The 59,153-nt window shown below is 39.2% G+C and overlaps 3 protein-coding genes across 3 annotated transcripts in view; 1 reads left to right on the top strand and 2 right to left on the bottom strand.

Annotated features, from left to right (window-relative positions):
* The first annotated feature begins 21,413 nt into the window (after window positions 1–21,413).
* dcbld2 (discoidin, CUB and LCCL domain containing 2) lies at window positions 21,414–47,170 on the top strand. The gene is made up of 15 exons (XM_063005954.1): window positions 21,414–21,631; window positions 27,899–28,123; window positions 30,485–30,622; window positions 34,517–34,568; window positions 35,432–35,504; window positions 36,720–36,853; window positions 37,051–37,091; window positions 37,288–37,503; window positions 38,408–38,532; window positions 39,371–39,518; window positions 39,624–39,746; window positions 40,608–40,701; window positions 43,283–43,329; window positions 44,082–44,195; window positions 44,300–47,170. The coding sequence occupies exons 1-15, from the start codon at window positions 21,526–21,528 to the stop codon at window positions 44,677–44,679; spliced, it is 2,016 nt and encodes a 671-aa protein (XP_062862024.1). The 5' UTR covers window positions 21,414–21,525; the 3' UTR covers window positions 44,680–47,170.
* A 221-nt stretch (window positions 47,171–47,391) lies between these two features.
* Window positions 47,392–57,564, bottom strand: tmem30c (transmembrane protein 30C). Its single transcript, XM_063005955.1, has 7 exons — window positions 57,306–57,564; window positions 56,200–56,316; window positions 54,461–54,568; window positions 54,116–54,206; window positions 50,524–50,667; window positions 50,216–50,428; window positions 47,392–49,500 (listed from the first exon to the last, which is right to left on the bottom strand). Exons 1-7 carry the CDS (start codon window positions 57,507–57,509, stop codon window positions 49,313–49,315), a joined length of 1,065 nt encoding a protein of 354 aa, XP_062862025.1. The 5' UTR covers window positions 57,510–57,564; the 3' UTR covers window positions 47,392–49,312.
* A 735-nt stretch (window positions 57,565–58,299) lies between these two features.
* Window positions 58,300–59,153, bottom strand: part of cmss1 (cms1 ribosomal small subunit homolog) — a 13,676-nt gene continuing 12,822 nt past the window's right edge. The window contains exon 9 of the mRNA XM_063005818.1: window positions 58,300–59,097. Coding sequence (XP_062861888.1) covers window positions 59,017–59,097 — 81 coding nt within the window. The 3' untranslated portion in view covers window positions 58,300–59,016. The remainder of the gene's footprint in view (window positions 59,098–59,153) is intronic.

Genomic DNA, 59,153 nt, shown 5'->3' with positions numbered 1-59,153 from the left:
GCATTATCCCAGTCAGGGTCGTGGTGGGTCTGATTCATTGGGCAAAATTTACAATAATTTACAGCCATGGTCGTATACAATCCAAGAAATTTAAGGTTAAGGGCCTTGCTCAGGCACCCAACAGTGGCAGTGGTGGGGCTTGATCCAGAGGCCTTCTGATTACTAGTCGAGTACCTTAACCACTAAGCTATCACTGCCTACAAAGGGTGGAGTGGCCCAAGCAGGGATCAAACCCATAACCTTATTTGTGATTTGTTAATTCTCTTGAAACTTTATTTAACTTACAAAAGTACAAAAAAGATTCTCAATGTTTTCTCTGATCAACTTCATTGTACGTTGTGAATATAAACTAATTTATACTTGGATTAATATGTAAAAAAGTTGGGACAGAGTTTACAACAGTGTTAAATCATCTCTCTTAATTATTTGGGAACTATTCATGGTATGAGACTTCAGCTGCTTAACAGTCTGTGGTTGACGCTGTCTGATTCTCCTCCTCATGCTGCACCATACATTTCAGAAGGAGAGAGATCGGGACTGCAGACAGGCCAATCAAGCGCATGCACTCCGTGTCTACAAAACGTGCATGCAACATGAGGCCTGGCATTGCTGGAATACTTTGCCATGATGGCAGCATGTGTCTCTCTAAAATGTCAATATACGCCTCTACGTCTTTTGCACCTTTTGCTGATAAAAGTTTAGACAGTTCTTTTGATCTTTGTCATGGTGAACTCAATGTCTAAAAACAAAAGCTGAAATGTGGATTCACCTAAGCACAGCATGTTTCCACTAGTCAATAAACTAAAATTATTAAAATTCCCTAGCAATGGATTACAAACACCAGGTCTAGTGTAATGGAAACCAAAAATAGAACAGGGAAGTCCTCAAAAACTTACTCAAGTACAGAATACCAGCTGAATTTGGCTTGCAAAGAATTGTTAGTTTTTGGTGCAAATGCTATAGAATGTGACTGATTCCTTATTAATTAGCTTTAAAAGCTGTTCTGAATGTCTGAATCTTATACTGTTTCTATAGCTTCGCGTCAGACGATCCAGACAAAGAGTTCAATATTGTCAGATATAGCGACAGGACTGTAGTAGTAACAGTCAGGTCTGTTCTGTTTCCAGTAACAAAGTGCTCATTCTGTCCGATCATCCGCTTACTCAGCCAGCAGCATTTTCACAGCTCAGTGAAAATAGGAGTGAGAATCCAGGTAGGAACCTGTTAAACTTTCTAAGAATGCATGTGTCTTACTGGTGGAAGGTCCATATGTCTGCTTTACGCTATGTATTATGACGGTCCTCATTTACTCCTGTCCGGCATGCTGTACATGGTTTATTATGTTAGCTAACATGCTAGCTACTGATATTAAATAATATTTTAAAATCAACTAATTGTTAAGCGACAGTCTTGGGAACGTAAACATATTGTATGATTTAAGCACTTAAACAGTCTTATGTTAATTGGCTAAATGAGGTATTTTTAATGTATGTTTTTGTTGTATACTAACATTATCAGAAATGATGATATTATAATACCAGCTGATTGTTTTGTACATACAATGGGTTCAGAAAATATTCAGACACTGTGAATTTAACTGTCACGGATTAATATTTGCTATTTTTACTATTTTCACTCAGCAATCTAGACTTATTTAGCCATAATGACAAAGTGAAAATGTGTGGAATTGAAAAATAAAAACCTGGAAAGTATTTTTTACCCTTTAATACTTTGAGAGCATTTACAGCTGCAAGTCTTCTCGAATTTTGGTAGATTTACTCAAACTCAGTCAGATTAGATGATGAGCATTTGTAAACTGCTATTTTCCTGTCTACACACATCTGTTTAATAAGGTTCAAGACCAATTCTTGACTGGAAGCCACTTTTCTGTATGTTTTGGGTCATTGTTATGTTGAAAGGTGAGATGAAACTTTAAGACAAAGTGAAAATTTAGGCTGCATTCATCCATTCCCTAGTTCTACCAGTCACTCTGGGCCTACCACTAAGAAGCCAGCATAGCATGATGCTGCCACCACTATATTGGTGTAGAGTTGGTATTAGCAAGGTTGATGTGCAGTGCCTGTTTCTTGCCAGATATAGTGTTTGCTGTTCTTCTACTTTAATTTTATCTAATCAGACAAGAAAATCTTTTTCTTCATGTTGTCAAACTCCAAACTCAACAGTGTTGTCCATCTTGCCCCTCTGCCATTAAGACCTAATTTAAGACCGTTTATGGAAGGCCCTTTCCTGTTCCAGCATTAATGTGGCCCTGTACAGAAGACAAGGTCTATAAAGACATAAAAGGCTGGGTTTAAATAAACTTCAGTGGCCTTCTCAGAGCCCTGACCTCAGCTCCAGTGAACAAAACATTTAGGTTTAAATGTAAAGGAGGGCAGCCTGGTACTTTAGAAACTATATGGCTTTAGTCTACTGTGGGTGTCACAAAATATAAACATGATAAAAAATAATTTATTTAGCAGTGATCAACTCAATTCTCAAAATAGAAATATCTAGTTTTATCTATTAAACATGAAATTATGCACTCATCACTCTACACAACAAGTGTACATAAATGTTCACCAAAAGGCTGATTTAGAGAAGAAATCCAGCTGCAACACAGGTTAAGTGTAAATCTAATAATGGTAATATATATTTACAAATAAATAAAGGAGCAGCTACCTTTTTAATAAAAATGGCGTGCTGATTATCAATATAATTCTGCTAAATATCAATGCAATTTTAATGTTGTCATTTTTTTACTTTAAACATTATCTATCAAGAACACACATTTACTAATACAATGTATTTAAACAATAATATATACAAAATATTTGTGCAAAGGAGCAGTTTGTATGAGCATGACATGACATACCTTCACCTATCTGACCGAGGCTGTATACGGGACGATCTCAGGGATCTGCGCAATCCTGCATTCAAACTTCCACACTCCTTCTTACTCGCTGAATGTTCGACCAACTGGACTAAAACAATCAGCACCCTCCTCACACTCACCTTATATCTGCAGCAAGGGCGGGAGAGGAGGGGAAAGAGGGGGCAAAGTAAGGGGTGGTGGTGAATGAGAGATAGTCAGCATAGAGATGTCACAGTCCTGCCCTATTCAGCCTAAACATTGAGGTTTGTTTGACTTTCCAAAATCACTGGGCAGAATCACCCTTCTAACTTCTTATAATGACGTCATAACACTCAGATGTTGAGCGTAACATGTCTGGCAGAGGCTAATTAATAATTCTTTAATGACAGTAGTGTTGGACTGTAAATGCACCAGAGGTCAATTGTCCTATTAGGATAAATTGACTGTAAGCTCTCCTGGCTAGCTGGATTAAACTATCCACGACGTTCCTGCCAGGGACAAGAGCTATCCCAGTTTACACAGTCCAGCCTTCAGCACACTGCAATTATCATTAGTAATAGAATATTACAGAAATTAAATAATCAATCGAGGGCAGCTACTTAAAAAAATTATTAGGTCCCACAAAGTTGATGGCAACAAAAAGGGCTATTAGGAACGCCCCTCCAACTGACCTCTATTCACAGTGATCAATGGGTTATCAGCTTTTTATGCCCCTATTGTCAAGTAAAGAGCAACTTTAAGTGGTTGACCTGATAAAGTGGTTGACCTGGACCACCTCAGAGCGCACTGTAACCGAGGCAATGGGTCAGATAAGTTAGTAGTTTGGAATTTGAAGCTGGAACAATGCTTCACCAGAATTAACCCAGAATTGTGATGCCAGCCTTCATTTGTTAGCTATTTTAAGGGTGGTTTGCTGAGTAGATGAAAGATTCTTCTTCAACATTTTCCAGCGTGGTATGAATAGACAGGTAGAGACAGTGATGTTCTGAGACAGGGTGGAGTAACTACATTTCCTTCTTGGCGATCCAGCTAAAACCTTCTATTAACCATTTTCTAAATATACAGTATTTATTTACACACCCTTTTATTTGTACCAGACTCACCCTGGCATTCTGGAACCTCACATACATCTAGTATATTTCCATGCCCCCAATACCCCTCACACTATTGTGTCTTGTAGGTATTTAAGGATTAAAGCAGGCCACTTACTCAGAAAGGTAAAATAAATAATATACTGTATTTCAGTGCATCATCACTCTCCTGAGAATGTGTCAGATTATCACACCCAGTTTAGCTGCACAAATAACTTAATGAACAAAACCTCTTCATTCACTGAATGTTATGCAAACCTACAAATATCATTTGGGAAATTTTGGAAAATGCAATAAAACAGTATGTGTGATTTGTTAATTCTCTTGAACCTTTATTTAACTGACAAAAGTAGTAAAAATGCTATTTGTAATGTTTTGGCTGACCTTTTTTTTTCAAAATTTGCCTGCAACACACTCAAAAAAGTTGAAACGGGGCAACCTAAAAGTGTAAATAGTATAAAATACTCAAGTTATAGTGTTTTGAAACATTGTTTCCACAATAAGCAGGTGAATTGGTAACAGGTGAGGGAATCATGATTGGGCATAAATGAAGGATCCACCAAAGACTCTGACTCTTCAAGCAATGAACAGCAGTGATGGGCTAGTGTAATAGACCACTGTGCCACCCAAGCACGAATTATAATAATATCAATAAGTTGAAAGTAAAACAATGTTAAATCAGCTATTTCAGATTACAAAACCAGATAAACAAGGTTTGATTTTTAAAATCACTGGGAAGTACCACCCTTCTAACTTCACATTGAGCTTAATATGTTAGGAACTGGCCCATTTCCCCCTTAATAAACATAAGTGTACCAGGATGGACTGTCAACACATGAAATATACTGTAAATAAATAAATAAATGAGCTTCTTTTGCTTACTTGACTTGGCTTAAAATAGCCTAACAAAAAGTATTTTACAGTAGCAAGTCAGATTAAATCAACCACTAACAGTTTTCCTGCCAGGGACAAGCAAGCAACCAAATCTCCAAAAAAATAATTTTGGAACTCCAGCCTTTAAATAATAAATCTGTTGCATGGCACCGTTTGAATACACAGTGTGAGTGATATAGCTGTTAACTGAAGGTATCCATATTCAGGAGAAGATACAATAATCTACCAATTATCAGCAGAAACTATGAAACAGAAAACAAAAGATGATGCCCATATTTCTGTTTTTATGTGCCTATTTTAGGATTAATTAATAACTGTATTTTGGTTTATAAGACTTGATTTTGGCCAGTCATCTAATCTAGCTCAGTAGATGATCCAAAAGTAGCCTCTGCCCTATATCTTAGTGAGTTCCTTTCTAAAAGAAAGCAAAAAGTCCATTAATGAGACATTAATATAACTAAATTAAAAGGCGATGTTGCTGTACTATCTATGCAACAACTTTTACATCTCTTAAAATTATGTGGAAGGTGGACTGGCCTTTCTTAATCGCCCCTAGTTGTGGGTGTGTAAGTAAATGGGTGAGCGCTGGTCGACATGAAATAAATAAGCTATCTGTTTATGTTTTCCTGCCTTGCGTCCAGTGTAACTGGACCCACTACGACCCTGACCAGGATATAGCAGTAAGTAAAAATAAATGTATCACTGACGAATGAATTCAACAAAACTGACAAACAAGTAATAAATAGCTGGCATGATGGGTTTATAGAATGGAATACTATCCAGCAAAAGACTGGACCTTCCCCCAATTATGCATACAATCCCAGAGTGCTTTGCGCACATGCACATTCTCACACACACACCAAACTCAATTAGCCATGAGTGTGTTTGCCTGTCAAACACACCGATCCCGGCATCTGTTTCTTTGTTTGGCCATAAGGAGAGAAGCAGAGGGTTGAGTAAGCGAGAAAGTTGAGGTCGGAATGAAAAGCTGGTTTTCATGGATCAAATGTCAGAATGTAAAGATGGTAAAGAATCCAAATGGTTACTTTAGGACAAAAAACAACACAGTTTTTTAAAAGAATAAAAGTCATATTACCTAATGTTTGGATTTTTGCTTTCTCTGAATAAATGAGACTTTCGTTTATTCTTTTAGTTCAGAACACGTTGTTTATACACCATGCATCAAATGCTGTGTGCAGGTGTGATGTGCTTCAACCTCATGTCCATGCGTAAACATTTGTCCACTTTATGGCTGGTCATGTCAAACTGGGAAGACTTAGTGTGGTTGCCGGGGGTGAGGGGGCGCAGGGGTTCAGGGCTCAATGGTGGCTGTAAACTCCTGCACAGGCCAGTTTTCCCACAGCTGCAGCTCTCCTCTGCCATACATCAGCCTGGGAACCTCAATCTGGTAAACGTTCATCACTGAAGGAACTGATTCTAGGATGGCATTAGGGACCCAATTAGGGAGTCAATCTCACATTATTCTGCACCTCACATGATCTCTAAATATGTACACATGTATCCCCACATGTGCACATACACACAGTCACATTCAAAATAGTAAAGTCTTGCCATTGCTGCTAAGAAAACCAAGGAAACCATAGAACACAGTTTTCAACAGAAGAGAAAACTCTTCACCAGCACTAAGTGTGTTGACATGTGTAATTAATCTTATCTCAGTTCAGATTCTGGTAATAATCTGATTATTTAAATAAATACTACGCTAAATTAAATAAACACTACATTAAATAAACACTACACTAGGTAAAATAAACACTACACTACATAAACACTACACTACATTAAATAAACACTACACTACATTAAATAAACACTACACTACATAAACAATATACCACATGTATATGTAAATAAACATTATACCACACTACACTACACTACGCCATGATTTATACTGTATGCACTAAACTGCATGGCTATGTAGACACAGAGTACGTTTGCTTGACTGGTCTGCCTGCATTCCAGCTCTGTCTCCAACTGAAAATATATGGCACATCATGGAGAGGAGAATAAGTCAATAGCAACCACGGACTGTTGAGCAGATGAAGTCTTGTATCTTAAAAGAATCCACTTGCAAAACTGCAACAATTAGGGTGCTCCTTTCCAAAATGATTTCAGGAAAAAGGTGTGATTAATAGAAACGATGATATGACCACGGTAAACATGTGTCCCAACGTTTTTGGAGTCGCAGTTGCAGGCATCAAACTTTAAACTTGTTTTCTGCAAAATGAATAAACAGGTTTCTCTGTTCTCTATCAGTCTGTCCGAGTTTGCTGGATTTGCAAATGACTGAATGCCTACAGTACATATGTCTTCAATATGATACTATCAAACTGATCTGTATATTTCTGTGCTATTAATATTTAAAGGATAACTACTGTAACTTAAGTGTCTGTTATAAAGCCTTGTGATAATTACTACTATTATTACTACTACTATTACTGTTTTTTTCTGTGAGAACAAAGTGGGGCACCACACCCTAAAACAACAAAAGACCTTTTGGGGCCTATCCTGCTCTCACTTGTTTGAGGCTGATGATGTCATGTACCATCACTAGATCTGTGATTATGAAAGCAGCAGCCATTTGTCTAAAGCGTCACATATGGTCGAATGGACCATCACCATCAGGGTAAACAGTGAAACACCCCAAATAAACCAAAGTAAACAAAATGATGAAGGACACCAGAGCACTATGTGCTGGTCAGAATCCAATAAAATAAAGGAACCAGAACATTTTAAGGTAAAACCTTTAGGTGAATCTCGCTACTTGAAAAGTGTTTCAGGTTCATCTTTGCTAGATACAGTATTTTTTTTATAAAAAAAACTAGTGTATTAAAAACATATGGCTAACACCACAAAAGGAATGCTAAAACTTTTTTAAATTTGTTTTAAACCAATTTTAAAGGTGTGTATTTTTGTTCTGTGTGTTTCTGTTCATGTCAGTTTAAAACAACAAATAACTCAACATCTGCTGTCATATTAAACAATCCCAAACAAGCTTTCAATATGGGGCAGTTGTAGCCTAGCGGTTAGGGTACTGGACTAGTAACCAAAAGGTCACTGGTTCAAGCCCCACCACTGCGAGATTGTCACTGTTGGGCCCTTTAGCAAGGCCCCTAACCCTAAATTGATTAGACAATATACTGTCACAGTACTGTAAGTCGCTTTGGATAAAAGCGTCTGCTAAATGTAAATGTAAATATGAAAACACAATGCATTTTACTCCTGTTAATGTTAGGGGTATCCTACGCCCCAACATACATGCACAGTACGCATGTTTGACCTCAGACGTGAGTGTGCAGGTGTTGGTGGGGTGTGTATTTAGCTACAAGCCCTTAGACCTTACACCCTAATTCTTCTCCGTGTACACTACCCACAATCCTTTGCCTTAGTCAACAACCTGTAACATTCCAGCACCAGGGTTTGCAATGAGGACAATAACGTCATCACTCTATTATGGCCCAACAGGCAAAGAAAATACAACCTCATCAAACACGTGCCATCGTTATGCTCGCTACAGTGATTTTTATTACTTGGAGTGGCTGTACATATCACCAAGAATAAACCTGCTTATCGGAACCCTTCAATATACAAAACAACCCATTCAGTATACAGTACAGTGTCTGAGTATACACTATATGGCACACTATAGTTTTTAAGTGTGTTTACTTACATCCTGATAACCTTATTTGATTATGCAAGCGTTTGTGTCAATGTGTAAATACTCCAATAAATAAAATAGTTCTTTAGCATCAATAAAACCAATAAATTGGTGGATTTATGCAATTGCTGATCTATAAAAAACCCAGCAGGCCCAAGCCAGGCTGCAAGTGTCTAGAAGATTTCAGCATATGTGTATACCACCTTTCAATCTGATTCTGGGTTGCGGTGGGTGCAATTCACCAGACAAAAAGTAGGAAACATCCCGGGTCAGTTGTCAATCCATCACAGGCAAACACATGCATACATTTATACACACCCATACCTAGGGGCAATTTTGTATCTCCAATTAACCTGACTGCATGTTTTTGGACTGTGGGAGAAAACCGGAGTTCCCAGAGGAAACCCACATAGACACAGGGAGAACATGCATACTCCACACAGAAAGGTTTCTAACCACTCCCTCTGGGAATCAAACCCAGGACCTTCTTGCTGAGAGGTGACAGTGCTACCCACCGAGCCACTGTGCCATCCTCAACACACTTTTCCCTTATTCAAACTGTCTTCTTATATTTTTGAAGAATGTCTAAGAGGATTTGACCTTTGTGTCACCTCATATACATACCCCAGAAACTGATAAAACAGGAATTGATGTAAAGCTGTTTGAAAGTTCCAAAACACTGAAAACAATTTCATATTTTACATTTTGTTAATGGAAAGTAACAGCTGAAGGATGTTAAACTAATGTTAACAGTTATTAGATTATTGTGTTAATGTAATATTTTTCAGTCTGATTGTTGTGTATGTAAATGTAGTGTTTGTGTCCTCTGTGTTAACCAGCAGATAAATGACAAAAGCATTAATCAGAAGACTATAATTTGACACAGAATTCTGTAAAGTTGAGTAGCACGCTCATGTTAGAAGCTGCACACACATCCTAATCTTGTATGTGTGTGGGCTCTTGTGCTCCTGTGGCAGACAGGTCACGGTTGTCAGAGAACCGTGCACATGGACGTCAAGCTCCGCCGAGGTCAGACAGATGAACTTTCATCTATTTATTCTATACATGCACACACATCATACACACATTCAACTCAATGGATTATCTTAAAATACTGACTCACTGTGTTTCTTCATTTCTTAATCAGATTTTGTACGTGGAAGAATATGTTATATTTCAGTTTGTGGATAACAGTAATATATAAATGCTGTTGAGTAAAAGGCATGACTGCAGTATCCTGGAGTTTGTTAAACAGTGTCTAAACAACTCTGACTACATGAGGAAAAAGCTTCTCTATTCTGATTAAGTGAAAATGTAACTCTTGGGGCAGAACAGCGAGCATTATGTCCTCTGTCCTCTGTGTTTATCTTAATTGTTTTCCCTGTGTTTGTATAGTTTGTGTTATCTGCTTTTTGTTCTGTATTTAGCTTCATGTATAGAGTTAGTAGCTTAGGTAGTTAACATTTATATAGTAGTTAGCTTAGCATTAGCACAGTGTTTTCCTTTGTTCTATTTCTGGTGGTTGTGTATGTGTGTATAACTCATGTTCTAAATAAAATACCTGTTGTCCAGTGGGATTCTGGCCCAGATTAAAAAAATAAAGGTTCCATTATATAAAGCATTTTGAATTAACTTTGTGTATAAAATAGAGAGCCTAGAATACTTCAAACTGTTTACATTTTTGTCCATCTCTTCTTATTTTCCTTGTATTTAGGAATTTGACAAATTACTGTCAGGCATACTGTATTAAACAAACACATCCGAGGGTGTAAATACCTATAGCCTCCTCAGCCCAGACAGACACTTACTATACAAGTGAAGACAAAATGCAGACAGTGGTTTCACACCCAATAGGTGTGTGTGATTAAATGATTGCTTTTCTCCAACGTACTGCTGCAAAGTCCACCTAAATCTCAACATTCAGTGCTGTGCTACATGTATGACAGATCTGGCATATAAATGTGATGTAGGATGTAGGATTAAATACATAATATTGATCCTGACACATTGTCTCTTTATCATAAGCATGTGCCTGTCTTTCTCACTAATATACTGCCAGCACACTTAGGATTTACAAATGCCTCTAAATGCAGGGGTCATCAATTCCAATCCTGTCAGCACTGTCTGGTCATTTATCACCCTAACAGACCTGATAAACCTGGTAATGAACTGGAACATCTCCAAACTATTCTGTGCTCTGGTCACTCATGACTCAGGACTAGAATTGATGACCATTCCTCCTAAAATATATTTTGATTTAAGCTTAGAGATTATCTGGCTTTGTTTAAGTTTATTTACAGTTTATGATGAAATAGAATAAAAATAAAGGGAAAAAAATGATTAAATAATAAGTCTAGTGGAACAGGTAATGGGTGGAAGGCAGCTTAGGGGTGTTGGAGAATTGGGTTTAAACCCTGCCTCTGGTTATTGTGTTTTCTTCAGGCACACTTTTTTCTTACCACTTCCACCTTTCTAACGCTGTGAATGAATGAATGAATGAATGAATGAATGCATGCATTAATGAATGTGAATTCCTGCTCTGCCATTAGTGTTTCTGGGATGAGCTTCTAAAAAAATATAAATGTACATTGTATAATGTCGCTCTGTTTTACCTTCATTTAATAAAAAACAGTGCTCTATAACATTAAGTACACATACGCACATATACTATATTGCCTAGTATGTGGACACCTGACCATGACATTGTTGGGAAGTTTATTTTTAGTTGTAGAATGATTTAGGTATAGACAATTTGCTTTATTGTAAAATAAATATACATATATGTAGATATATGTTTATATATACATGTATAGAAATATCTTAGCTTGTTTGAACACATGAATGTCATGGCATTCTTAATCTTGGCAATCTTGTTAAACGTTCTCTTTATGAACCTCATTTTGTGCACAGTAACTTCATTTGTGTGGTTTAATGCTGAAACAAACTGTTGCCACAAAGTTTGAAGCATAGAATTTATTCTGTATAACAGTTTTATACCTACGAGTGAATAATTAACTGAACTTCATTATAAGAAAGGGTGTACACAAACTTTTGGCCATTCAGTGTATCTTCTGCCATGTTTTTTCTTAAAAGATTAGTGCAATTTTGGATTTGGCTAATTTTTTTGCCCAGCACTGTAATGTGTTAGTGTCTATTTGATTATTTTATAGCAGTGTCTGTAATCAGCAGCAGAAGAAATGAATGAGCATTTTCTTACTGTCTATGGCACGTTTGTTTATGCTGCCACATTAACTCTCAGGATGTGGCTTAACACACACAATGATGCCATTGCTCAAGTTTTTCTGGCTCATTTATTAAAAAAAACCCATTTCCCCTAAACCTCTGGCATTACATACATTTCCTGCTATTAAAAAGCCAAACGTTTCCTCTTAATCTGCACACATATTGACAGTTTTGAGGTGAAAGGGGAAAATGAGTAACACTAAGGTGAAGATAGGCGAAGAATGTTGACAACGTTTACCTGGGACCACCAATCCCACCACACACACACACAGACACAAGATTTGTGCTTTTGTATGTGAATGCATTATTCAGTCCAACTAATGTTCCACATTAGCACCAAACATAGTGATAGTTTGTTTATTCAATATGAAACTAAAAACATGCTGCAATTATAACAGTAAAGAACTTTAACAAAATGAAGAATTCAGTGTTTTATTCAAACAGTGACTCTATTCAAACAGATTTGAACAGTATCCAACAGTAACCTCAAGAATTATTGACACCATTAGTAAATATGGGAAACAAAAGCTAGTAAATAATGTGATAAGTGAGCTCAGACTCAATCTAGAAATGTATACATTTAAACTTTTACTAAATACATTTCTTCTCATTCATTCTTAAAACTCTCATCATCATCATTATTGATTTTTTATATAGCGTCAATACTTATGGACACTTTGCAACCAAGGACATGAACATTTTAAACAGAAGTAAAACAAAAAGACATTATAGGTAGAACATTCAAGCCCCAATGGAACCATGAAAACAGAACTTCAACAAGTAAGTCTTTAACAGAGATTAAAATAAAGAAGAGAGGAGGCATCACTGATACACGGCTACAGCTTCAAACATCCCACCTTTGACTTTTAAATAGTGTTTTTAGTTGAAACATTGTCACCTTTAGGCTGATGTATTTTTGTTATTAATGATGTGATGGTGTATTCACAGGTCTCTCATTAAAGAATCTTATCACAATCTGACACTGAGTACACATTATACCACACAGTGTCATAAAATCTACATTTAAATTTTCAGCAGACACTTTTATCCAAAGCGACTTACACAATGAGCAATTGAGGGTTAAGGGCCTTGCTCAGGGACCCAACAGCGGCAACTTGGTGGTGACGGGGCTTGAACCGGCAACCTTCTGTTTACTAGTCCAGTACCTTAACCACTGAGCTATCACTGGCCCCCATCTGAAATCTATTCTTATGACAGAATCGAAGTGAATCCTAGAAGTCATTTTCCAGAATGTGTGACGTGCCTTCTAAAGAAGACAGAAGGCTGTAATAGGAGCAAAGAGACCAATTTACTACTAATAATTATAAATATGTACAGTGTATCACAAAAGTGAGTACACCCCTCACATTTCTGCAGATATTTAAGTATATCTTTTCATGGGACAACACTGACAAAATGACACTTTGACACAATGAAAAGTAGTCTGTGTGCAGCTTATATAACAGTGTAAATTTATTCTTCCCTCAAAATAACTCAATATACAGCCATTAATGTCTAAACCACCGGCAACAAAAGTGAGTACACCCCTTAGTGAAAGTTCCTAAAGTGTCAATATTTTGTGTGGCCACCATTATTTCCCAGAACTGCCTTAACTCTCCTGGGCATGGAGTTTACCAGAGCTTCACAGGTTGCCACTGGAATGCTTTTCCACTCCTCCATGACGACATCACGGAGCTGGCGGATATTCGAGACTTTGTGCTCCTCCACCTTCCGCTTGAGGATGCCCCAAAGATGTTCTATTGGGTTTAGGTCTGGAGACATGCTTGGCCAGTCCATCACCTTTACCCTCAGCCTCTTCAATAAAGCAGTGGTCGTCTTAGAGGTGTGTTTGGGGTCATTATCATGCTGGAACACTGCCCTGCGACCTAGTTTCCGGAGGGAGGGGATCATGCTCTGCTTCAGTATTTCACAGTACATATTGGAGTTCATGTGTCCCTCAATGAAATGTAACTCCCCAACACCTGCTGCACTCATGCAGCCCCAGACCATGGCATTCCCACCTCCATGCTTGACTGTAGGCATGACACACTTATCTTTGTACTCCTCACCTGATTGCCGCCACACATGCTTGAGACCATCTGAACCAAACAAATTAATCTTGGTCTCATCAGACCATAGGACATGGTTCCAGTAATCCATGTCCTTTGTTGACATGTCTTCAGCAAACTGTTTGCGGGCTTTCTTGTGTAGAGACCTCAGAAGAGGCTTCCTTCTGGGGTGACAGCCATGCAGACCAATTTGATGTAGTGTGCGGCGTATGGTCTGAGCACTGACAGGCTGACCCCCCACCTTTTCAATCTCTGCAGCAATGCTGACAGCACTCCTGCGCCTATCTTTCAGAGACACCAGTTGGATGTGACGCTGAGCACGTGCACTCAGCTTCTTTGGACGACCAACGCGAGGTCTGTTCTGAGTGGACCCTGCTCTTTTAAAACGCTGGATGATCTTGGCCACTGTGCTGCAGCTCAGTTTCAGGGTGTTGGCAATCTTCTTGTAGCCTTGGCCATCTTCATGTAGCGCAACAATTCGTCTTTTAAGATCCTCAGAGAGTTCTTTGCCATGAGGTGTCATGTTGGAACTTTCAGTGACCAGTATGAGAGAGTGTGAGAGCTGTACTACACACCTGCTCCCTATGCACACCTGAGACCTAGTAAAACTAACAAATCACATGACATTTTGGAGGGAAAATGACAAGCAGTGCTCAATTTGGACATTGAGGGGTGTAGTCTCTTAGGGGTGTACTCACTTTTGTTGCCAGTGGTTTAGACATTAATGGCTGTATATTGAGTTATTTTGAGGGAAGAATAAATTTACACTGTTATATAAGCTGCACACAGACTACTTTTCATTGTGTCAAAGTGTCATTTTGTCAGTGTTGTCCCAGGAAAAGATATACTTAAATATCTGCAGAAATGTGAGGGGTGTACTCACTTTTGTGATACACTGTATGTATGATATGATGTGGATGGGATTATTGGGTGTCTGTGTTTTATTTTCTGTGACATGGTACTTGTTTCCTGCTTCCTCCACTCCTTCCTTAGCTATAGAAAGTTTAGACATATGCATTTGGACGGATGCAATAAAAACCACCCATAAAACTACCGCTGTAACATGAAATATTTGCTTATTTTAAAACAGAACTGTGAAATAGAGGAAAACATGTGAAACACTATGAAATCTGACTGACACCTGAAGCGTCTCTGGTTTTTCTGCAGTCCGAGGTGAAAATTCATGTGTGCACGTATGTGGTCACAGTCTGTGTGTCTTTAGAGCACATCGTCCACTGTGAGACTCCAGACAGGCTGCTTAGAAAAATACACAGTATGTTCTGATTAATGAAAAAGAACAAACATGGGTCACAAAGAGAGAGAGAGAGAGAGAGAGAGAGACTGTTGGACTGTTCATGTCAAATATATGTGAATGTTTGTCTAAGCTACAGTAAATTGAAATGTGCTGTTACATGGGACACAGGGTACACAGACTTAATTTAGCACAGTCCAGTACCTTACAAATTCATTTATTTTTCACAGCCAGACACACATGGCGTCAACATTTAGCCCTAGTCCACACTGACACAGACTAGTTTTAAAAAGACTTTTTGGGCTCAGTCTTTCATATTTTCAATAGATTCATATTTTCAATAGATCATGAAAACAATGGAAAACAAAATGCTAGACATGCAAACTAAGAGCCTGATGTATAGCGATGTACTACTGCTGTACGGGATATTCCGTTAGCACATCAGCGCCAAGATTCTGAACTCTTTGGTTCAACACTCGGCATTGCCACCAGTCGGCTGGGCGCCATCTAGTGGGCATAATTGGCAGTGCCTGTAGCAGACACTAATTGCCCACCGTGTCTGCTAGGGCAGGATGCCCGGACTATGTGGGTGGGGCCTTCAAAGGCTGTGCAAGGACCCTGATTAGCAGATAGGGGCGCCTGTGCAGAAGCATGGGCATAAAGAAGGGGTCCGCTAGGACTGCACACTTGTTGGAGGAGGCGTGAAGAAGACAAACTGACTACGCTAAATCAGGAGAAAAATGGGAGAAAATGCATAAATAAATAAAAGAAATGCAACTCTGTTATCTCTGTTATATAAAGAGAAAGCCATACATCAATTATTTTGATGAGTTCTCTGGACTCAAGCTCATCTCAGATGGACCAAATCACAGTGAGTTTCAAAGATTCAGCTTTTCACTCAAATTCGTATGCTGTTTGTGTCATTCACAGCAAAAATATATATATTAAATTAGAGAAAAATGCAAAATAAAGCCTTTTTACTAGTACTCCCAGAATTTTGGCCTCCACTGTATATATGTATTTACATTGGTGTACTTCTCTGTGTACGTACAAACCCCTGTGCATTTGTATGTTTTCCATATGTCTTGTGAAAGGATGCTTTGTCTCGCTGATTTCCTCAGCAGGTGTACATCTGTTCAAATAAAAAAATGTTAAAGGGTGAAAGGCAAGGCATCCCTCATTAAATCTGGAAGTGAAGGTTTTAGACTACGCTCCTCTTTTATCTGATTCTCAGAAGTAAGACCTCAGGTGTAGGAGTGAAACTGGCTGTTGAATAGAAACTCTCTTAGATGTTTATTTGAGGAATAACATATTTATTTTAGAAAATTCCACACACACTCAGTAGAGTAAGGATCACATACTTTTAAGATGAATGCACATATAAACACACACAGACTTGCACAATGAAGTAGTAACAGATGCTGACTGTTAAACTTTGCATTGGTAACTATTGGGATAGTCCCTTTTTTTGCCTGAAGAACACGGTGTCTTTTTTTTCTTCCAAAAATATCTAAGAGCTGAATTCATCCGACAAAACAATCAATAAAGCTGATAAAGTAAAACATGCAATATTTATTTTTGTGTAGTTTAGTCTGTTGGATTCGGGAATGTTGTATTAATATAAACAGTTCATGTATAAATCCTACAATACTGCTTTTAAAATGAGCTTTAGTATCTAAGCAATTAAATGTAATTTAAAATCTTTTATTTAGCCAGATTATGCTGAAGTTGGACTATGACAATGCATAAATTACATATCAGTACAATTAAAATAAAATAAAAACAGGGTTAGGGTTAGGATAGTAGTAGGGTTAGGGTATTTATAGTAATAATCACTCACTAACTCTTTATACAAAATCTTTATACAGCTGCTTACCTCTGGTTTAATCCTTCAAACTCAGTCACATTTACATTTTAATATTTCTCTTTTCATTATTAACCCACATCTGTGCCCAATATGTCAAGATTTTATAAAGGTTTAAATGAAACACAACAAACATAAAAAGAAAAGTAGTTTTTATTTCTTTATAGCAAACTTTTCCTGACAACATTAAATTTCAACACCAATTAAACACAGATAAATTCATCCACTGCATGTTTTATGACCACTTTATCCTAATCAGGGTTTGCGGTGGGTCTGATTAATTGGGCAAAAGGTAGGAATGAATCACCCTGTACAAGTCTCCAGTCCATTACAGGGCACACACACATTATAGTAGCTTCAGTTGGCCTGATTGAATTACTTTGAACTTATGGGTGGAAACCAGAGCTCACAGAGGAAAGCCACGCGGACACAGGGAGAACATGCAAACTCCCCACATGAAGGACCCTGGCAGAATCAAACCCAGGCTGTTCTTGATTTAAGGCAACAGTGCTCCCCACTGCGCCACCATGCTGCCCACACAGATACATTTCACATTAAAAAAGGGACCAATGTTATTAAACAAGAGGCTCTAGCAGATCTAGTAAAAACTGATTAAACAAGCAAAAATAAAACTTTAATGGAACGTGGGGCTTGAAAATGGAACTAATAAAAACTGGATGGTGCTCCGTCCAGGGTGTTACTTTGCGCCCATTGAAATGCTGGGATAGGCTCCAGTGACCCTAATTGGATAAGCGGTTAAGAAAGTGAGTGAGTGAGTGAGTGAGTGAGTGAGTGAGTGAGTGAATGAGTGAGTGACTGAGTGAGTGAGTGAGTAAGTGAGTGAGTGAGTGAGTGAGTGAGTGAGTGAGTGAGTGAGTGAGTGAGTGAATAAAACCTGGAGTGAAAATTTGTTAGATATTGTTACTTTACAGTCAGATCTTACAGGAATTTGTTGGGCGGGGTGTTTACATTTTGCACAATACATTTTGATAAGTTTTGTGGGGGTGGGTGTTTAACAATATGTCAAGTCAATTTAAATAACTTGATATTAGTCTGAGGAATTAACACCAAAGTCTGCAAGGTGAAGAAAGACATTTGTTAAGGGTCAAATTTCTCATGAAAAACATTCTTTAACATTTAATGATATAAATGCTGCTGATTTGTTACACACCAGATTGGAAGGACTAAAAATGTTTGCTGCAAAAAAATGAAGTCGAGGCCTAGTGGTTTAGGTACTGGCCCAGTACTCAGAAGGTTCACTCACTGGTTTAAGCCCCACCACTACCAGGTTGCTGGTGTTGGGCCCGTGAGCAAGGCCCTTAAGCCTCAATTGCTCAGACTGTATCATGTTACTGTAATGTAAGTGGCTTTGGATAAAGGCGTCTGCTAAATGTGTAAAATGTATAACAAATTTAAAGGTTTTCCTCAGTGCTGCAGTTCCAGTTCTTGTCCACACAGTGGCGCCAAAGTAAAACTGGATGAGGCGTTATAGAAAGGACCTCAGACTCTTTCTCTCTCACACACACACAGCCACACACACACACACACACACACACACACACACACTTCACAGAACTGATAAGATAGCACTTGTGGCTGAAGGTCTCTGATTCACCAGTGAAGCACGTCAAGGACAGAGCAAGAGAGCAAGCTTGTTTCTCAGTAGAAGAGACGGTAATTGGCTTCGCTAGAGACGTTTGATAAAGCATAGTCCACTAAGCATGCACCATGTTTCTCCTATAAATATCAGGCTGGCATTCTGTCTTCTAGGTCCACGTACTGACGACAAATTCCCAACAGGGGACCGTCTGTTACAGCTCATTTGTGCCAAGAAAAAGACAAGGCACCTCGTCTGTGATGAACTGGTGTGTTTAATGTCAGGCTCAGCCGGCTGAGATGACATTAACTCAAGCTTCAAAAACAACAGGATGCAAAAATACTGGAGTCTTATCTTTCTGGACAATATCACATAAACAATGTGGAAAACAAGAGTGTAGAATGACTCACTGAGCCTCTCACAGTTGATCAATTCCCAGATATACAACTTCTGGTGAATCTTATTGACGTTATAGCTGAGTGAAATTCAGTGGTTCTCCACACCCCAAGCTAATTTTTATGTTCCAGTGACTACTTTCCTACTCTACATATGACCTCTCCTAACATCACACTGCATTGGTTAAATACTAATGACCGCCAACAACCCACTGACCCTTCAGTATACTCAATCAAAAGTCAGTCAGTTAGAAAGGTGTTTATGATTCATGCTATGAAAACATGAATCAATATCACAGGTTTTTGAACGACACAATTTTAAAGAGCCCCCAACCACCCCAAAACAATGAAAACAATGTTCATGAATGTTTATATAGTATATGCTCCTACTGTATGACATTTTTTACACTGATTTACGGGCAGCACGGTGGCTAAGGGGATAGCAATGTCGCCTCACAGCAAGAAGGTCCTGGGTTCGATCCCCAGGTGGGGCGGTCCGGGTCCTTTCTGTGTAGAGTTTGCATGTTCTCCCCGTGTCTGCATGGGTTTCCTCCGGGTGCTCCAGTTTCCTCCCACAATCCAAAGACATACATACAGAATTGTTCATGACTGTGTTTGATATAAACTTGTGAACTGATTAATCTTGTGTGATGAGTAACAGTTTTTCCCCCAAACATTACTATCGCTGCGTCCGGAATCGCATACTTCCATACTCAATAGTACGCGAAATGAGTACGCGAGAGCGGTTAGTATGTCCGAATACATAGTATAAATAAAGAGGTACGCGAGAAGTACCCGGATGACCTACTTCTTGGGCAGCCATGTTTGAGTATGCAAGCGATGCACACTTGCGGTCCGCTAATGTATCCCATAATGCAACTGGAGCTGCGCAGGCGTTCAAAGCGGAATAAGAAACAAGAAAGATAGCGGCCCTCTGTTTACAAGTGTAAGTAAGATCAATGAAATAAAAAAAATTAAAGATGAATAAATATCCAAAATTTTGGTGAGTGGGGTTTGTAATGAGTCTGTAACTATGGTGATATTATATCATCACGTTCTTACGTCATCACTTGACGTTGGCAAGATGGCGGATGTAGTGCGTAGCGGTGTTGTGTGCATACTGTACACTTCTGTACTGAAAGTATGTACTTTTTTTACCGGCCGAGTAGTGCATACTTCCTCCAATCTAGTACGTACTCTGTAAGTATGCGATTGTAAGTATGTAGCAAAACTCAGTGAATTTCATCTGTGTAGGTACAATGAGAAACACTACAAAGACAATCAGTTACATATACAAAAAAGTAACAAAAGAAATATTAATTTTTTGTTGCAATAAAGGGTGGCAGGGTGGCACGGTGGCACGGTGGGTAGCACTGTCGCCTCACAGCAAGAAGGTTGTGGGTTCGATCCCCAGGCTGGGCGGTCCGGGTCCTTTCTATGCAGTTTGCATGTTCTTCCCGTGTCTGTGTGGGTTTCCTCCGGGAGCTCCGTTTTCCTCCCACAGTCCAAAAACATGCAGTCAGGTTAATTGGAGATACTGAATTGCCCTATAGGTGAATGTGTGTGTGTGTGTGTGTGTGAATGTGTGTGTGTGTGTGTGTGTGTATGTGTGTCTGCCCTGCGATGGACTGGTGCCCCGTCCAGGGTGTTATTGTGTGCTTTGCGCCCATTGAAAAGCTGGGATAGGCTCCAGCAAACCCTGAGCGAGCATAATTGGATAAGCAGTTAAGAAAGTGAGTGAGTGAGTGAGTGTTGCAATAAAATATGTTAAGCTGAGCTGAGCCTCTGTGTTCTCGATGATCCATCTTCTTGCCTAACACATGTATAAGTCACTTGATGCCGCTTTTATATATTTTTATAACATGAGTAAGACTAAGTGCATTTTAAAACCTGGTGTTTCTAGGTGAGCAATGTCTGCTGAATGATGCAGTGTATATTCACAGATTTGCACAACTGTGATTTAGGATGGGTGGCACGGTGGGTAGCACGGTTGCCTCACAGCAAGAAGGTCGATTTTGAGGGCCTTCTGTGTGGAGTTTGCATGTTCTCCCCCTGTCTGCGTGGGTTTCCACCAGGAGCTCCGTTTTCCATCCACAGTCCAAAGACATACAATCAGGTCGACTGAAGTTACCAAAAATTGGCCCTATGTGTGAATGATATTTAAGTAAGAACAAATGGAATTGTGCTTACAGTTTAGCAGTTTGAAGTCATGTTGAGCTCTAAGTTTTCGGAATTGTGTGCATAGTTCCATGTTTGTGTGTATTAAATGGTTAAAACACTGTAATCCTGGTGTTTCTCTTGACCCTTCATCCACCTCCAGAGTGATGCTCAGGCTGGGGAGGGTCGGTTCCCACCAGCAGTGGGCGCTGTGACGCTTTGTGTTGTGGATGAGCGGAAGCTGGAGGAAGTGTGTGATTGTGTACGAGTGTCCAGGCTGGAGAAGCCACAGCAGAGAGTCGGACAGGGATCCACACATCACACAGCGGTCAGTTGTGAGTGATTAAACTTAGTGGCCTGATGAGTCGCGCTGTGTGAAGGCCAGTATGCTTGAGCAGTGTGATCTGGGATGGAGGCACCGCTAATGGTGGGGAGGGGAACCGGAGGAACTGCCAGCTTTAACCTCATCGTCGTCGTCCTCCTCCTCTCGGCCAGGAGCTCCCGAGAGCAGAAAGGTAATCAGCAGGGCTCAGCGTGAGTGAGGGGCTTTCTGAGTGCTGTTTGGGGCTTAGTTCTTTAGGACAGGGGTCAGACATCGTGGGTTTCTCTGTGTTTGTGAGGGTCGCTGATTTGGATTGTTGTTAAAAGCTGCAGGTTTACACAGCGTGCAGATTGAGAGAGCTGCTCCTGAATACCTTACATGGACCTAGTCTCTCTCTCTCTCTCTCTCTCTCTCTCTCTTACACACACACACACACACATCGTAACTGTATATTGGTGTTTGGAACGTATGTAACTGAGCTGCTGAGATACAGTGTGATCAGCAGTGAGTTGTTTTTGTAGCAGAGGGTTTCAGGTGGTCAACAACTGGGTGTTCACAGTCGGGGGGGGGGGGGGGGGGTGTTAGGGTTAGTGTTAGTGTATAGTTACCATAACATTACTACACTACATCTGTACAGTTACCATAACATTACTACACTGCATCTGTATAGTTACCATAACATCACTACACTGCATCTGTACAGTTACCATGACATCACTACACTGCATCTGTACAGTTACCATAGCATCACTACACTGCATCTGTACAGTTACCATAACATCACTACACTGCAGCTGTACAGTTACAGTAACATTACTACACTGCATCTGTACAGTTACAGTAACATTAGGACACTGCATCTGTACAGTGACAATAACATCACTACACTGCAGCTGTACAGTTACAGTAACATTACTACACTACATCTGTACAGTTACAGTAACATTACTACACTGCATCTGTACAGTTACAGTAACATTACTACACTACATCTGTACAGTTACAGTAACATCACTACACTGCAGCTGTACAGTTACAGTAACATTACTACACTACATCTGTACAGTTACAGTAACATTACACTGCATCTGTACAGTTACAGTAACATTACTACACTACATCTGTACAGTTACAGTAACATCACTACACTGCAGCTGTACAGTTACAGTAACATCACTACACTGCAGCTGTACAGTTACAGTAACATTACTACACTACATCTGTACAGTTACAGTAACAATACTACACTGCAGCTGTACAGTTACAGTAACATTACTACACTACATCTGTACAGTTACAGTAACATTACTACACTGCATCTGTACAGTTACAGTAACATTACTACACTACATCTGTACAGTTACAGTAACATTACTACACTGCATCTGTACAGTTACAGTAACATTACTACACTACATCTGTACAGTTACAGTAACATTACTACACTACATCTGTACAGTTACCATAACATCACTACACTGCAGCTGTACAGTTACATTAACATTACTACACTGCAGCTGTACAGTTACAGTAACATTACTACACTACATCTGTACAGTTACAGTAACATTACTACACTGCAGCTGTACAGTTACAGTAACATTACTACACTACATCTGTACAGTTACAGTAACATTACTACACTGCAGCTGTACAGTTACAGTAACATTACTACACTACATCTGTACAGTTACAGTAACATTACTACACTGCTTCTGTACAGTTACCATAACATTACTACACTACATCTGTAGTGCAAGGCTCTGTACTGGGGCCTCTTCTTTTCATTATTTACATCTTTCCACTTGGTTCCATCATACGCAGACACGGTCTTAACTTTCACTGCTACGCAGATGATACCCAACTCTACCTTGCCTTCAAACCATCCATCTCTTTTCCTCCCTCCTCGCTCACCTTGTGTATCCAGGAACTTCAATCCTGGCTGCATTCAAACTTCTTGCTGCTTAATCCCCTTAAGACTGAGCTTCTTTACGTGGGCACTAAAACTTCACTTTCCTCTTTCACAAACTCTCCCCTCCTCATTGGGAATGTTTCCATCACACCTTCCAACTGTGTACGCAATCTTGGTGTTCTGTTTGACCCTCTGCTTTCATTCGGTCCTCATGTGAAATCACTATCCAAATCAGCCTTTCTTCAGCTTCGCAATATTACTCGTCTCCGTCCCTATCTTTCATTTGAGGTGGCGGAAACACTGATACACGCTTTTGTCACCAGCCGTTTGGACTACTGCAATTCCTTATTGCACGGACTTTCCGCCAAAACCCTCCGTCCCCTGCAAACTATACAAAATGCAGCTGCTAGGGTCCTGACATTTACCCGAAAGTTTGACCACATCACCCCTGTTCTGGAAGAACTACATTGGCTGCCAATTTCCATGCGCATTAAATATAAAATTCTGGTCTTCAGTTTTAAATCACTTCATGGTCTCGCTCCCGCCTATCTTACTAACCTTCTCACACATCACACACCATCACGCAAACTAAGGTCGTCAGACACAAATCAACTCTGTTCCTAGATTTAGGATGTCCACTATGGGTGGCAGATCCTTCAGCGTTGCCGCCCCAACACTCTGGAACTCTCTGCCCTTGACTCTTTGCTTTATTTCTTCTCTTTCTGCTTTCAAGGTGTCTCTAAAAACCCATCTCTTCTCACAACATTTTTATTCTACTTCTTGAACTTATATCTCTAACCTATCCTTACACACTGTCGGTCTGTTTTTGTTTTGTTTTTGTCTTGTCTTGTTTTGCGTGTTGTCGTTTGTTTTCACTTTCTATTACTGTACAGCGACCTTGAGCTTGGTGAAAGGCGCTATATAAGTTGAACTTATTATTATTATTATTATTATTATTATTACAGTTACAGTAACATTACTACACTGCATCATTACATTACTACACTGCATCTGTACAGTTACAGTAACATTACTACACTGCATCTGTACAGTTACAGTAATATTACTACACTGCATCTGTACAGTTACAGTAACATTACTACACTGCATCATTACATTACTACACTGCATCTGTACAGTTACAGTAACATTACTACACTGCAGCTGTACAGTTACAGTAACATTACTACACTGCATCTGTACAGTTACAGTAACATTACTACACTGCATCTGTACAGTTACAGTAATATTACTACACTGCATCTGTACAGTTACAGTAACATTACTACACTGCATCATTACATTACTACACTGCATCTGTACAGTTACAGTAATATTACTACACTGCATCTGTACAGTTACAGTAACATTACTACACTGCATCATTACATTACTACACTGCATCTGTACAGTTACAGTAACATTACTACACTACAACTATACAGTTACATTAACATTACTACACTGCAGCTGTACAGTTACAGTAACATTACTACACTACAGCAACAGTAACATTACTACACTGTACCTGTACAGTTACTACACTACAACTGTACTGTTACTTCACCTTAGCTAAACCATTACTTAACTTTAACTGGACTGTTACATTTACACTGCACTTGTCCCAATGGTATATCTGAACCTAAACCATTAACTACATTTCAACTGTACTACCCTGTTACCACACATTGGTCTCGTCTGTGTTCATTCTGCAGTGTTTTAACATGCTTATGCACGCAATCTACTCCTTCATTAGATCTTTACCTAACCTGGTGTATAGTAAGTAGGTTTAAAGGGAGATTAATATTTTTATTCTGGTGCTATATGTAGATTGGTGAGCATGCTGAAGGTCATCAGTTCTCAGTAAGATGAATCACTGCATTCACATGATTTAAAAACGGAAGTGACTTCAGGTTGACGTCTAATCAAATAATAGCTGATACACACAGCTGATTGTTTATATATATATATAATGAATGGGAGATTAGGTGGTAGAATAAGTTGGGAAATGAGTGGGAGAGTGAGTGGGGGGAGTGAGTGGGAGAGTGTTGCACTGTGCAAAGATCTTGGAGGGGAGGGGAGGATGTTTTTGCTTTGGTGTCTGGACGATGTCCAGTAGTGGGTTACGCAACAGCAGCAGCAACAGCGAGATGAGGGTCATTCGGTGTGTAAACGCGTGACAGGCTGTGCGATCAGCTGCGATCTGTGTGTGTGTTTGTGTGTATTTCTGTGTGTGTGTGGGGGGGGGTAGAAAGCAGTAACAGAATACCCATTTACCAGTGTTTTGTGCTCATGTTTCACTAAATGGCACATGGACATTAAGGTTGGAGGCTGTGAGACGTTGACGCCTCATGACGTGACGAGCTGGTGTTCTTGTGCGATCACTGAGCTCCTCTACTGGTGGAGGAACCCATCATGTCAGACTGCTGCTTTTCATCCTCAAATGAGCTGCCATTATTCTACATCTTTGTTTTGCTGGAGTCATGTAGGTTTTGGTGATTTGTTAGAGTTCAGTGTCGGATGGAAAATGGCGCTTTCTTCAAACATCTGGCTACAAATTATTTAAAGCTTGTATTCAAAAACACGTTACAGAAAACTAGCATGTGGTATGATGAACGCCAATACAGGTACAACACGTCTCATCATGTAACACTTTTGGAAGAAGGAAATGTACAAAGTGCAACCTGTTGTTTATATTTTTAAAAAGACGAACTAGATCATAAAGGACCTGCTGCATCTTTTAATAACAAACCCTCACATCATGCTCATTTGAAGTTTTATCTTTGTTATGCTTCCCAATATACTGTAGATACACATGGTTCTTACATTTTCTGACCATGTTTTATGAACCACCTGAATATGTTTTAGATTTCTTTAGCACAATAGCAGAAGAACGTGTCCTTTTCTGTCCACAAAATGGTCCTTAAGTTCTGCACAGTTTTACATTACTTGCCTTAATGTTCTGCATCTCAACCTTCTTCAGTTCATTTCTATAACTACTATAACTCAAGTTCAAAATCTGTCCCTGCTTTCTAGGGTTTATTGGATTTTGATTATATACAGTCCTTGATGTACAAATACACACCTGCACCCTGGCTTTAGTTTGAGATTAAATGATTATTTATTGCTCATGCACTTAATTATTCTTTACTTTGAATTGATTTTTTTCCCCCAATTCCAGTTCAGATCACACTAGACAGCGTTAGTAATGAAATCTGAAGGCATTTTGTATTCTGAGTGTCTTTTAGTTTTGTGAATTCCTGTCACGCTTTTGTTTATCATATAATGTTGTAGATTCGTTTTTACAAGAAGTGCCTTTGATAACTTGCTTACTAAGCAGATAGAGCAACATCTGGCTGATTAGGCACTAGAGGGAAGGAGTGAAGTAATTAAAGCATTACAGCTTCTGAATAGGATTGTAAACATACATCACGGGGGGTTGGCACATGGCAGGGATGAATTTAAATGATATTCAGGTTTATTATTATACACATTATCTTAGTGTAAAAGGAGGGTGAGTTGCCTCATGTGAATCTCGTTGCTGAGACGATTATAGGATGAACTCAAGTACAGTATGTACAGTATGCAAAAAAAAAAACAGGTGACAAAATAGGCCAGAACCATGATTGTAAAGTGCTACAAGCAAGCGCCCTACTGACCATGCTGGAGTTTGAACACGTGAAAACACGTGTGAACAGGCCCAAAAGAAGAAAGAAAATAGTGACTCATTGTAACTCAACTAGTTCCCCAGTCCAACCAGCTACTCAGTCAAGATGGCAACCCAAGAAAGTAAAAAGTTCCCAGAACCTAAAGAAACCACAGGAATGTAGTGAGGGAGAACTTGAATGTATTTCATAGATATGGAGTGAGCAAGCGTTGCCCCAGTTGTAGTGAGTAACACACAATGGTGTAATGTCTGCTTTAAACTACACTTTGAGTCAACCTAAATCCCCCCTTCCCTTACACACACACCCCAGGAGGAAATGGCAGGTTGGGATGTTACAGTCAGTTGTAATAGGATTATCATTGTTTCTCACTCTGTATGTAAACAGGGTGGCACAGTGGCTCAGTGGGTAGCACTGTCACCTCACAGCAAGAAGGTCCTGGGTTTGATTCCCAGGTGGGGCGAACCAGGTCCTTTCTGTGTGGAGTTTGCATGTTCTCCCCGTTTCTGCGTGGGTTTCCTCCAGGAGCTCCGGTTTACTCCCACAGTCCAAAAACTTGCAAGTGAGGTGAATTGGAGATACAAAATTGTGTTTGACATTAAAACAGATGAATCTTGTGTAACGAGTGACTACCGTTTCCATCATGAATGTAACCAAAGTGTAAAACATGACGTTAAAATCCTAATTAAACAATAATAACTGTATGTAAACTCAGTGCTATGTCTTCATCTGTCGCTCTGTAGCTATCTCCTTACACACACACACACACACACACGCGCACACAGCAGAACATTATTGAACCTGTCAGAATGCCTTATCATGAACTAATGAACCCCAGACACTGCAGATGATCCTGTTTGGTTTTATTGTGTGTGTTTTGTAGGGGATGGCTGTGGACACACAGTGCTTGGAGTGGGCAGCGGCAGCCTGGCATCACTGGGCTACCCTATCTTCCACCCCGCAGACTCGGTTTGTGAGTGGGAGATCAGCGGTAGTGTCGGAAACACACTTCTCCTGCGTGTGGCGGACCTCGACATGAATACAAACAACTGCCAGGTGTCGTACCTCCGACTGTTCAATGGCATAGGAGCGGGCAGAACCAAGATCGGTAAGCGAGAGAACTTTCTGCTTCAACGGCTTTCGCTGTTTTACTCTGTAGTTTTCTTCTCAGCCTTTCAGACAAAAAACCCTTTTCAGGAAAAGTTCTGACCTTGTATCCAGTGTTTCAGGGTAGGTGCAGGACCCACCACAACGCTGATCAGGATATAGCATTTAAGGAGATTATAGAAATGCTTTTTGATCACATTTGACCTTTTGTATTATATACATATAATTTGTAGCAGATCTCATTCACCTTAATAAAATAATATTTATTAATTAATAATTATTATTTACATTTTGACCTCCAAAAATCCATGAAATCTGCAGGAGGTCATTTTTAATATATAACTACATATCTGGAAAATCTGTATCCTGCATGCATAACATTAAAACCACCTCCTTGTTTCTACACTCAGTGTCTATTTTATCAGCTCCACTTACCATATAGAAGCACTTTGTAGTTCTACAATTACTGACTGTAGTCCATCTGTTTCTCTGCATGCTTTGTTAGCCCCCTTTCATGCTGTTCTTCAATGGTCAGGAATCTCCCAGGACCACCACAGAGCAGGTATTATTTAGGTGGTGGATCATTCTCAGCACTGCAGTGACACTGACATGGTGGTGGTGTGTTAGTGTGTGTTGTGCTGGTATGAGTGGATCAGACACAGCAGCGCTGATGGAGTTTTTAAACACCTCACTGACACTGCTGGACTGAGAATAGTCCACCAACCAAAAACATCCAGCCAACAGCACCCAGTGGGCAGCTTCCTGTGTGTCTCGAAGATGACCAACTCAAACAGCTACAATAGATGAGCGATCGTCTCTGACTTTACATCTACAAGGTGGACCAACTAAGTTGGAGTGTCTAATAGAGTGGACAGTGAGTGGACACGGTATTTAAAAACACCAGGAGCATTGCTGTGTCTGATCCACTCATACCAGCACAACACACACTAACACACCACCACCATGTCAGTGTCACTGCAGTGCTGAGAATGACCCACCACCCAAATAATACCTGCTCTGTGGTGGTCCTGTGGGGGTCCTGACCATTGAAGAACAGAGTGAAAGCAGGTTAAAAAGGTATGCAGAGAAACAGATGGACTACAGTCAGTAATTGTAGAACTTCAAAGTGCTTCTATATGGTAAGTTAAGCTGATGAAATGGACAGTGAGTGTAGAAACAAGGAGGTGGTTTTAATGTTATGGCTGATCATTGTGTATGTGTGTGTGTGTGTACATAATAAAGCATAATGTTGCACAGCATTATGTATTACTTCTTTTACATTAAATGTTTACAGTGCATACTAAATACACTTTAAATGTTTATTTTGCACATTTATGCATCTAATTCCTGATTTAAATCTTAATTTTTTATTTTTCTTAATTTTTTCTATATTTCTATAACTGTATATATATTTATTTAATTACTCATGTGGCTGGGCATTTTTTAAAGCATTTTGCAGTTGTAGCCTAGCGGTTAAGGTACTAGATTAGTAATTGGAAGGTTGCTGATTCAAAACCCCACCACTGCCAAGTTGCCACTGTTGGGCCCTTAAGCAAGGCCCTTAACACTCTTAGAGTGTATACTGTCACAGTCCTGTAAGTGGTTTTGGATAAAAGCATCCACTAAATGCTGAAAATTTAAATTTCCCTGCCAACTGTACTGTGTATGACTGTAATAAATAAACTTTGATTTGATTTAATATCTAGTTTCCATAATATTAAGTAATGCTGTACATCATCACATTAAAGCAACGATGTCACAACACATACACAGTTGTGAATTATTGCAACTGCCGAACTCCAGTCCAAGTGGATCTGCAGCAGCAAGCTGTCTGATGTAATTCGATTAGAGTCATCCAAATGACACCAGAATCGATCGAACAAACTCTTAGAAAAGAGGCCGGCCAGAACACTCTTTTCATTAATCTATATTAAACTCTACTGCAGTGGATTTATTGTCAACACAGTACTGGAAGCTTTGAGTGCTTTTTACAGGAACACAATCGTTCATGTATTTCCTGATAATTCCTTCTGATTAATGCTGGTATGAACGCTGGTATAAATGTAGAAACTCTACTTTTCTGATAGTCCATCACGTTGTACTGACAAGCTAGTACTGATGTTTCAGTTTGTTCTAACACACAGTCCATCCAAGAAACCTGGTACAGATTCTCCATCAGCAGCACAACACTAGGAACGACATGCATAGTGTCCACACTTAATGTCCACACACATTTGCCATTCCACCATGGTTTACTTTAAATAAATGAACTGCAGCTTCGATTTCTCATCAGCGTATTCATTACCTTCCCACCCCTCTTTCTCCCCCCCCCACCCCTCTGTGTGTGCGTGTGTGTGTACAGTTAAGTTCTGCAGCGGAGATGTGAGTGGGCCAAAAGTTGTGGAGTCATCAGGTCATCAGGTCACAGTGCAGTTCATGAGCGGCCCACACAGCCTCGGGCGGGGATTTTTCCTCTCTTATGCCAGCAGCCCACAGCCAGGTAAAAACTCCACACTCCCACCCAGTCAAAGTCAGAACTGATTCATACTGATGCAACCACACAACTCACTGTGCTACATACCACCATGTCTAAATCAGACTTGGGGGGGAGGAGCTGAGTGGTGGAAAAGTTACTACATGGACAAAAGTATTGGGACACCCTTTCTAATTACTGAATTAATGTGTTTCAGCCACAACTATTGCTAAGAGGTGTAATACATCAATTATAGAAAGAAAATTATCTTTTCTGTTCCAGTATGACTGTGCCCCTGTGCAAAAAGCAGGCTCTATAAAGGCATGAAGAAAACTTAGTTTATAGAAACACCAGTGGTCTTCTTGACTTACATCAGTGTTTAATCATATAAATGCTCCTTTTGACTGAATGGGCACAAATTCCCACAGGCATGCTTCAGTACGTCTTCAATACGACTTGTGAGAAGCTTTCTCAGAGGAAGGGCTTTTGTTATAGCTGAAAAGATCACACAGATTTACTGCTACGCCATTGTTTTTGAAATAGGATGTCCAACAAGCTCTGGTCAGGTGTCCAAATACTTTTGGAGATATCGTGTATATGTATCTTTTTTATTGTTTGTATATTGTTTAGGTGGACTTGCTGCTCTAAATGACCTTGGTCTGAGTCGGGTAGCTTTTACATGATAAGCGTTTTGTGCTTCGTTCACTGCAGGTTGATAAATGGCAGAATGGATTTTCGCTGGCTTTGCCACTGAGCAGCTATGAAGCTACAACCAGCGATTTCAGGATTAGGAAACATAGGATTGCTATCTATAAAGCAAACCCGCCCTCACCATTTCACATCTTACTAGTCGCCGTGCCAGATTTTTTCCCACAATGCTGTGCTTCTAATTTAAAGTGGAACGAAACAGTTCGGCGATTTGTGATACAGTAAGAATCAGTTTCTCTTTTTAAGGTCATGTAAACAAATTGTCTCAGATTGGCACGTTGAAAAGGTCAGCAGCAAACTGGAACTTTGAGTGCAGTGACAAGTGGCATCATCCAACTCCAGAGGAAACTATGGCACAGCCAGCGCAAATGTGGTTTTGCTGCATGTCATGATAATGCAGCCTTAGTGGTAATGTTGAATGGTGGGTGGTGTTGCTATGGGGACAGATGTGTGTTTGTACAGATGAGAGGGGAGGGGTTCATGTGTTACTGATTATAGGGATGAATGTGATTCTGATCTATTAATGTTTAATCATACAGTGTAGCTCTTTATGTCCAAACAGCACAATAGCTTTTTCCTCTGTGTGTGTGTGTGTGTGTGTGTGTGTGTGTGTGTGTGTCTGTCTGTCTGTCTGTCTGTCTGTCTGTCTGTCTGTCTGTGTCTGTATGTATGTGTGTGTGTGTGTGTGTGTGTCTGTGTGTGTGTGTGTGTGTGTGTGTTAGTAAGACATGGCAAGCGTAGTGTTCTAGTTTTGGCGTCTCTGAAGCAGGGTGTGCCTGAGATATTGTATCAGTTAGCAATGGAATTAATAAATGTGCTTGGTGATGTCACAGCTGGAGGTGGCTGTGGAGGATCTCGACATGGAGAATTATTCACTGCAGTTTTGGAAGTAAAAGCAGTACAGATGAGCGGGGCTGCGAGCGTCTGTACATTATCACGGTCTCTGCACAATGTCAGTGATTGTCCAAATAGTTTCCAGTTCTAGGAACTCTTGCGTAAATGAGTCACGTGGATGATCAGATGCTAATGAGTGGAAAAGCCGTCTCTCACATCTCGTACATACATGCTGTTCTAGAGGATGTTCATGCAGGGATGTCCAGCTTTGTCCATTTACATTAAGAATCTGGTACCAAAGCTCTGGGTCTTAGCCAATAACCAATATTGATCCAGGACAGAAGTCCTAACAGTAACAGAGCAGACTGTTTGCAAGAAGGTTTATACAGAAGTTAAACACTATGATTTTGCCGATAACTGCTGGTATTTAGTCAGTGGTTATTCCACAATTATATACCATCAAATCAAAATATAAAACACATCACCTTTGGTATTTCATGTCACCAAGTCTTTTTGCTTTATTTAAGATGCAGCTAAAAGTATTGAACATAGCAATAGTGTCGACCAGTAATACAGCATAAACAAGGGAAGCAGGACCAGTTCAGCATTCAGATTGTAGATTTTATACAGTCAGTAGTGAACAATCCATTACAAGCACTAAACAAACATGGTTATCATAAATAATAGAAATACAGCCAGTATCTTGAAGTTTTACCACAGTTAAAGCATTAGTATTATGATTATACCAATATTAGAATTAGAGTTTATACTGGGACACCATGCAAAGTATACTCATTTTATTAAAATGTATCAAAAATGATGTTACGCCACAAGTAACATGCGGTCACACTACATATTGACACAAAATAGCTTCAGTTTGGGATTTTACTCCTCAGTAGTAAATGCAGAAATTTTTTTCTGTCCAAATTAGAATCTCTGAGTGGGCACATGCACACCGATGGTAGGTGATGGTGCATTCCAAATCAGCTCTTGTGCACTTTACAGATCTGTAGCTGCACATTCAATTGAAATCGAACAACAAACAACAGCTGTCTGTTGGAAACGCATTCAAATTGCATTTTGAACCAACAGCATTGATCAAACATTGACTTCTTTGTTGGTTATCAGTAAACCAGTTAATCATTGACATCCTTACACCTGACCATAGTTGTTGAACATTGCATTCTAAATCCACAGACAATTATTAGGTTGGCCTTCCCTTTTGCTATTACAACAGACTCCACTCTATTTTTATAAGACTTTGGACAATTAAAGTGTCCATACTAACGCCTGTCCACTGTTCAAAGCACCAACAACGAGCATGCAAATTGTCATGACCAGACAACTGTTATCCAACACAGCGGCTGCTTTGATGAGTCAAAACTTCAGCTTCAGCTTTGTTCAACAAAATGATTCCATGATTCCAGCTGTTAATATTTTCTATGTTTTCACTTCAGAATGCATTGAGATATTATTCTTAAAAACTGGAAGTATAGCAGTGATCTTAAACTTCTGACCAGTGAAGCGTAATAATGGTTTAATAAGGTACATCCTGATTATTTTTCATCCCTGGAATTTTAGCAGCTGTGTGGGGGGTGGTGACGTGCGAGTGTGTGAGTGTGAGTGTGTGAGTGTGAGTGTGTGAGTGTGAGTGTGTGTGTGAGTGTGTGTGTGTGTGTGTGTGTGAGTGAGTGAGATCCTCTTTCAGATGAGTCAGAATGAGAGATGCAGACAGTGCCAGTTTGTGGCTTTGAGTAATGCAGTAGATTACACCACACACTACCACAATATACATCGTCCCTTCCTACCACAAACACCCCCACAGCCGTCTAACTAAAAATGTGGACTATATGTTGTCTGAGGTTTGAACCCAGGATCTCAGAGGCAGTGGATTAGTATCTTTTACCGAACCACTGTGCCACCCAAGCACCACTGAGAAGTATTTAGTCTTAGAATAGCCAATTATGTCTTTAAGTAGACACTCGACTGTCTAAGAGCATCACTGGGTATTTGAAACCTGGATTTTAGCTAATAAGCATGTTTGTCAAATATATAATAGTATACCAGAATTCATAGAGATATAATACTAGTTTGTACAATATAACAATATTTATTTGTGTAAACATGCTCATCGACACTTTGTTCTTTGATGTCTGTTCACTGGTCTCTAAAAAACCATCCTGTTTATTTGCATTCTCGCTAAACCAGGGTCATACTGCATCATAAGAAGTACCTCAAATATCTCAATAATAGGTTTTTGCTGTAGTGCACCTCATACTTAGAGGTTTTTAAAACAACGGGCTGAACCATCAGTCATCGAGTCATCGAATCTGGCAATCCTGTTGGAAAACACTAATAGGTCTTTTTTTGTCATTGCAGATCTGATCTCCTGTTTAGAGAAAGGTACAGACTTCACTGATGCTGAGTTCAGGTAATTATGTATTTGCATTTATCACACAAAGAGAACATTTATCACCCCTGATAACACAGAAACCTTTGGATACTACCTGTACCATCCATAAGAATCTTGTGTGCCACACATGGCCTGAGTGTGCAGTGAGAATTTATTATTTAAATATAAGGTGTAAACCTGTTTATCATTGTTTTTTTGGCTTGTCCATCCTAGTGGGACTAAATGTTGAACTTGCAGCTGTGATCAAATTAACATTCAATTGGGCTTTCAATGGGCCTTAATGTCTAATTCTCCTTGTTGTCAAAAGGTTTGTTTGATCTGTAGTTGTTCATGCCACCATTTTTAGGTTATAATAGTTTATTTTGGTTGCTCCAGTTAGAGGTCTAATATAACGTTTCAATGGAATGTTACTGGAAAGTGGTGTATGTGACAAAACGTGTGTCAGTTGCATTTTATGACATCCAAAACCCAGTTTTAGCTGGTTTGGACCAGTTCCTGTGTTCTAGCTAAGACATATCTTAACAGTGGAATCTTCCACTGACATACAGTGTCACTGATGGGAGTATATAAGAGTTATTTTTTTTATTATTATTATTGCATTGACAGAATCTCCATGCGAGAGTTTATCGGTGTGGTCCTTCTCTGCAGACAGAATTAAAATCTACTCATAATTTAGTCTTTGAGGTATTTCATTAAGGATTTTTCCACCACAGTAAGTTCAGGTACTGCCATGCGTCTTCTGTATTTGTTAGCCAGGTCTGTAAATCAAACCCCTAAAATTTGAATAACTTCACAATCTCAGAACCGTGGGCATCCAAATGTTTTATATCTGCATGTGTATGTGTGTCTCTGATTTTGTCTCTGTGTGTCTTTCATTTCAGTAAATTCTGTCCTGCTGGGTGTTTGACTGACTTCAGCCAGGTGTCTGGAACCATACCTCATGGATACAGAGACGTACGTACACACACACACACACACTGTAACAAAAGCTCTTTGATTTGGTTTCTTTCTCACCGTCTCAGAGTGATGACCTCATCTGGACTTGGCTGGGCGTTGGATTGTTAAGGGTCCCATGTTGATGACCTCATCACTGGGGTGGTTAGGTGCAGGGGCTTTGGTGTAGCTTTGTAGCTGTGAAGGAAATGGATCTTTCTGTACAGTATGGACCGTGTATGGATCATGAGTGCTGGGTTGGGAGGATGTTTTCTTCACTGTGACCCAGTTTGACTGTGTTTCTTTGTGTATGTGTGCATGTGTGTAAGTTTACTGTGTGTGTGTGTGTGAGGGAGTCTCTGTGGGAGAGGTTAGGTCAGTGTTTGGCTGAACAGTTTAGTAATGCAGACCAGCTGACAGCAGAATTAAGTGTTCTGTACAGCACACATACACACTACTAGGCCTCATGTTAGAGCGAGAGAGTGTGTGTGTGTGCGCTAGTGCGCGATTTGTGTTAGGGTGTGTAAGCAGTGGTCAGCAGCTGAAGCTGACCATGTTGTTATTTTGCCAATGGGAAGTGGTGTCCGTGTGTGTTAAGTGTTTGTGTGTGTATGTTACCAGTAGATAATGATTACTACTACTAACATTTGTACTACCAACGTAATCCCGGTCAGCCCTGCTGTGTGTCCGTTGCTAGAAATCCAACCTGGACTGGTCAGCACTGCGGAATCTAACACTAAATGTGGTATTTGCAAAAGTGTTACAGTGAATAGCGCTCGGGTGGTGCAGCAGTCTAATACACTAGCCCACTACTTGCTTAGGTGGGGCGGCACGGTGGCTTGGTGGGTAGCACTGTCACCTCACAGCAAGAAGGTTCTGGGTTTGATTCCCAGGTGGAGCGGTCCGGGTCCTTTCTCTGTGAAGTTCTCATGTTCTCCCCATGTCCGCGTGGGTTTCCTGCAGGAGCTCCGGTTTCCTCCCACAGTCCGAAGACGTGCAAGTGAGGTGAATTGGAGATACAAAATGGTCCATGACTGTGTTTGACATTAAACTTGTTACATGATGAATCTTGTGTAACCTGTGGTTACCTGTCATATGATGAATGTAACCAGAGTGTGTAAAACATGACATTAAAATCCTAATAAAATAAATAAATAATTAGATATAAATCGATTGCTTAAGTTTTTTGCTCATTTTTAAACCATTGGTTTAATCAAGCTCTTTGTTGCTCTGTAGACATCTGCTTTGTGTCTGGCGGGTATCCATGCTGGCGTGGTGTCAAACACACGCGGAGGACATATCAGTGTAGTAAGCAGTAAAGGCATCCCATACTATGACAGCACACTGGCCAACAATGTCACCACTGTATCGTGAGTAAACCACGGTTTAAATTCCCCTCTCTTTCTAGCGGCTTTTCTCTCTCGCCTGTCTCACCAGGGTGAAAATATAGATCTGTTCCCGCTGTGTAATTACTCCCTGTGCTGTCTGCCTGTGTTATAAAGAGAGTGTATTGATTAATTTCTGTATTGCTGAATTCATTTTTCATGTTTGTGTTTCTGTGTTACAGAGAAAACCTCTCCCGCAGCCTCTTCACTTTTAAAACCAGCGGTAAGTCTGTCGGAGCCATCAGACTCTATCAAAAACTCACTGTACTCAGTAGTTCAGGACATCCAAACATAAATTCAGATGTTGAAAATTGACTTATAAGACTAGATTATATCATATAAGACCAGATTGTATTGTATAAGAGTAGACTAGATTGTGGTTGCATATTGGTATGTTCTTACATAAATTTTCTTTCTAGGCTGCTATGGTACACTGGGTTTGGAGTCAGGTGTGGTCAGTGACTCACAGATCACTGCCTCCTCCGTGTGGGAGTGGAATCGTCACAGCAATACACCATCGGTCTGGGCAGCCTCAGGGGCGCGGCTGAAAAAGCCTGGGCTTCCATGGGGAGCCGCCAACGGAGACACAAAGCAATGGATTCAGGTGGATCTGAAGAGAAAAAAACGAGTGACAGGTAAGAGAGAGTGTGTGTTTGTGTGTGTGTTTCACTGATAGTTCATGAAGCGTATCGAACATTTGTCAAAAAATGAGCTTATACACAAACTTCAGATGGATGACAAATTAAAGGAAAAACTTGAAATAAATGAGTGAGCAAATGAAACAGAACTTTGCAAGCCTGGATTGGGTCTGCTTGTCCTAGGAATTTCATAAAGTAAAATATTAAATGAGATGTGCTATGTTGAATAAAATACCTTTAAAACAGCAGAATGACATCGAACAGATGTAACAAAAATTAGAATTGTTTTTGTGTGAAAGCTGAACGATAAACAAGTGAGACAGCAAAAATATTGATGTCCTTGAATTTCGGTCCAGACGAAGACTTTCTAGAGACCTTGGACAGCAATGAAGACAAACAAATGGATCCTTGACCTTATCAAACATAACCTCTCACCTGCAGCCCAGATACCCAAACTGAAGCTCTTTTATTTTGGACACATTATGAGAAAAAACAGTTCATTAGAAATGACTATTCAACATGTAAAAGAGGAAGAGGATGGCCAGCAACAAGATGGATGGATACAATTAAGAAGCCTAAAGACCTAAACAGAAGACAGGATGTTCTGAAGAAGCACTATCTTCATGTCCATCAGGATTCGTAAATGACTTGACAGCACTTAGAAGAGTCACTGTAGAAGATTGTGATTGTGAAGATCGCTTGTTTATGTACATGTGAGATGTTTTGCCTGTGTTGTGGGTTAAATTCCTCTGTGTTTGGGACAGGTTTTATAAAAACTATGGGCTTGGCTACGTCCCAGATAATAAATTGTGTTAACAGAATTACAACAATACACACCACGTAAGAGCAGTTAAAAGCAACTCAAATCCTGTCCTAACAATCTGTTTAATCCCTTATTCAGGAATCACCACCACTGGCTCCACTTTACTTGAGTACCAATGTTTTGTTTCTACCTACCGTGTGCACTACAGCAATGATGGACAGAACTGGACGGCCTATCTGGAAGCAGGTTCAAACCAAGACAAGGTATGTATTGCTGCATATGTGTTGACACCACTTATCTCTGGAATTGTTGTGCCATACCCCAAAGCATTAGAGGAATTGTAACCCTACAATTGTAGTTAGGATTGGACTAGTAAGCAGAAGGTTACCACTATTGGGCTTTTCAGCAAGGCTGTTAGTGCCTCTATTGTTTGGATTGCATTCAATCACAACTGTATGTTGTTTTGGTTCACTAAATGACGTATATATAAATGTTGAATAGTCCAAAATCTAGAATAGTGACTGAAGCATTATGATGGCTATAAATAAGATAATGGAACTAAGCTATAAAGGAATTTACCTTAGTGCTTTAGAAACACTGGTTTTTCATTAAGCCGCTGACACCATTATCTTGATTTTACGTTTTTTTAAAGACTTCTGCTATTTGTTGGGTTTTGTTTGTTTGTTTTTGGTGAGGGCAAGGGTAAGTGCAGAGGAGTGAGGTGCGACTCATAGTTTACAAGCCCTGCTGTTTAAGTGCACTTGCTGGTAGTTAATAATGCATGGCCATCAATTGGCAGCAAGCTTAATGAGGGGCTCATTGATTGGCTGCATTTATAAAGATGGCCATAAACTATTAGACTGACAGTGATGCAATGCCGTGTTTCATGCGGTCTGATAGCATCGACCAGATTTCAGTGAACGAATGGCAAATCTATTCCTTCCTTTCAGTTTGAATCAACAATACAGATCGGTCAGCCCAGCTGGAAGAAGGCAAATGCTTTACGTTGGCAGTGAAACACTGGACTCTAGTAGTGTAATTGGTTAGAGGGTGATTATTTGCTGTTCTCGTAGCCTTTAACCTTGACCGTCTGCGTGACAGGTTTTTCAAGGAAATACAAACTACTTTCACGAAGTGAGAAACAACTTCATCCCACCGATAGAGGCTCGCTTTATCAGAATAATTCCCTCTCAGTGGCATCAGAGGATCGCCCTTAAAATGGAGCTGCTTGGCTGTCAGTTACCTGCAGGTAGGATTAAACGAACTCAGTAATCAGATACAGCACAAAGTGAGACCTGTTTAGTTTCTAATGATCTTTATTTTGTTCTTTTTCTGTTGGATTTTTACTTATTAGCTGGGCCACGGATGTTTCACCCTGCACCTCCTCCCAAAAGAAGCACTGTGCCTCCACTACAGGAGCGAACAACACACACGCCCAACGTTCGAAACGTCACCATGCCTCCACATTCTCATAACGGTGAGAAACGTCCTGGTATTGGTGATATACCTGGTATTTTGCATGTGTGTGGGTGGTGGGATAAAACCGGACTACCCTGAGAAAACCCAATCAGACAAGAGGAGAAAATGCAAACCAAGAACTCTAGGAACTATGGTATTGTGCGCCACTTGCTCACTCAAGCTTCAGACACTTTATACTTACTGTCTTATACCATCTCTATGGTAAAACATGGTGATCAAAATCATAGGGGGCCTTTACTAGTAAATTCAGCCTGGGCAACATCTTACACTATAAAGGTAGCATTAACAACAGGAGTCGTGGTTTCAGTACAAGTCTGTGATTGTTCCTGAGTGGCCCAGCCAAAGCCCAACTTAAACCCTGATAAACAGCTGGAAAGATCAAAAGATTGCAGTTTACAGACATACACCATCCAATCTGACAGAGTTTTAAAGGATCTGCCATGAGAAATATGATAAACTGCCCAAATCTAGGTATGCAACGAGGGCTTGCAGCTGTAATTGCTGCCAAAGGGGCTTCAACAAAGAATTGAGAGTTAAGATTGGACTAGTAATTAATACTTTGTAAATAAGAGATTTGATTTTTTTATTTTAGTTAATCCTGGAGAAGCCTTAAGGGGTCTGAATACTTTCTGAATCCACTGTAATGAACATTATGTACAGTTTTATGTAGTTAAAGTGTTCGTGTTTTTAATCATTTTAAATCTGTTGTGAATCGGTTTTTGTTTGTTTCATTGTTGGTTTGGGTTTTGTATAGTTCAGAAATACTTGTTAGGTGTAAAAGAGAATGTTTGGAGCTGTTATTTGAGCTGTTAGATCCCGCTGTTGTGTGTAAGTGTTATGTTGTATGTGTGTGTTTCAGAAGTGGCATTGGTGGCGGTGTTGGTTCCTGTGTTGGTGGTGCTTCTCACAGCTCCAGTGCTGATGATTGTGTGTGCATGGTTGTGGAAGAGCAGGTAACTACACCAGGCTTGTTTTTGTGCCTTAAAGCGAAATACCTCATTTAAAAATGCTGACATGGCACAAACCGGCCTTACATTATTGATCTGATTGATTTCTCATCCAGCTTGTTTGAAGATACTACTCTGGCATGCTTTTAGCAGAGTTTGCTGTGGTACATGGTGGGCAGTAGATCAGGGTTATGTGACACTGGTAGAAAATGTCTAACCAGTAGTTTTTAAACACAATGGGATATCCAGATAAGATAAATCTGCTCGGAAATGTTTTGTCACAAAATAAAGGCATTTAAACAGCTTTATGCTAGTTTAGCTGCTATCTTAAACGAATTCAGCCTAGAAAACGTTTTGCCAAAATTGGCTATGAAAAGCACTGAAATTAAGTCCAGGTTTAAAAGAAGTGGTGGTGTGGGGGTGCTCTGCTGCATCGGGACCCAAACAAGGTGATGATAGATTTTACTGTCTACAAAAAAGGAACAGTAAATATGCTGATTCTCAATACCTGCAAGACATTCCAAAAAGTAGGGACAGGAGCAGTCTAGGACTGGAAGGTTTGAAGAACTGACCCTTACAAGGGTGATGAGTATTGAATAACTATTTTGTAAAGAAGTAAAATTATATGTGTTGTATACTTGATGGCCAAAAGTATGTGAACACCAGTCTGTAAACTTGTTGGACGTCAAAATTCCAAATACTTGGACTGTGATATTGATTCCCCAGAATCTAATTTGTGTTAGTACCAAATAATGTAACTGAGACATCAGAACTTAATAATTAGGAAGCTTGTTTACATGCTTTTCACGATCTATTGCAAGTTTACACAGTTTTCTTTGTTTAAAAATGATTGAAATCATTCTTGTGGTGAGTATGCAGTAACCGCACTGTACATCATCCGTACCAGTCAATATTTTGAAATGTTTTATTGCTCCTCTGAGAGTAAATGAGATGTACAGTAGTGTTCAAAAAAATAGCAGTGATTTTAAAAAAGTGAATAAAGCACAAAATCATTATAATAACTTTTATTTCCATAAATGCAAATGCACTGAAAATACTACACTTTTAATTCTAAATCAGAACATTAACAACATTTAGCCAGTTTGTGTTCATCATTTACAGAAAATTAAGAAAAATGAATATTAGGCTGTTCAAAAAATAGCAGTGCCAGCATTTTTCTTTAAAAACTCAAAAAATGTATCTATAAACTGAAAATGTTTGAGGTTTCACTTTACTTTAAATTACTGAACTAATATTTAGTGGTATAATAATTGTTTCTGAGATCTGTGTTGCATGGAGTCGACCAACTTCTGGCACCTCTGAACAGGTATCCAGTCCAGGATGATTAGACGACATTCCACAGTTCTTCTGCAATTTTGGGTTTTGCCTCAAAAAAACGCGTTTCAGATTTCAGCCCACAAGTTCTTTATGGGATTGAGGTCAGGGGATTGGGCTGGCCACTCTATTACCTCAATCTTGTTTGTCTGTAACCGATGTTTTGGGTCATTGTCATGTTGAAACACCCATTTTAAGGGCATTTATTCTTCGACATAGGGCAACATGATCTCCTCAAGTATTCTGATATATTTAAACTGATCCATGATCCCTCGTATGTGATAAATAGGCGTAACACCATGGTATGAAAAACATCCCCATATCATAGTTTTGTACCACCGTGCTTTACTGTCTTCACAGTGAACTTTGGCTCGAATTCAGTGTTCCAGGGTCATCTGACATACTGTCTATGGCCACTTGACCCAAAAAGAACAATTTTGCTTTCACCAGTCCACAAAATGTTGAGCCATTTCTCTTTGGACCAGTCAATGTGTTCTTTGGGAAATTTGAACCCATTCAGGACACGTCTTTTTCTTAACAACGGGACTTTGCAAGGAGTTCTTGCTGGTAAATTGGCTTCACTTAATCATCTTCTGTACTCACTGGTAACTTCAGATGTTCCTTGATCTTTCTGGAGGTGATCACTGGCTGAACCTTTGCCATTCTGGCTATTTTTTGATCCATTCGAACAGTAGTTCCACGCTTCCTTCTGCGTCTTTCAGGTTTTGGTTTTCACTTTAAGGCATTTGAGATCATTTTAGCTGAGCAGCCTATCATTTGCTGCACTTCTCTGTATGTTCTAAAATCAACTTTTTAATCAAAGTACGCTGTTCATCAGAACAATGCCTGGAACAACCCATTTTACCCAGTATTTCAGAAGGAAATGCACTATGACCAACCTGTGCAACATTTGCCCCCCTCCTACCTTAAATAAGGGCCAAAATTGATACCCGTTCTTCTGCAGAATGAATGACTTCACCAATTGAACTCCTCACTGCTATTATTTTGAACAACCCCCTTTCAATCAATGCTTCAATTACTCAAAATGAACGGCATGCATGTCCTAATTGTTGGGTTTGTTTTGTTTTCAATACTCTACTACACTTTCAAGTAAATTTTTTGCTATGTAGAAATAGCATTTCTACTAAAAACTTTGATTTATCAAGTTAATGGTGTTGGACTGCTATTTTTTTGAACACCACTGTATAATCAATAGACTGACTGCTGAACTGATTGATATATTCTGTCCTAGGAAAAGTCCTGAAGTGACCTATGATCTTCCACACTGGGATCGTACAGGTATGGAACACACTTATTTTGCTGCCTGAGCAGTCACTGTGTCTACATTATATCATAACTACACACCCCATTTTAGGAGGTTAGGATATTTTGTAAAATGCAATTAAAAACAAAAATCTATTGTATGTTCATTTGTTCATTTTCTTAAACGTTTCTTAAAGGATTTCCATGACTAGTTAGATTTTTTACTACTTGATTGTATTTTGTAAATATCAACAACTATTAAATTAGATGCCTGCAACACACTCAGAAAAGTTATATATTTGTCATCTACCATTCTTAATAATGTGAAAAGATTCAGGATTCAGAAGAATTCTCAGTCCCTGGAGGGCAGGGCAGGAAACCGCTGCTGAATGTGCAGGAGGACTTTTGAGTGCTCAGATGGCATTGTATGACAAACCGTCATGCTGCCATCATAAATCTAGGCACATGGGCTCGCAACCACTTTTAAATCCGTTGTCTCTAATCCGTTAAATCTTAAATTTGTAAATGAAACGAATTTGGTCACATGAGCTTTTTGGGAAAACGGAAGTTGAGTTCTCCGTGTCAAGAAAAGGCTCGTCAAGACTGTTATTAGCAAAAGGTGCATCTGTCATGGTGCATTAGTGCCTATGGCATGGGTGACTCACATATGTGTTATGGTACCATTGATGCTGGGGCACATATTGGGATTTTTAGTTCAAGAGAATTAACAAATCAGATTCTTGTTTATTGAATCTTATTTATTAAGAAAATGACGTGTGTGTTTCCAGATTGGTGGAAGAGCATGAAACAGCTGTTGCCGTCTAAGCTGGATGGTGAGGTAGGTGTGCGCTACAGCTCTACTGCCCGAACTGAACACCAAAGACCACGGGTCGAACCTGCAGGTAGACTGACACACACACACACACACACACACCTTCATCTTATTCAATTTAAAGAATTGCTGTGGTTAATAATTTTACCCATTCTGTATTTAATGTATCTCTAGAATATGCTCATCCTCTTGTTGCCGGTACCATGGCCTCTCTGGGTCAGAGGTCAACGTTTAAGCCTGAAGAAGGAGCTGACCCCGAGTATGATGCCCCCTTGACCCCTGGACAGTACCATGCTTATGCAGAACCCCTCCCTTCCTCTGGAGCTGAGTATGCTATTCCCATCACCATCGACAGAGCCAATCACATATCGGGAGGTACGTTACCTTTCCAGAGCAGAGGCCGGGGCTTACTGGCCCAAACAGACAGCAAGCAATCAGAGAGGTCCATGTACGACACTCCCAAAAGCACATCAGACCAAGCAGAGCCCACATCCGGGCAGTTATACCAGGTGCCTCAGAATTGCAACAGTCCACCTTGCCAAGAAATAGACTGACCAATCAGAGCACGGTGCTCATGTCCAGTCAGAACTTAAATCCTAACGCTAACCACCATGTTTTTAAGAAATGTGGACACATGTCATGTTCGTGCTCGTAGCTGTGTGTCACTGTCCCAGTCTCTTTAAATAGTGTGCCGTAGCAGTCCTATCACTGAAATTCCACACCGGAATGTCTGAGACGTGAGGTAGGCAGGGAGACCGTTACACTACTGTTTTAGCTTGTGTCTGTGTGGGAATGTGTGTGTCCTAATGTGAGATCGTATCCGTGAATGTTCTCTGCCATTAAACTGTGAGTCCGTTTACTTTTCCTTTACTAGTAAGAGGAGTCACTCCAGAAGTCTTAGTCTGAGGCCTGTGTTTTTCACCACGTGTGCATGTGAATTCTTTTGTGTGTTAAAGGCATAATTGTTGTATCCACTAGGGGGCGGATCACCACCTGAACCTTTTTTTAACATCAGGAGAACTGGCTATGACCTTAAGGTACAACTGTAATAAACAGTAGGCTATCTCAGGCTTGGTCATGTATGCGGTTTAAGATTTAGCATCTATTCTGTGTCATTCTGGGATGCGTAAGAAATTATTTCTTTTTAATAAATGTCTCTCCATCATCAGGACTTCTCATAATCGTGACTTTATTCAAACACCTTTTTCCTTTGTTCTAATTTGGATGATTCATTTGGAGATTACTGCTTTTACCTGCCAGATATGACGTCAAATTGACCTGGCTTGTTATCTGCTGATTTTCAGCCATGCAAGCCCCCATTAGTGGTTATGCCAGAAGGATATGTTTACACAGCACTCAGAGGTGATTTTCTGGTTACATCCCAAACCACATCCTATCTACTACATAGTGTTTAACTATACAGTAGTGTGTGATTTTTGGGGCACTGTCTGCATCATCTACTGTCATTATTTCAAGAGCCTCCTTCAGGAAGCATGGACTGCTTTAAAATTTAGAACCGAGTTTGGTTGTGTCTTAATAAGAGTGAGAGAATTTCTGGCAGGTTTTTATAGACACAACATCATGTTAGAGAGAGATGACTGTGATTCCAGGCAAAGCTTTTCAGTACTTTTTAATTCTATAGCCTTGTGGCCTTTAGTTTAAAACTACAGAAAAAAAACATAATAACTGTAATTTAGACACTGATTACACAGTAAAAAGGCACAAATGCTTTTTTTTTTTTTTTTTTCTCAAATGGCATCCTTTGTGCTGCATAGTGTGCAGCTTCACTGTTGAAAGTGCACTACAGTGCAGTGCGATTTGGGATACAGCCTACTTCAGCTGCAGCTTTACTCAGAGTTTCACATCCTGAGGCTTATACTGGGTAAATCATTTTAAAAGTTTGGCTCTGTCCTCAGAAAACTTCATTCCCATCCACCTTCAAGCCAAAATCAGCCACAGTTCTTCAGAAACAAATCTCATTAGGAGGAGACAGCTGGCCTTGCCAGAAAATATCTTGTCACACACAACACTGTCAAGTCAGAACATGACAGTTCCCCCAGTGCAGAACTAAAGAGGAAACATCACACACCACGTTCTGTAATGGTTGGCTGATCCAGAACATTTTGTGCAATTGATTACTGCTGAGTTGCTTGTTTATAACATATAATCCCCACAGATCGGTACTTACAGATCAGTAATGGCTTATTGATGGATGGCAGATTCATGATTTGAAAATGGTACATCTTAAAATGGTCTCATCCTTTTATGCAAAAAAACTGATAATTCCTTCTTCACACTCGTGGAACCGTATGGAGAAATATTTTTCATTTTTAAGAACTGTATTTTTTCCATATTGCAATAGTTGACGTTCGTGCTGGAATTTCACAGTGACGTGTAGTGCCTAAACCATCGTTCCTAACAGATCCTGAGCTCCGGGATGTACTGTTGTCATAGATACACTGTTGCCTTGAGGCGCCTTGTCAAATGTGACACTTCTGCGCTGAATGAATAAATATACCAGTTTGTTCGCCTGGTCGAATCCATCAATGCCTTTAAATATTAACATTGAGAAGTGCTTTGATCCTGAACGCCAAATAATGACCAGATCCAGTCTAATCATCAGTGAAGTGTTCTATAGAAGTATCAGACCAAAAGATCCATTTATTAGAACAGAAGTGCCAGTAGAACGTCTCATGCTTCACTCATCATATCTACACTTGATCTGATGAGCCTACAGTTTAAAAAGTGTAATTATGGTACTACGAAGTCAGATAATAAGCAAAGCAGAATCACACTGGGTTTCTGACACGGTGAACTCTGGGTGTGTATGAGTGATCCGTTTCATTGTCTTATTGTGTTTAATATCCACATTGTGATTGTGTTGATGTGACAGTTTCTGTGTCTGTCTGTGCACTGTATTCAATGACTGTGTGTCTCTTCTATTTACTGTAAGTGATTTTTCTGTCCGTACTGTAGAATGATTGTATAAAATGATTGTATAGAAATGGCAAATTGAAATTTTAATAAAAATATAAATACAGATCATGACTCTGGTTTGTAACAATTTGTACAGCCTTGTTATAAGAACATATGGTTATTTAATGCAACTAAAAGATAATTCAGGTAGTGTGGATTCTGCACAGCTGTTCAGTCATCCTGTGTAACCTAGGTTTAAACTAGCAAGGAATAAACCATCAGGTAACTGCTTGGTTAGGTTTGACCCTAACCTTGGGCAAAAACTGTAAACTCACCACACTTGGAAGATGTTCACTGAAGTTTTTACTTCATAGCAAATAAACAAAATCACAGAAATGACACAATTATTTTTTGTTTTATGGCTGAACATTCTGCATACCTCAGACAAATTAAATATAATTCTTTTAAATAACAGCATTTTTTTTTCAGATCAAGCATAAGAAAAAAATAATTAAATCCCTGTAGAAAGCTGTAGAATCATAAACAATAGAACATTTAGAACTTTGTTGCTTCTCCTCTGGCTTTTATGATGGCCTGAATTCTTTGAGGCATGGACTTTCACTAATGAAAAACAGTAATCTACACCAAGCTGGTTCTAACTTTCTTGAATAGCTGTTGACAGATCAGCTTTGTCATGGACCAACTTTTTTTTTTATTTCCACCATAAATTTTCAATCAGATTCAGATCTGGACTTTGTTGGCCATGCCACTGAGTTAATACGCCCTCCCTGCAGAAAAGCTTTAAGGCTTTTGGAAAAGATTGTAGGATATGTGAAAGTATACAAGCCATGTTTATGCAAACTTTTAATAAATAATAAATAATTACACAAAGTTTAATAATTCGAGTATGATTATCAGTTTATTTGGGTTATAAACTATGACAAAATCTGCTGGGTTGAAAAAATATAAATAAACAGCACATGTAATTTAGTTTTCTCACTGAGTTAGTCAGGATTTTGTAAAAGCCATTTCAAGGGATTTATGCCAGCCTGATTTAGCAATTCCACAACCATATTGATGTGTTGCTGGTACATCCTGTGATCCTCCTGACATGTGACTTTTTCCAAACTTTCCTATTGTAGGTTTGAATCTCAGCAGTGCTGCACACAGACATAATTGGATGAGAAAGGAAGGGGGGGGGGGTTCCCGGTGGAAGCGGACCCACTGCAACCCTGACCAGGATTAAGCGGTTGATGAAAGAAACTAAAGTATTTACAAAAATGAATAGGGTAAAATGATCTCACCTGTGTTCTAAATCAAATTGAATACCAGACTGTCCAAACGTTTTTGCAATTAGGTTTGAACAGTCCAATGCAAACAAACACACTTGTGTTTAAAACTGAATCTTACACAATATTAATGAAAGCAGCTGTCAGCATGTGATTAAACCAGAACATTTAATTATTTTAAATACAGTACAGTGATACAGCATTAAGTTCCCACAGGCCCAGCAAAAGGAACGTTCCTTTCTTTTCTGAGACCTTATCTGGCTTATTGAGTTCATGTTTCAGCTGACCTCTGCTGGAGAGAAGTAGAAATTAAAGCCATAATTCAGCTTTAAGCTTCAAGGCTTTTTGCTCTTTGGCAAAATGCATCATGATCAGCCTGAAAATGACGTCACCAAACCTAGTTTTATCAATGGAAAGATCACATAGAGGTCACTTTATTTTAATACCATTTGTTTTGAAATGGGAAGTCCAACAAGATGATCAGATGTCCAAATACTTTTAGCCATATAGTGTACACTACTTTACCGATTTATTATATAAGTAAACATCTGCAGTAAAAGAAAAATTTATAATTATATTCCAAAAATAAATACCCTAACCTGTGAGTTCTTTTTTTTTTTGTTACAGACTGAACAAATCAAAATGAGGTAAAACACATTCCTATCTGGTCCTAAAGAATGATACAAGACTATCTAAAACTCTGGCAGCTTGTGATTTTAAGCAGTAAAACTGGGTGGAGTGTGGGACTTTTGTGAGTCTTTAACAAGTCTTATGTTTTGATCGAACTATTTCAAGAATTCTGTTATGTACAAATCTCCAGATGTTTTAACCTTACCTACAGTATAAAGGTGTATTTTTTTTCTTCAAAATTAACTGACGTTACCTTTAATGTAATTTGCATCCCAGAGTCATACAGAAATGATTTTAACACTCTATTATTCACCATGACTTTGCATCCTTTTGCTTCAGTGCTCCAGTTCTCTTACTCTTCCATGTTCTTACCATATCGACCCACCTTCACATACACCACAGTAAGAACAATGGATGCAATAAAGATTAGCCCACCACTGACCAGGTAAGCAATGGGCAAGAACGGGTTGTGTCCACCGAACCAGGTCACTGTAGAAATCACCACTTCCTTTCTGCCCTTGAAGTACTGAACAGGATAATCTGGTGGTCAAATGTTAAGAATCTTGCTGTTTTTTAAATCCACAATTAAATATCACTTCCTTTATGTAATCCCTCAGCATCAGCACAGTGTTCCTTAGTTTTGCACATGAGTTATTATACTAATTTGCCAGCAATTAAAGTATATAGCGTATACCCAGTGGGGACTGATCAAACTGCATGCCTAAATAAATTATATGCTTTTCTCTAACTGCCTTAAATTGCAAGTTAAGTTTATATGAACTTGCTTGTTTGGTTTCTGACACTGAAAGTTGTTATCTACATAGCTGACAGCAAAAAGTATGTTGCTTAGCTACAAACACTGGTAGCTGCTGATGCTCTTTGCTCTTAGCAATATGCAAATAAAGTTTAAATGTTTTATATTTGTATCTTTTTATGATATACACACAATTTAAAATGTTACCACTGGGCAAGTTTGTGATGATTTAGATCATGATATGCGCAATACTAAACTGTCTTGTTAGCTGAGTTAGCCTAGTGAATCTGGTATAAAATTATAGGTGTGGGGTAAAATTTGGCTCTAGTGGTTACAAAGTGAAAAAAACTGCAAACTGCAAATTGTGTTTTCCCTGACAACCATTGTAACATAAACTACTTCCTGTACCAGCACCCAGATCCCTAAAACATGTTAAAACAGTTAATGATGTTTCACTTTAAAATAAAATGTATTGGCTTTGTCGGTGTATAGTAAGGATACTGTAGTTGATCTGGACACTGTAGTTTCCAGCAGACAGGCCATGTGAGAAGGGAGTGTGGGCACGGTTCAAAATGCCGTAGAGCTTTTTAAAGTTTGGGAAGGCTGCCTCTCTCATCCACACGATCAGATCATCATTTATGAAGCCTTTGTTGTTGGGATCAATAAAGTCCAGTTCATATACTGGTCGTTGCCAGAACAATGGCTGGGCAGTACCTAAAACCACATAAAGAAAGTATGATGACAATATTTGACAATATTTGTGTGTGTGTGTGTGTGTGACGGCTAGTAAGTAATGTGAGCTCACACACCTTCAAAGGCCTGCTGGAGTGTTGTGTTTATCTTGGGGTTGTGGAACTTGACGTTTTTGTCTGTGTACCAGGTGATGCCCTTCCTGATGAGTGGAACAAGCTCCTGAGCACCATCAGTTGGATGATACACCACGGTAAACGAATCTTAAATCCAAAACAAACAAGTGAGCAAAACTTTTAGTGATCTAATATCTGGATAACTTTACAGACTTCAGAGAAATTGCCACCTTTGGCAAAAATTTTACCATAAATAAATAAATCATGAGGTTGGGGGTAATTGGCTTAATCTCACACTAAATCTCACACTATATTTTTTAGATAAAACATGTCACATTGTCTTTAGAAGAATTATTAAGGATACAAAAACAACCAAGTCCAGTTTACTTTTTTGAGTTTACTTAAGAGTATAGAAACTCTTCAGCAGTTACATGACTCATGTATTACTGAGGGTAGGGCCACAGGTGCTTGTGCCCCAGTTGTGGCCCCTGAAGTGCCCCTGTAATGTCACTTTTTGTCTCACAGAACAACATTAGCTGAATTTTAAAAGATTTGCTAACGTCTTATTTATCTGAATTCATTTCAAACGCGTTTATTCCGTTATAACGGCTGCAGCGCGCGCGCCTACACACACACACACACACACACACACACACACACACACACACACACAGAGTGCCACCAGGTCAGCGTGACTGACCAACAACACGGTTTTTACCAACCACTTAAACTTCTTGGTAAGTAACGACTTAACACGTTATCTAACATTTGACTGAACGATTCCCTGCTGTGGCTGAACTTGGTCTGTTACATTACTAGTTAGCTAGCATCACTATGCCCTCATTATTATACTGATGTATTGTTTTGTATTTGGACATAAATGGACAGAAATGTTAAATTACTTTATTTAGCTGTGTGTGTTGTTGGTCAGTTTTTTTGCCCAGACTGAACCTAATGAGGTTTTAATCAACTATTTACAAAGTTTATTACACGAGGCTTGAGAGCCAACAGCAAACATATGAAACATATGACTGATTAAATATGTATAAAACTCATTGAATTGCCCTCTGGCCCCTGATTTAGAAAAATTCTGAACCTGCCACTGCCTGGGAAAACAATGGGAGATTAATGAGCATTAAATCCTGGTGGGGTCAGTAGATGTGAATTAGTTTAGAAAATTGTGATTGTTTTGAGAAGAGCAATATATAATGTGTCTGGGTTGGGGAGTTGTGATGTTATAGCTTTTTTAAGTCATCTGTGTTACGAGGAAGTAAGAGTAATCCCCATTATAACTCTGAATAAGGTATTTTTTTATTATTTCACTTGGAAATTAAAATTAAACCAAAATGCATTTGTTAATTGTATTTATTTATATTAGAGGAAAATATGTCCATCTTATTATACTCATGTGTTGTGTTGTCTTTGGACATAAATGGACAGAAATGTTAAATTACTTTATTTAGCTGTGTGTGTTGTTGGTCCGTTTTTCTGCCCAGACTTTTTGCTTGAACCTAATGCTTTAATCAACTATTTAAAAAGTTTATTACACAAGGCTTTAAAGCCAACAGCAAACATATGAAAAATATGACTGGTTGAATATGTATAAAGCTTACTGAATCCAGAATTACACATATAACATAAAATGTAGGACATTTCTTTGGCCCCTCTGTGTCGAGTATAGCCCTTTGTGGCCCCTGATTTTGCCTGGCAGCAATGAGAGCGTTTGAGTCACCTTGTGGTTTTGAACATTGAATCTTGGCGCTTAGAGTCAATAGATATGAATGCATTTGTGAAATGGTTTAGGAGCAACCATAGGACCATCAAATTGTGATTGTTTTGAGAAGAGCAATATATATTGTGTTTGGGTTTTACTCAAAGTTTAGAGTTGTGATGTTTTGGCTGCCTGGCAGTAGTGGAGCTTAAACCAGCAATCTTTCGATTACTAGTCCAGTACCTTACCCGCTAGGCTACAACTGCCCTTAATTAAGATTGGAGGAAAATATGTCCATCTTATTATACTCATGTGTTGCATTGTGTTTAGACATAAATGGACAGTAAAGTGAAATGACTTTATTCAGCTGTGTGTTGTCGGCCAGATTTTCTGCCCAGACTTTTTGCTTGAACTTAATGAAGCTTTAATCAACTATTTAGAAATTATATTAACTGTAAGAAAGTCATGTTTATCACACAAGGCTGTAGAGCCAGCAGCAAACAAGGTACTACTAGTTAAATATGTATAAAGCTAATTGAACAAAGAATTACACTTGAATGTGTGACATGTCTCTGTGTTGTGTTTGGGCTCCCGATTTAATAAAAAAAATCCTAGATCTGTCCCTGACCCCAAACGCGTCCCAAAAGCCAGTTCTATCCACAAACACCAGAACTTTAACTAAAACAAGGTTTTATGTAATAGAATTTTTTTTTTGCCATGGACGCAATGGAAAATCCTGTTTTTGGTTAAACTCGTTCTTGCTTATAAAGCCGTTTAGATTTTTTGCTCCCAAGCATGATTGCAGTAACAGCGTAAGACATTCATTTCTTTTTGCTTTTCTTTTTCTTGCTTGCTTGCTTACAGACTGTAAGTGTTGGCAGGAAGTGTCACTATGCTTGCCAGCAGGATAGTGAGAAGTGTACCAGCTATGGTTTTACTCAATATAACCCAATCTAATTATAAATGATTTAATAAACAAAATGAGTGTGATGTTTCGCAGTTGACTGGAGACCTAAATTCAATGTTTTTTTTAATGCATTAAGTATTCTCCCAATCTAGTCGCATCCAATATCCAGATCGTATTTCCCCTCTACTGCTACAGTCCTCCACTCCTGACCGAGGGGAGCCGTGACTAAAACACACCCTGACACGTGTGCAGTAGCCGATCGCTGAACAAAAAGTGTTCGTATAGAAATCCGTATCGTACATGGAGAGTCACAGAAAAGTTGGGACATGTAAAATACTTAAAAAATTACAAATCTTTAATTTGTTCATTTTCATTAACCTTTATTTAACTGACACAAGTACAAAGGAAAGATTTATGATGCTTTTACTGATCAACTTGATTGTTTTTGTAATCACATTTAGAATTTAGTGCCTGCAACACCTAAAAGAATTGGGACAGAGGCGTGTTCCATCACCTTTCCTATTAATGAGACTTTTTAATCATTTTGTAACTGATGATATTAATTGTTGCAGTTTTGCAAGTGGAATTTTTGCCCATTCTTGCTTGATACAAGACTAAACAGTCATACCTGATGATACCCTCACCTGTAAACAATTCTCTTGCATAGCGTTTACTATTTTCACTCTTATTTTGCACCTGTCTCAACTTTTCTGGAGTGTGTTGGAGGCATAAAATTCTAAATTTGTTCACATTTGTAAAATGTAATCAAGCTGGTCAGCCAGTACATTAAAGTCATTTCTTTGTACTTTTTTGTTAAATAAAGGTTTAAGAGAATTAACACAGAACAATCACAGATTCATTTTACGAAATGTTCCAACTACTGAAATGGGGTTTTTAAATATGTCATTCTATCTTTATACCAGTATAATGTCATGTTCATAATGTGATGTATATATGTTGTGTGAAACGAGTCTCACCGTTGAACATGCTATTTGCCACCGCACCACAGGGAGCGATAGGCACACTGTGCTCGTTGTAATCGAACGGCTCGCAGTACGAACTGGGGGACTGCAGGAGACATGACAAAAGAATGAGTCTCATTACTGGCATTAATGAAGCCTACTCAAAACACAGAACAGTGATGATGAAAGGCATGAGTGCTCCCATATGGATTCAGACTCAGGGAGTTACCTGAAAAATCGAACTAATAAGAAAAAGTGTCCTTATCAAAGCACATTTCATGACAGAAAGAAAAAAAGCAGCGGGAAAAGGAGAGACAGTGGTAAACAGAGACAGCGGGACGATGCGAGACAGAGAAGCACCTTCAGTCTTTTCTTCCTCCCAACCAGCTGGGCATCGTCGCGGGAGTCCATGTACCTGCGCAGGTTCTGATGGAAATTAATCAGGCCGTAGTAGAAAAAAACGTCCCCCTGAGAGAAAAGACACATCAGCTCATGGTTTCATTCTCGATCTGACAGGTGTTCAAATCAACAACAAGCAAAACAAGACTGTAGAGCAGCCAAAAACCTGGAGCTTTGTCTTTCAGCCAAATGACTTTATTGATAGTTGATGAATGGTCTGGGAGTTTGTAACTGTTGCTGTGGAATTTAGAAGCTTAACATAGGCATCATTAAAGCCATTACATACATTATTAAAGATGTTAAACTGGTGATTTGTAAGCGTGGGTTTAAAGCAAAAGTAACAAAGCTTTGCAAAAGTGAAACCTTTTGTTCTGCCTTATTTGCTGGCATTTGTTAAAAAAAAAAAAAAAAACAAGTACAAAAAACTTTGATTTGAACCTCGGTGGCACACTGGTGCAGTGGGTAGTGCTGTCCTCTTACAGCAAGAAGGGCCTGGGGTTAATTCCTCCCCAGTCAGCTGATTTTAATTATTACATTATTTCTTAAAACATTTTTGCTCTACATATTTTACAGGGATGTTACTTACCCATAATAACAAAGTTTAGTTGTTTAGTAACAAAGTTTTAATGGAAACAGTTTTTTTTAAACAATTCATTTAAAATATAAAACTGAGGTGTCTTATTCACACAAGTTTTATACCCTTTATTTATTCAACGCTTTTTGGTCCCATTATCTCATCTTATTTGCTATCATTTATCAGGGGAAAATAGAAATATGTTTAAATTCAGTTTTTTCTGTAAACTATTTTTAGGTCAGTTTCCAAATATCAGCTATAATGCTCTGTCAGACAGATTTGTTGTCTGGATGGAGTGTACTAAATATCAAAGAACAAAATCAAAAGAATAATTCTAATCCAGGCATTGACATTTATACATGTGCTTATTTTGTGCAATCAGTAAAGGTTCTGCACGGACGTACGAGCTGTTTTTTTGCAATCAACCCAAAGAAAAGGTCTGTAGGTGTGTTGATCCTGCCAAATCTTTTAAAAGATGTAAACACTCAAGTCAGTACTACAGAAAATGTACATCTTTAAGTGACTGTCTATTTTGCTTTGTTTAGACCCAGAGGAAATTTTCCTTTATCATCTATATTTCCCCTGTTGGTAATCTAAGAAAAAAAACATTTTTAGGGTCACTGAATTGTCAATATAAAATAAATTTGATGAAATGTCTGCATATATTACCCCTGAGGGTGTAAGTAGCTGAATCTTTTCACAAATAAATACGTCTAGATGAGATTTAATATGTAAGAAAGACAACTACATTAAAGTACATAAAGAGACCTGCTAGCGTTTTACTTTGCATTGATGCAAGATGCTGTTTTCATTAATACGTCTTTCAGCAGCATTAAAGTTTGGTTACACTTCATTTGAGCTGCGATTGTGACAATGACATACAAATGTCTTAAATCTGCCATGACCGGTGACATATGTGATTGAATAGTTGTAACAGCTAATGTCAGGTATTAGTGTTGTTTGTAGATTTATAATATGTGATGTTCTGACAGCTTATGTTACATGCTAAGAGGCTGTCATAATAATTAACAGTACAATACCCGCATTTTTATATCACTGTTATGACTGAGCGTTTGAGTAAACTGTTACCCAGGGGTTTGTCTCGCTGGCCGTAACCAGCACATACCAGGAAAGTCTTTGGGAGGTTGAAGTTGACGACACATTCGCATACTGTCTTGGCGTTGGTGGGATCCTTGCGCATCTCAAGGCAATGATCACATGATCCAGCTTCTGTGTAGTCAACCTAGCAGTAGTGAAATAATTTTAAGCAACATTTTTATTAGTATTTTTGCTTGGGTGTGGCTTTTTTGAAGGCAAAATAAAAAAAACATTTGCAAATATTGATTAATATCTTAATGTTCGATTACAACGGATCTCATTCTGAACTTGTATCTCATTCTAGGAGCAACACATTGTGCTTGCATTGTAAACAGTGGAGTGACAAATTAAAGGAAATAATAAGCACTACCACAGGTTGCCAGATGAACTTTTGAACATTTGAGTCATTTAGCAGATGCTTTTATCCGAAACGACTTACAATTATCACTGAATAAAATTCAAGTAATTTACATTTACATTTACATTTTCAGCATTTAGCAGACGCTTTTATCCAAAGCGACTTACACAGTAAGCGGAACACGATGAGCAATTGAGGGTTAAGGGCCTTGCTCAGGGACCCAACAGTGGCAACTTGGTGGTGGCGGGGGTTCGAACCGGCAACCTTCTGTTTACTAGTCCAGTACCTTAACCACCGAGCTATCACTGGCCCTATAATTGAGGGTTAAGGGCCTTGCTCAGGGGCCCAACAGTAGGAACTTGGGGATGGTGGGGCTTTAACTGACAGCCTCATGATTACTAATCCAGTACATTAACCACTGAGCTAAGAGTTATGCCTTGGCAAAGTTTTTTAAGTCTCTGGAACAGTAAGGAAGGAGCATCATTCTTCTGATGTTTTTTTTTTTCATCAGTCAGTTGTTGATGATGGTGGTGTTTTATCCTTCCAGAACATCATACCATTATTCAGATAGCTGAATCTTTGAGGTAGCTAGCTCTTCTAGGCGGACAGTGACCCAAAACGTGTCAATTTTAGCCTGATGTAACCATTCCACAACCAGTGTAAGCTTTCGAATTTTTTCCCAACCATCCAGTCACAGAAAAAGATCAGTTGCAGAAATCATTCAAATGTAAAGTCTGTACACACACACACACACAGTGATATAGAGAAGCGCTCACCTTCAGCTGGTTTGTGCTCTGTACTGTAATGAGGAGCCAGACTCCGAGCAGCACACATACGAGGGAGAGGCAGTAGAAGATAGGCAGCACGGTTTGAGGTGTCAGGGACGGAGACCAGGCTGGCAGCCTCTGCTGTTTGAAGGCTGAATTATCAGGCCTCCGGGCAAAAGGACCTGAATTTACCGGTTCCTTAGCTTTAGCCATTCAAAATGCTAATATAAAAGTATGCAAACCAAATTCTGCTCTTCCTTTATTTCTGGTTTCTCCCAGCAGTCCATGCGAGTGTGAACCTTGGAACAACTTGGTTATTTATTAACCACAGGCACACCTGTCCTTTTATTCTGTTTCATTTGCATTTAGCAGACTCAACTTAAAGGCTTATTACAGTGCAAACAATTGAGGGTTTAGGGCCTTGCTTAGAGGCCTAACAGTGGCAACTTAATGGTGATGTGGCTTGAACCAGCAACTTTATGATTACTAGTCCAGTACCTGAACCAATGAGCTACCACTGCCTTTACTTCACTTCATGCCAGGCGTTTGCTAATGGTATTGTACCTTCCAGTCTTTACAGTTGGAATGTTGAAAACTATTTTTGCTCTTGTATGCATTACATGGTCAAATGTATGTGGACATCTCAACATCACATTCATTTTAATTCAAAACCATGTGTATTAATCTGGTGTTGATTACCATTTACTACTATTAAGAGTCTTCATTCTTATTAAAAGGTTTTTTTTTATTAAAAACATTACTGCAGTAACTGTATTAGCCAGATCTGGTAATGATGTGGTTAAGTATATAAATTCTTTCACACCAAACTTGAATACTTAGTATGACATTCATCCAATTTTTTCAGATACCTCCTATACTTAATTCATGTTTGTAATCCCTTGCTTTTTTGCCATACTTGGGCACTGCCATGCTAAAATGGAGACAAACAGCCTTGTCCAAACTGTTACCACAAAGTAAAAAAAACCACACACACACACACACGATTATTTATAATGTTAATGTATGGTGTACCATTACAATTGTTGTCTGTTCCCAGTGTTCCTCAGATTGATAGCAGATACTGATCTGTTAACAGGTTTGATATTTTAACAGCAAATAAATTGCAACTTCTCAGGTTGTTAATCTGTTTACATTTAGCCACCTCTGATGGGTCAGAACAGTTTATTTGTAGATCTGAACTGCTGTATATTCATTTACTTTAACCATACACACACAGCTGGCTATTTACAAGAAACTAAAACATACAATATGGTCAAAAGTATGTGGACACACAACGAGGAACTTGTTGGACTTCCCATTCTAAAAACATTCATATGGAGTTGCCTTCCCCAGGCGTGGCTACAAAACCTCCACTCAGAAAGCTTTCCACCAGATTTCAGAGTGTGTTGAAGAATTTGAGCCCAGTCAGTCAGGCACTGATGTTTAATGAGAATGCCTGGCAATTGATGTTCCAGTTCACCCCAAAGTCAAAGGTTCACACCATTAAAAATTCACCACAATACACTTGTACAACCATATCTTTACAGACCTCTGTGTAAGAGGTACAGTTCAGCTGGAACGAGAAAAGACCTTCCCTAAATTAAAAGCATATAATTGGGGTGTACACAGACTTTTGGCCAGATAGTGTGTGTGTGTGTGAGAATAAAGAACAGATGCAGTGCGGCGGTGTTTGCACAGAACGACTGACGACAGTACAAAATTAGAACAGTCCTATTTTAACATCTTCCTGGCACTTCTTAATAATGCCACTATCCATCAGCTTCAGAACCTCTGACTTCACCTGCAACAACACACACACACACACACACACACACACACACACACACACACACACAC

This window comes from Trichomycterus rosablanca, chromosome 12, assembly GCF_030014385.1.
Source record: "Trichomycterus rosablanca isolate fTriRos1 chromosome 12, fTriRos1.hap1, whole genome shotgun sequence".
Lineage (NCBI taxonomy): Eukaryota > Metazoa > Chordata > Actinopteri > Siluriformes > Trichomycteridae > Trichomycterus > Trichomycterus rosablanca.
This window is presented reverse-complemented; position numbering and strand designations above follow the sequence as displayed.

Coding starts and splice junctions, on each gene's coding strand:
- dcbld2 (XM_063005954.1), top strand. CDS start 21,526: ATGGAGGCACCGCTAATGGTGGGGAGGGGAACCGGAGGAACTGCCAGC. Junction 36,854..37,050: donor AACAATGTCACCACTGTATC/GTGAGTAAACCA, acceptor TCTGTGTTACAG/AGAAAACCTCTCCCGCAGCC. Junction 37,504..38,407: donor GAGAAAAAAACGAGTGACAG/GTAAGAGAGAGT, acceptor TCCCTTATTCAG/GAATCACCACCACTGGCTCC.
- tmem30c (XM_063005955.1), bottom strand. CDS start 57,509: ATGGCTAAAGCTAAGGAACCGGTAAATTCAGGTCCTTTTGCCCGGAGG. Junction 54,207..54,460: donor GGAGGAAGAAAAGACTGAAG/GTGCTTCTCTGT, acceptor TGTCTCCTGCAG/TCCCCCAGTTCGTACTGCGA. Junction 50,668..54,115: donor GGCAAATAGCATGTTCAACG/GTGAGACTCGTT, acceptor TTTGGATTTAAG/ATTCGTTTACCGTGGTGTAT.